At 36.7% G+C, this 72089-nt stretch overlaps 4 protein-coding genes, 2 non-coding genes and 1 pseudogene across 9 annotated transcripts; 5 read left to right on the forward strand and 2 right to left on the reverse strand.

Moving 5' to 3' along the window:
* The first annotated feature begins 1217 nt into the window (after positions 1–1217).
* Positions 1218–3675, forward strand: LOC103928066 (protein SHORT HYPOCOTYL IN WHITE LIGHT 1). 2 transcript variants are annotated; one of them, XM_009337077.3, is made up of 5 exons: positions 1218–1425; positions 1496–1741; positions 1873–1938; positions 2222–2363; positions 3096–3232. In XM_009337077.3, exons 1-4 carry the CDS (start codon positions 1249–1251, stop codon positions 2324–2326), a joined length of 594 nt encoding a protein of 197 aa, XP_009335352.2. In that variant the 5' UTR covers positions 1218–1248; the 3' UTR covers positions 2327–2363; positions 3096–3232. The 2 variants fall into 2 exon arrangements, with proteins under 2 accessions (XP_009335352.2, XP_009335351.2); XM_009337076.3 differs by lacking the exon at positions 2222–2363 and having other exon boundaries at positions 3096–3675.
* Positions 3676–8212: 4537 nt separating this feature from the next.
* Positions 8213–10635, forward strand: LOC103928067 (tubulin alpha chain). Of its 2 annotated transcripts, XM_048575035.1 has the most exons (4): positions 8213–8403; positions 9093–9698; positions 9800–10260; positions 10343–10635. In XM_048575035.1, the coding sequence occupies exons 1-4, from the start codon at positions 8311–8313 to the stop codon at positions 10587–10589; spliced, it is 1407 nt and encodes a 468-aa protein (XP_048430992.1). In that variant the 5' UTR covers positions 8213–8310; the 3' UTR covers positions 10590–10635. The 2 variants fall into 2 exon arrangements, with proteins under 2 accessions (XP_048430992.1, XP_009335354.1); XM_009337079.2 differs by having other exon boundaries at positions 8214–8403; positions 9800–10635.
* Positions 8881–8988, forward strand: LOC125472945. Its single transcript, XR_007254904.1, has one exon. It is a non-coding gene; the product is annotated as a small nucleolar RNA snoR99 (small nucleolar RNA).
* An 8254-nt stretch (positions 10636–18889) lies between the features above and the next one.
* On the forward strand, positions 18890–21648 carry LOC103928068 (tubulin alpha chain). Its single transcript, XM_048575002.1, has 3 exons — positions 18890–19068; positions 20105–20710; positions 20812–21648. Exons 1-3 carry the CDS (start codon positions 18976–18978, stop codon positions 21463–21465), a joined length of 1353 nt encoding a protein of 450 aa, XP_048430959.1. The 5' UTR covers positions 18890–18975; the 3' UTR covers positions 21466–21648.
* On the forward strand, positions 19779–19886 carry LOC125472946. The gene has a single exon (XR_007254905.1). It is a non-coding gene; the product is annotated as a small nucleolar RNA snoR99 (small nucleolar RNA).
* A 415-nt stretch (positions 21649–22063) lies between the features above and the next one.
* On the reverse strand, positions 22064–24356 carry LOC103928069. Of its 2 annotated transcripts, none has more exons than XM_009337081.3 (4): positions 23999–24341; positions 23317–23540; positions 22913–23020; positions 22064–22310 (listed from the first exon to the last, which is right to left on the reverse strand). In XM_009337081.3, exons 1-4 carry the CDS (start codon positions 24210–24212, stop codon positions 22188–22190), a joined length of 669 nt encoding a protein of 222 aa, XP_009335356.3. In that variant the 5' UTR covers positions 24213–24341; the 3' UTR covers positions 22064–22187. The 2 variants fall into 2 exon arrangements, with proteins under 2 accessions (XP_009335356.3, XP_048430960.1); XM_048575003.1 differs by lacking the exon at positions 22064–22310 and adding an exon at positions 22683–22733 and having other exon boundaries at positions 23999–24356.
* A 26283-nt stretch (positions 24357–50639) lies between these two features.
* On the reverse strand, positions 50640–54848 carry LOC125467903 (annotated as a pseudogene).
* Between the last annotated feature and the right edge of the window lie 17241 nt (positions 54849–72089).

The raw sequence follows: 72089 nt of genomic DNA on the forward strand, positions 1-72089 counted from the left end.
GATCTAATCTAAAGCTAGCTATGGTCCAGATCGGGGCCCCGCTGGCACATTTTTTGGGTCCGCTCCACCCTGCCTCGCCATTTCCTTCGCCCCACCCCATTCTGTGTACATAAATTTTGGACCCACCCCATACCCCTGAATCGCTCGGGCCCGCCCCGAAGCCTTGATCCCCAAGTCCAGGACCCATTTAACCAGCCTGAGGTGGGTGGATATATCACCACTCTAAGGAATGAACTGTTATGATTCAAACAAACTACACAATCAACCAACCATAATAATTTAATATCAAAATTGCTATCCACGAATGTGGAATCTAAAAACTCTCTATCTCACTTACAAGTTAGTCTAGAAAATTTTCCTGAAAATCCCAAACCAAACCAAAAAATTCCCAATCCCAAACCGAAAAATTCCAAACCAATAATATCGAAATTTTCGGGATCCATCCAGAACCTTTCCGTATGGAAATCGAGATTTCATATTCAGAATTACGTGATGAACTGAAATATATATATATATATATATATATATGTATATATATTTTGGTTGCATGTATGTTGAATGTTGAATTTAAACAGTTTGATAATAGACTAAATTAGAAATAGAAGTATGAAATTAAGTAGTTTGGAACATTGGAACGTCAAGTTGACTTGGTATGAATGAATTAGTATTTAAATTGGTATGAAATTTCAAATTGGCATGAGGTAAAAAACCTAAAATTCAATTCTTATGAAATTGGGCAACAAAATTTTAGACCAAAATCCCAAATTTTAGCCCATATCCCACAAATCTGAAATTTCAACCCAAAAGCCTAAAAAGCTGAAACCCAAAATCCAGTTCCTATCCATCCCAAAGTACAGAAAACATTACGAGATTTCCTTCAAATTTCCATCCCGAAAATTTTTAATTTGAGATTCAGGATCCTATTTTTGGTTTGGATCCCATACCGAACCATCTCTACCTACAAGTGGAGGATAATGTGGCCACTCTAAGTTTGATTGTTCGAAGGGTAAATAGGGTTTTTTCATTTTGTCAAATAATAGATTTGTTAGTTATATATTAAATTAGAAAACCAACGGAATTCAGCCGTAGCGGGCAACGCTTCACTCTACCATAGTGATAAGGAGCCTGCAAGCGCAAATAGGGTTTAGACTGTTCCCCCTTCAGTGCAACCAATCTCCAACTAACCAGCCACTGCAACTCTCAACTACCTTTTGACCTTCAGCTCCTCCTCCTCCTCCTTTCTCCGCCATGCCGTTATCGGCGACTCTCTCTTCCCCCTCACTCTCTTATTTCCCCCAAGCACACCACCACCACCAACAACAACTCCATCTCCCTCACACTCTCAATCCATACCTCAAACCTAAAACACTGACACTTCAATTTCAATGCCCCCAAGCCTCCAGACGACCCCCAAATTACCCTCAGGTCCTCCATCTCTTCCACTCCTCTCTCTCTGCAATTCTAATCAACTAACCCTTCGGACTTCATTTCACAGGGCGGCAGTGCCGATAGTCTCGCCGACGACCCCCGCAATTGGGGCCGTTCGATCAACTCCGAGGTCGATAGGCGCTATGATTTCGAAGACGACGATGACGACAACGAAGATGAGGAGGACGATGAAGAAGAAGACCGGAGTTTGGATTTGTTGGTGAGATTTGTTCAGAATGTGTTCAAAAAGGTGTCCAGGCGAGCCCGGAGGGCCGTCCGATCGGTTCTCCCCGTCTCAATTCCCACCAATTTGGTAATCATTCGATCATAATTTTGGCTTCTATTAACTTATTTTTTTACCCAGATTTTATTGTCTGAAAAATGGGATCTTTGCACCTGATTTTGTTAATTTTTTTTTTTTTTTGGCTTGAATTATATATTTAGGTGGGATTTTCTGTTAATGGAGTGCTAATGCTAGCATTCTTATGGGTCTTGAAGGCATTTCTTGAGGTAATTATATTTTTTGTATTTTTATTTTTGTGTATAAAAACTTCCATGTATTTGGTTATCAATATGCTCCTATTGGTTTTATTTTCCATATGAGTTATTGAAGATAAATTGCATGTTCTAGAGTCTTGTTACTGGTTGTTTTAGCGGTTTCCCGGGATGTTTAGGTTCGCAAGTCCTGGGTATAAAGTGGTTTTAGTTTTATTGATCATTCTACATAAAGGGTTGGTGGCATTACGCATCTGTTTTTGCTTTGATCAACAGTTTATGAAACTTGTGGTGTTAGTTTAAGGGAATGAAGTATCAAAACTCGAAAACACAGACGTATATGTTGCCCATGAGGTTTTTCGTCAACGCCAGTTTCAGAAAAGGGGCGTTGTTTATAGCATGAATGACCACAAGTTTGTTGAGTTGCTGGACATGAACAGGTCATGGTTCTTTCCAACTATGAATAAATCTCATGTAAATCAAATCAAATTCATACTAGTAATGGATAGAATATAAATAAGTCATTATCTCCGCTATTGCTGTTCATTGGATGGTAGCTTTGCAACATACATGAGAATAATTGAACAGCTTAGGTGATTTAGGAACTTCGTTGAAGGCTCAGTTTCAGATGCGAAGATTGGCTCTTTGTCAATGCTGATTCATCTGAAAGGAAAACTCAGTAGGCAAGGTGTAATAGGGAGAGCGGCCCACAATTCATGGGCATACCAACATTCCCACTTACTCAAAGTAGCCCGAGCTGCAGACTGCAGTTTCTTACGCAGCATTTTCTGATAATAAGCTCTAGAACAATGCTTTTTTCAAAAGCTTGATCTTCTGGTGAAGCACTAAATTTTCAGTGTTTAGAAAGGCCTTCGACAGGTTGAAAATTTTACAATTATTAAACTCGCAAGATAGAGAGAAAATTTAGGACTTCAATGGTTGTTTACGTATAAGCTTGTCAAATCACCGCATTGTTATAGATGATGTTCTTATTGAGGGCTCTCACGTGTGAGGTCGTACTCAAAATTACATAAAAAAAACAGCAATCAAAAACTTATATTAGCGTTTGCATTGGAGATTAGTATATTTGTTTTTGGTGATGATTATTATGCGCTACCTGTATGATTTCCTAATAAAATCTTGAACTTTCATTGTGTTCGTGTTAAATCCAGGTAGTTTGCACCCTTGGAAGTCTAGTGTTCTTAAGCATCTTACTCATCCGTGGGATCTGGACTGGAGTAGCCTATTATCAAGATAACCGCAATCAGAAGTACCGGAATTTTGAAGACGACAACCGTCCATGGGCCGGCGCACAGCCTGTAACCTGAGACTTACTATTCAGAGAGACCCGCTGAATTATAATTTCACACCAGAATAGGAGTATACAATAAAGTAGGAACACTTGACAAATCAAAGGGATGATGAGAAGATAGCATAAAAATTTGTTTTCCCATAACCATTTGTTCTGGCCTTCAAGGAGTTATACATATGATGCATCTTCCTGCCTGAACAGATTAACAAGATATTCTTGCACTTGTATTATACACAGGTACAACAACGCCTTATCTCACTAAGTAAGGTCAACTGTATGAATCTTAGAATGTCATTGAGCTCCATTTTGTGCCAAGTCTTTTGTTAGATCCAAGTACTCCAAGTCTTTTTTTAGAGTCTATTTTCAATCTTCTTCTGTCTCTTTGGCCCTGAGCTTTTGTCTTGTAATCGTATATGTTCTGTCAAAATTCAAAATTTCCATTGTGAGCGTTGTTTCGTTTTCGTCAATTGAACTTAGGACTTCCTCTAGTAAACTGGAGTCTCGATGCTGTTGAACCAAATGGTGAAAATTTTAGGGAAATTAGCTATAATAGAAGGATTTCAAACTTTGGTTGCTGAAATAGAAAGACATGAACGGCGTGGTAGTGAAAGAGTGAAATGTCTGAAGTACAACATGGATATCACAGATGTAGTATGAGAAGTTTTATTTAAATCCATAAATTATCTATTTACACCTAACTTTCAACTTTGTAAGGCAAACTTTTTAAAACAAAAATCTCCCTGCCACGATTTCTCCCTCTCGTCTTTCTTGAAATGATGTAGAATTCCAAATGTTAGCAAATGACCATTGACTAATATTATTTTCCAAAAGAAGAATTATTTGCAAAGAAAAATTGTAGTAATGGCCTTTTAATTTTAACCTAATTGGAGTAATAGTCTCTTAACTAACAATATGTGACTATTGGTCGGTTAACTCATCAAAACGTTCAGCTATGGTCTTTTTTGAAAACTCCGTTAGAACTTCTATCAAAATAAGTCATGTGTCATGTATGCATGGCTAAATTAAGGGGTAAATATGGAAAACCAAATGAGAAAAATCGTAGCAATGATCCATCACTTTTAACCCAATTGGAGCAATAGTTACTCAATTTTAACCCAATTGTTGCAATGGTCTTTCCAACATAGCTCATTTTGACAGAATTCTAACGAAGTTGATGAAAATGACCGCATTTGCACATTTTGATGAGTTAAGGGACCAATGGTTATGGATTTTAGTTGAAGGACCATTGCTCTAATTGGTCAAAGTTGAGAGACCATTTCTACAATTTTCTCTAATTTGCAATCAGATAACTAATAGGTGTTATATATATATATATATATATATGTATGTATGTATGTATGTATATGTATGTATGTATGTATGTATATGTATGTATGTATGTATGTATGTATTTGCCTAAATCGATCATTTGCTAAGAGCATCTCCAGTGTTTTGTCTCTAAAATTGTCCCTACCATTGTAGAAACATTATACACGGTTAAGCATCTTCTAATGGCCAAAAATGGAGTCCTAAAGTACCAAAAAATCCTCAAGTATAGGGTCGTTGTACAAACTCTCAACGGGGTGGAGCCTATGTCTTTTTGAGTTGGGTGATGTGAAATCTTGTCCTCAGATTTCACTATTTAAATTTTGTATTTCATATCTCATAATTGTTACAACGCATTTAAATGGCATAAATTTATAAAAGGATGAAAAGGCCATGTTGGGCTACACATAATTCTACATGATCGTACTTGATCCTTTCATATTTTCCTCATTTCTTGACATATTTGGATAATACATGTCGATACAAATGCGTGGGCGCAAATGGAACGTAATTTGGATTTATAATGAAGAGTCTGCAAAGCTTGATCACCAAGGGTATTTTGGTCATTTATCATTTATTTAGCACATGTTGTGGAGCCAAGAATAATCAAGAGGCGACACGTGGATTTTTAGGTAAAGAGTACAAAATTACCCTCGAGACATTCCGGGTTTCCTATACGTGAGCAGTGCCCAAAATAGGTAACAAGTTCAAATTTATCTCATCCATCTTTACTCCATATCCTCTACAAGGAAATCATTCCATAACTTTTAAAACCTTCCATATAAATTAAATTAATTAGGCTAGTTAATGGATTAATTCCTAATTAATCCATTAATCACCAAATTAACCACCATTATACCCCAAAAAACATCCAAGGGCCAGCCATGCTCTATAAATAGAACTTCATTTTCTTTGAAAGACTAGTTCCACACTCTTCCAAAACTCCCAAAAACTCTCCAAACACTTTTCTCTCTAAATTCTAACTTTGGCATCGGAGGTTCTTCAGCCAAAGCCTCCCCAATTCATCGTGAGCTTATGAGGCTCTTGGCCAACCTAAGGTGTTAATTGTTTTGTAGGTGCAATTTTGTTCAAAAAGAAGAAGGCAGAAATTTGCATCCACACACGTGACATTAGTGTGTATACCACGTGGAACCCAAGGCAGGTACCCATTTCTTTGGAAACCTCTACTCTCTTCTTTTCCGTTTCTCTTTCAATCGGTCTCTTTTAGGGCATGTTTACGTAACCATAATCGGAATAAAAAATAGGAACTTAATTCCAATTTCAAAGTATTCTTCTGTTTACTAAATAATAAGGAATAAAAAATGTGGTGGGACCCATATAAATTTGGAATTGGATTCCTCATTTTGGAGGAATTCAACTCCCTAGATACAGCTATAACAAAAAAAAAATAAAAAAATAAAAAAAATTAAAAAAATTTAAAAAAAAAAAAAAAAAGCCCTCCATAGACACAAGTGGTAATCCAATTTCTGAGGACGTGGAGAATCCAGAATGGAAACCTTATGCCAATTACACCCTCACTTGAATTTTTAAACCCCAAGATTACCCTTCATTACCCTAACAGCCTACACCTCGCCAGCCCAGAGACAATCCTACCCTTTCGCTGACCACCGCGGCCACCCGTATAACTCCTACAAATGCCCAGCACCGCAGCCACCTATTCATGATGGAAAAATATGTAATTGTTTGTTCTCATTTCTGGATTGATTTCTTTCTTTCTTTCTTTCTTTCTATACTTTATCTTATTTGTTTATTTATTTATTTACCAACTTATTTATTTAGTTAAAAAAAATATATATAAAATTAAGCCTACGTTTATGTTGTTTTGAAAATTAAAATTTACTAACTAGCCCATAAATGAATTTCTTTAGGACATGGGCAGTTTAGTAATTCAGTTTAGTAATTAAACTAGCTTTAATATCGATTCTGGAGTGTTTGGTAAACATCTTGTATGGAATCAGCATTATTTCTATTCTGATTCCTGACGGTTTAGTAGACAGCTTATATAAGAATCTAATTATAATTCCTCCTCAATTCAATTCCCTCTATTTTGATTACAGATTAGTAAAGGTGCCCTCACTATCTTGCCGCTCACCTTGCCAATTACATGCCAACGTCATCTTCAAAATTTTCATCTAATTAACGACCATCAAATCACCATATTCTTATTCCTCACGTCCCTTCGAACCCAGCCATGGGTTTTGTTTCGAGAAACACTGAAGAAAAATCGAGGAACAATGAGGTTTAAAACGGGCCGAGAGTTTCTCATCAATATCAAACATATTCCAGCCATCTTTTAGACTCCAAACAGGTATAAATCGATTCCTCATGTGTGTGTAGATGAAATTTCATATTTGGATCGTCGAATTTGGTTGAAAAATGACAAAGATATGATGATTTGAAAACTCTCCAAAAAATCAGTCAGGTATACTCCTCAAATATTTCGTTAATTTTAACAAAATTCCGTCCACAAAAGGAATATTCCAACAAGCCCAGGCCACGCATATGGTGGCGCACAGCGATGAGTTGCCGGCTGATTGTGGTGCGTGGCGGTGGCCCGATGCTGAAAAATCTAAAATGTTGTTCTTGGCTAATTTCGATGCCTTGATTCCGTTTTTGGCATCCATTTAGCAAAATTCCGCCGTTTAACGTAGTTTCGTTGTGGAACACCATCTAAGTTTGCGATTGGCAGAAATCCGACCATCAGATCGATATGAAATTTTAGTATGTAGCTTTAGAAGCTTATGAAACCTTTTTTTTTTTTTCTCTCTCTCTCTCTATGTATTCTTTTTTATTTTTTACTATGAACAAAAATAAATATGAAAGAAGAAGAAAAATTTACAGAAATTGTTTTCCAATGATATATGCCACTCATAATTACAAAGGAAAACTAATGATAAGAGTTTGAAAATTTTAAGTTTTAACGATAAGAACAAAATAAAGGGTAAAATGAATAGTACCTGTCTGACGGCCAGCACGCCTTGATTTCGGTCGAGGTGTGTCAGTACCAAAATTAATTTTTTAGTGTAAAAATATAATTCTTTGTTAAAATGAATAGTATCATAAACTTTTCATTAAGTTCCCTATTTACAATCCCAAAGGTAAAGGTAATCCATAGTTGTCAGTGACACAAACTTGCATTGCGGTGGTTGGATTTGGGGTCCCCGGATTGCTTTAGTTTTGCGCATAAAATTGGGCAAGTTTTACGGGCAAGGACATTTATGCTGCCGCACAAAGGTTTTCCAAGTTCGTATATTTGTGACCCACAAGCTTCAATTAGTAACCAAATACGTATGAGTCGAACTGTTATCAGGCAGTTTTATTTAGATGAAAGCATAAGAACTCAATTTTAGTTTTGCCTCAATTAATATCATTTGTTAAACCAAAAAAAAAGAAAACAAACAATAAGATTGAAAAGCCAACCGCGGTTAAAAGAGGGTGGTTAAGCCAGACCAGCACCACATCAAAGACAGCCAACCACTCAATCATGGCCGTCGGTTCCCTCCCCAATCGTAAGCAACCCTTACCCCACCTCTGGTTAAATTTCTTATCTCCCCCATCTCCTCCTTGGCATTTCCACGTATAAATACCGCCCGCGAAACCCCCCATCAGATATCATCAGAAAACAGAGGGGGTTTCAGAAGGCGTCTTAATAAACGCTTTCGACTCTTCTTCTTGTTTGTGAGAGCCTCTCTTTCTTCGGTTTCGTTTCGCGGTTTCGATCGGCAAAGATGAGGGAGTGCATTTCGATCCACATCGGTCAGGCTGGTATCCAGGTCGGCAATGCCTGCTGGGAGCTTTACTGTCTTGAGCATGGCATTCAGGTATCCTCTCTTTCTCTCGCTCTCTCTCTATATTTATCTATCGATTTTGTTCGCATGCACATTTGCATTTTCGATTTGTGATTTGTTCGGTTTCGGATAGATCTGTGACTATTGCGCTCTGATTCTCTGTGATGTCATCAGCATTTGACTCAGTTATCGATCAGATTCGTGTTTTCTGACCATCGGAGACACCTATAAATGTTAATTTTGATTTGTATGCGAACATTAATGTTATTGGTGTTGTCAATTCATTTGAGTAGTTTGTGCTTTTATTGAAATGTGATGGTGAAAATTAATGTAATTATTTTTTAATTCAACCGATTTTGTTATGTTTGATGTTATTTTCAGTACTTTGTGCTTTTATTGAAATGTGAAGGTGAAATCGTTAATGGATTGATTGCCATTTATTGTTTTGAAATATTGTCTCATTTGGTTTTGTAATTGGGACTTTACGTCTGCCCGTTAGCAGTGGTTTGAGTGCTATTGGGATGAACAGGTCCCTCAAATTAATCTACGTCCATCCTATTCACTTTGTCAGCTTTTTTTCTTCTTGTGTCTTGCTGATCATTTTTGGATGGAATAGGTTAATTCTTTTAACAGCGCTTTGTTTTGAAAATTTGTTACGAGTCGATGTGAATGCTTTGAATTTGTTATTGAGCTGTTTGTTAATTTTCTGTCTTCTTTTACAGCCTGATGGCCAAATGCCTAGTGACAAGACCATTGGTGGAGGTGATGATGCCTTCAACACCTTCTTCAGTGAAACTGGAGCTGGCAAGCATGTGCCTCGCGCTGTTTTTGTTGATCTTGAGCCCACTGTTATTGATGAAGTGAGGACTGGAACTTACCGCCAGCTCTTCCACCCTGAGCAACTTATTAGTGGCAAAGAAGATGCTGCCAACAACTTTGCCCGTGGTCATTACACCATTGGCAAGGAGATTGTTGATCTCTGCTTAGACCGCATCCGTAAACTTGCTGACAACTGCACTGGGCTTCAAGGGTTCCTTGTTTTCAACGCTGTTGGTGGAGGAACCGGCTCTGGTCTTGGGTCCCTTCTTTTGGAGCGTCTCTCTGTTGACTATGGAAAGAAGTCAAAGCTTGGTTTCACTGTGTATCCATCTCCACAGGTTTCTACATCTGTGGTTGAGCCCTACAACAGTGTCCTCTCAACCCACTCCCTCCTGGAACACACCGATGTTGCAGTTCTCCTTGACAACGAGGCTATCTATGATATCTGCAGGCGCTCTCTTGACATTGAGCGACCCACCTACACCAACCTCAACCGCCTTGTGTCTCAGGTACACAACTATCTGGTTTAAAAGTTTGAAGACAGAATTCAGATCACATTGATTTGTACAAAGTGGATTGTTACTAAATTTCATTTCTGTTTTGTTTTCAGGTCATTTCCTCTTTGACTGCTTCTCTGAGGTTTGATGGTGCCCTTAATGTGGACGTGACTGAATTCCAGACCAACTTGGTCCCATACCCCAGAATCCACTTTATGCTTTCCTCATATGCACCAGTCATCTCTGCGGAGAAGGCGTACCATGAACAACTCTCTGTGGCTGAAATCACCAACAGTGCCTTCGAGCCCTCATCCATGATGGCAAAGTGTGACCCCCGCCACGGCAAATATATGGCCTGCTGTTTGATGTACCGTGGTGACGTTGTACCCAAGGATGTGAATGCTGCCGTTGCCACCATCAAGACCAAGCGCACCATTCAGTTTGTGGACTGGTGCCCTACTGGATTCAAGTGCGGCATCAACTACCAGCCACCTACTGTCGTCCCAGGAGGTGACCTTGCCAAGGTGCAGAGGGCTGTGTGCATGATCTCTAACTCGACCAGTGTTGCTGAGGTGTTCTCTAGAATTGACCACAAGTTTGATCTCATGTATGCCAAGCGTGCCTTTGTGCACTGGTATGTGGGTGAGGGTATGGAGGAAGGAGAGTTCTCCGAAGCCCGTGAGGATCTTGCTGCCCTTGAGAAGGATTATGAAGAAGTTGGTGCCGAGTCCGCTGAAGGCGAGGATGATGGAGAAGACGAGTACTAAGCGTCTTGAATTGAAGTTTCTATGGTTTGTCATTTTTCTAATCTTGTGTATCATCGTTTGTTGGTTTGCCCAGAAGACCTTGTGTTTTAATGGCTTCAGCTCTGTAGAAAACTATGTTTTGGTTTTGCCTACTTGATTTGCAATGCGAGTTGCCAATGTTAATTTCGTACAATAATTTCCCCCTTGTATTGTGTTGTTTAAGATTTAACCTTTGGGTCTGTTGTCGGATCTTAGTCATGCAAACTCTGCTGGAAATTTTTTTGTTCCACAAGGGTTTTTTTTATTCAACATCGAAGAAAGAAGGACCGAAATGTTGTGAACTAGGACTAAATTTGAACTAGCTTTGCCGATTGAGGACCGTTGGACCAGCTATGCTGTCCAACTACTTGAACAAGCGACTCGAAGATGGCACGAGCCGGCCGAAAGGTTCAGTTGCTTATGTATCGTTTGGCAGCGTAGCGGAACTCGAAGGTGAACAAATGCAGGAGCTGGCTTGGGGCTTGAGGAGGAGCAAAAGTAGTTTCTTGTGGGTGGGAATCAATGAATACCGATGATGTTTACTTATTCAGTACAAAAATTTTGCAGGAACCCATTATAGATTTTGAACTTTTGAATTTTTTTTTTTTTTTCTAAGAAATTTTTCTCTAATTTCGATTAAATCTGAATGAGTTGATATACTCATTTCATTGCAAATTTTCATAATTTCTATCAAAAGTCAACCGATATCGATATATTTCAATAAATTGGCATATTGATATTTTAAGCAGTGGTTACAACCAAATAATGAATTATGCAACAAATTAATATGAGCTTGTTGATAGAGCTTGAACATACAAAACTGGCTTGTAAAAGGAGGGGAGTCATTGTAAATACAGGTGGTCACCGTGACGATAAAATGATATGTTTACAAACCACCTAATAAACCAACCGTAATAAATTTAACATAAAGTTGGCATCTGAAAAAGTTGAATTTAAAAATCTCGGTCTCACCCACAGGTGGAGGGTAATGTGTACTCTCTAGGTTTTTTTATTTTATTTATTTTTATTTTACTTTATTTTTTTTTTTAATGAAGAACAGGAAGTATAACCAAAGAGAAAACTACAAAATAACAGCAAAATGAGTTGGAGGGACTCCAATGGCATCATTTATAAGAGCTGGTCTAATCCAAATGGGAGACCCATCAAATAAAGAATGCAAATATCTATATTAAACTCCAATTAACCAACTGATCCGTCACAATATTTTTCTCTTTATAAATGTGTCTCGACTCACACTTCCTTAATTGTCTCATCATTAATCTGCAGCTATGCATAAATGTGTCCAGAGGAAGGAAATTATCAACTTGGGTTCGCTTTAACAACATAACAATAGGCTAGGAGTCCATCTCAAAGATCAGTAGCATCCTTATCAAAAGCAAGTTGTAAACCAAAGTATAAACTCCATAATCCAGCATCACAAACCTGCCCTTGTCCCAAATTTACAGCAAAGCCTCTTAACCGGTCGCCATTACGATCTTCTAGTACGCCACCAACCCCAATTCAACTGGAATTTGTCCTTCTAGATCCATCCACGTTTAGCTTACACCAACATACATCAGGATCATCCCCAAGAAAGTGAATTTTGTCTCTTGACAGGTAGGGGTGGGCATAAAAACCGTCAAACCGCAAAACCGCATCGAACCGTAAGAAAAAAACCGAAAAAAACCGTGTTGACCGGAAAAGTCAACTTTGAGTGAAAAACCGAACCGAACCGTTCAAACCGGTTCCGGTTCCGGTTTCGAATGACCAAGAACCGGCCGAACCGAACCTAACCGTTTAATTAATAATAAATAAATAAATTATATATACACACACATGTCATGGTATAATAGGTTGAAAAATAGGTTGAAAAATTGTGTACAGGAGCTGCTGCTTCTTGCTTGCTCTCTGAAGTCTGAAAACCTGCAATTTGCTTTATCATTTTTTTCTTTGTTGACTGATTGACCAGTGCATATGTATTTTAGTTGTCTCTTTTTGTTGACTTGGTGTCACTAACAAAGACATTTGCATTAAAAAAGATGTGTTGTATGCAACTTTATGTAATCAGTTTTAGAAGATGTATTTGAATGCATAATGATTTGGTGTTCAAATAATTTATTATTAGGAACCGTAAACCGGCAAGAACCGAATCGGAACCGGTGTAGACCAAACCGTAATGTTCTAGTAATAAATTTAAGTGGAACCGCACCGAATCGAACCGTTAATATATTTCGGTTTCGGTTCCAATTTAGGGGTGGAACCGCACCAAACCGCACCGTACCCACCCCTATTGACAGGTTCAACAGAAGACTTTACAAAAGCCACATCTCTCACAATGATCGCTTTTGGATACATAAGCATGACAAAATTGACATAAAAATGTGCTTGTTTCTCCCTTTCCAAATCAACAAGTAAAAGGGAAAAGAGTACACCAAGCACCCCCTTTGAACTCACTTTAAGATTTGCCAGCAACCAAGCCTTAAAATAAAGATTTTGGGCATTCCTCAGTTGCCTTGAATATAAGAGCAATGAATCCAATTGTTCCGCAACAAGTATTACAAGAAGAATTAGAAGTTAAATGTCTTCTAACTCGCTGCCCGTTAGAAAGCAATCTCTCTTTACTCATCAACCAAAGAAAAGCTTTTAGTAAAATCCCAGCAAGAGTCAGGCAAATCCTCTCCATCAAAGACCAGATTATAAGCTGACTTAACATTGATAACTCCATTAGAAACACCTCTCCAAATAATTTTATCCATACTTGCACCAGTAGTACCATAAGGCTGACACAACTTTTTGAACCATATCCTTTAGCAACACGTCTCTGAGCTTCTCAAGATCCCCACCAACCATTACTTAAAAAATATGAGACAACACAATCAACATTGTGGATATTAGCAACATCAATAGTTTCAAATAAAGGGACATTTAGGACCCATGAAACCCTTTTTAAGGAGATCAGCTCCATACAAATCCCTTTCCAAGTATAAGAACACTTAATTCTTTCATGAGTTTTGGGTCTAAACTAGAGTCATTCCTAAGTAATTCCCATTAACAACAGCCCTCGACGTGTTTGGAGAACAATAAAGAACAGATTTTCAAAGTTAACGGCTTGACCAGAAGCTTTGCAAAAAATTTCAAGGTACCTTTTCATTTATCTTGCTTTCTTTGGAGTAGCTTCAGAAAACAGAATTGAATTATCTGCAAAAAATAGATGAGTGACCTCAGGTCCAGATTGAGAAGCCTCAACAGGTTTCTACCTTCCTCTATTCACAGTTGTATAAATTATATGAGAGAGTTCCTCTGTACATGGAACAAACAAATGATCCCTTGCCGAATACCATTTTGAGGAATAAAACCATCTCTTAATCGCCATTAAAACAAACTTGGCACCTAATGGTGGATACACATTCAATCATAAGTTGAACCAAACTCGAAGGAAAACCAACCTCATTCAGCACATACTCAATAAACTCCCAATTTAGTCTGTCATACACCTTAGAAAGATTGATTTTCCAGGCTAAAAATCCTTTTCGGCCTTTTGACACTCTAAACTTGTGACGAATTTCTTGAGCAATGAGAATATTGTCAGAAATTTGTCTACCAAGAACAAAACTAGCCTGATTAGGACTAATCAGATGAGGTAAGAAAGGTCTAATTCTAGCAACAATGATTTTAAAGGTCACTTTATAAAGAGTGCAATAAAGACTGATAGGCCTAAAATTCAACATCTTTTGAGGATTATCAATTTTAGCGAACCTTTTCAGATCAGAAGACTCGGATATCCAAGCACCTTGGTTGTTAATAAGCCCCTCAATTCTATTTCTTCTCCTTACAACAGTAGTGAGATGAAAAAACTTTGTATTATGATCACCTTCTTGAAGCCACCTCAATCCAGACTATTGATACCAAAATATAGCCTCCTCACTCAGAACTTCATTATATTCAGAAATTAACTCATCCTCCAATTTAGAAAGAAATAAATTAGGGTCACGACACAAAGCTTTCTGAATCCCATAAATTCTTGCTACAAGTCTGCGCTTTCTCAGTTTCAGATGACCAAAGCCTTGAATATTCCTCTTCTTAAGCGGTTCAACAAGGGCACAAGTATTATCTACAACAGAACCTCCACCAGTATTACATTTAAGAATTCTACTGACCTCCCATTGAAGACAATGTTCTTTTAGGGACCTGAAGACTCCCTTGAAGCTTCTAAAAGAGCTCTCAAGAGTGGTGGTGAAGACCCTAAGGATCTCTCATTGGATATGCTCATAAAGTTTCTATACCAGCAAAGTCCTTTTAAGTTTTTCCAATTTGAAATCTTTCTATTTGGGACAATTTCTAAAAATTTTATACATTTATATTTGACTGATTTTTTTTTTCTAATTGCTAGTGATGATATCAACTCATAAAACTATATGCGATCATTTTAAGTGTCGATGATTTTCAATAGAAATGATATGAGAAGTGATTTATGCACATCCATTTTTTTTTTTCTTTGTATGCATTCCTTTTTTTTTTTTTTTTTTTAACTATGAACAAAATAAACAGAAGCACAAGCACTTAGAAGTAGAAAAATGTACACAAATCATTTTCCAGTGACATATGCCAAAGTTTTGCCCCAATATTTCTTTTGCATAAGCAATTGCTGGAATATGAGAAATTCGATATAAGACCTCGAATAAAGAGATAATTGACCATGCCAGTTCTCATAGTTAAATTCATTTATAAATTAAAATAAAAACAATAAATCAAGAAAAAAAAAACAAAAGAATTCAGGGGATTTTACCTTTGAAAATTCATGGGCCCTAGCAGTCATTGATCCTGTGATGACCCTTCCCTAATTTTCTATGTAATTTCTACCCGAGTATGTGAATTATCATTTCTGCCCTTGTTATCAAAGTGACATGGACGTGATTTCAGCTTTAAATTATTTTCTCGCTATCATAATTAAACTATACACGCTATTATGGGTGTACGTTAATTTTATCAATGTTAGAAACACTATTTCAGATAGATTTTCTATTTTGCTTTTATTGTGGGAAATCTATAAAAGCCTATCCTTTGTTCTTTTTAAATTGGACTCGTGCCCCCCTTTCACTCACAACCAATCCTTTTTCCTAATTTCCCTCACCAATCAAATCCTCTCCCACTCTCTTTCTACCCAACCAGAAACCACTCAATCTCTCTCTCATTTCTCTCTCTCCCCGTAAGCTCTCTTTCACTCTCTTCTCTCTGCAAGAATAAGGACCTTTACCAATCTCCATAGATCGACCTTGAAAATACCACCATTCTGATCCTCTTGACCTCACAATCACAACCATACCAACCGTTTTTCAATTTGACGAGTTTTGACCCATTGACTAGGAAGCTCCGACTCGGTGGTTTTTGTGTCGACGTGATCGCGGCCAAGTTACCAAGTTTTGAAGGTCGTGGAAGCATTCACGTAACTCCTTAAAGTCCCTAGACTAGTTTTGGTGAAGCATTGACATCGAAACAAGCACGTTCAAGGAGTTAACGTTTTGGCCGAGACGTTCGAGCTATTTCAGGCCATTTTCCATCCACTTTTGGACTTTTGGAAGGCATAACGTTGTTCTACTCTTCATATGCTTCAAATCCATATAAATTTTGTGAAAAATGGTTGCGAATTGAGCAAGATATAAAGGTTTGAAAAATTCCTAGAAACTGGCGAGTTTTTCCAATTTCCGGTGAAACCAGACGGCGGTGGACGACGAGGTTCACCGGAGAAGACAAGGAATATTCTGTCAAAGTTGACGGAATATTCTAACAGCGTTAGGTAATGCCATTAACTTCTGTTAAGGTTTCAACGGAATATTCCTAGTGCTGTTAGTCACACGGATCGCACGTGCTGCTAGTGGTCGGCTCATGTGGCCGTGCCATGGCAGGCTCGTGAAGGCGCGTCCGGTGTCCAAAAATTATTCTGAAAATTTTGTAGGTCCATGACGTCGAGTAGATCATTTTCGTATATTTAAACCCTAGGTTTGAGCAAACTATAGGGGTTTTATTTAAGTTTCCATATATGTGTTATTAACCTAATTTATTTAGTAATTTCACATATAGGGGAGACTTATCTCGAGGACGTACATGGGCACGCAAGGCTAGGAGGTTACGATCCTACGACTTACTAGTGAGTTGGCATTTTGTTTTCATATATTTACGTACATACGCTATAGTTTCCATAAACGTTTTAAATGAATTATGCATGTTATGCCATGACTTTTATATTTCAAAATGCTATATTATGTTTTGGGTTTTTACTCAATATCATGGCATACCCATATGCATTTTACCTGCACTTGATTGTTGTGAATGGTTTGAAATGCTAAGGTGAGCGCGAGACGTGCAAGTAAGTTCAGGTAAGGTTATGTGTTTGATTTAATGATTGAGACTTATCGGCATGCATATCTATAATTTGCTCATCATTGCTACACCCTAGGTGAATGCTTAGCCCGAGGCCAGGCTAGCCTTCACGTGTATGTTCACCCCCCCCCCCGCGGGCACTGCACGCTCACCTTGGATCCAAGTAGGTGTTAGTTTGTTGTACAAACTACAATAGGTGGTTTCGACTCGATGGTGACTGCGCCTAGTGCAAGCTTCACGTCATCGTAGTACTAGAGCATTATTATCAAACCTAGCTTATCGTACAAACTGCACTAGGCATTTTCGACTCGATGTGTTAACATAGATGGATGAGTGCTAGATGCATTCATAAATGTCACATTAGGTGACTCCGACTGACATGTTAGTATAGATTATAGCACATAATCATATCTATACTGTTGTTGAGAATAGCTGCTGTGGCATAGTTCTGGACTTACATTTGGCATGCTTTTGATTTTCATACTTATACGTAGTATCATTTTCTGCAAACTATACTTGTTTTACAGCGAGGGGTTAGTATGATTGAAAAATAAATGGATTTTATAAACATTTATTTTTATGCCCACTCACCCTTCTGTTTTTCGCCCATCCAGGTCTTAATTAGTTGATTTATCTCTATGGCATACGAGGAATAGCTGGTGGTTCTGACATATCTCATCTTAACGTAGGAACTTAAACTTATTTCCAGTTGTGTATTTCTCCATCTAGGAAATTAAACTTATCTCCAGTTGTGTAATATGTACTTCTCTCGTTCGACTGCTTTACATTTGTAGTTATGGGTTGTAACCACTATTGTGCACTCACATTATTAGTTAGTTAAATTCTAGTTTCAGTTTTAATTTATTCACAATTTTCTTACATCACTTGCACTTTTGGTTACGTCACCTTCACGTGACGGCCATCACACCTTGATTCCGGTCAAGGTGTGTCATATCCGGCCCAATTTCAACGTTATATACTCCATTCGGTTGTCAAAAATCAATTTTAAAAAAGACTTAAATGTTAAAACGGCCCTGTGTTTAACACTTCCGACCAATTTAGTCCCTATGTTTGACTCAATTAATCAATGTGCTCCTTTTCCATCCAATTATCATAAAAAATTTACAAACATGTTTCAAATTGATAAAAGAAAGAATAAAATTAAGAAAATAAAATAAAAACTATAAAAGAATTAAGAAAAAATAATAATAAAAATTCAACGATAACAATTAAAACCCTCCTGCCTCTTACTTTTTCCTAATCCTAGCCACCACCATCATCAAATCCATCCAAAGCAACACTTCAGCCACCATGAATCGCTCCATTACTACTCATCCTATCTCTCTCCGAAAAAATTTCACCCCACGGTCTCTCATCTGCCAGCGAATTTGCATCATTTCTCCAGCATTACGTCGACGTTGCTCTCCTCATTCTGCTCCCCCTACGCCAACCTATACAACCCCAGCTTGAGTCATCTTTGCTTCCACCACCTTCGTAGACTTGATTTGCCCCTCTTCTCCTCCTTTTTGGATCTCTATTCCCCACTCCACATTCGTGGTTAGAGATGTTACCTTGAGTTTTTAAACTAAATATTTATTTATTTTTATTTCAAATGTTACGATGAGCTTTTCATATTTCTTAAATAACTAGAGTTTTTAATAATTTAAAATAAAACATTAAACATTACATTAACAAAATTGACCAAATTGGTTAATTGTTTAAAACATAAGAACCAAATCGACTAAATTGAAAATACGAGAATTAAATTGACGGAACATGTAAAACTCAAAGATCATTTTGACATTTAAGCCTTCAAAAATCCAAAAAGTAGGATAGAAAAGCCAACCGGGGTTAGAAGAGGTGGTTAAGCCAGACCAGCACCACATAAAAGACAGGCCACCACTAAATCCTGGCCGTCCGTTCCCTCCCCAACCACCTCTGGTTAAATTTCGCATCTCCTCCTTCGCATTTCCGCCTATAAATACCTCCCCGAGATCCCCCCATCAGATCTCATCAGAAAACAGAGGGTTTCACAGAGGGCGTCTTAATAAACGCTTTCGGCTCTTCTTCTTGTTTGTTACAGCCTCTCGTTCTTCGGTTTCGTTTCGCGGTTTCAATCGACAAAGATGAGGGAGTGCATTTCGATCCACATTGGTCAGGCTGGTATCCAGGTCGGCAATGCCTGCTGGGAGCTTTACTGCCTTGAGCATGGCATCCAGGTATCCTCTCTCTCTACATTTATCTATCGATTTTGTTCATAAGCAGATTTGCATTTCCGATCTGTGATTTGTTCGGTTTCTGATAGATCTGTGACTATTATGCTGCGATTCTTCGTGATTTGTATTGGATCTGTGTTTTTATCTGCATTTGACTCAGTTACCAATCAGATCTGTGCTTTTTGAGAATCGATGCACCTAGAAATGTTGATTTTGATTTGTATGCGAAATTAATGTTATTAGTGTTGTCAAATAATTTGATTCTCCTTGGATCTATGATTCAGTGCTGTTGTTTTTGACAGACAAATTGCATATTCTGAAAAATTCGGAGTTCGAGTTGTAATTATCTTTTAATTGAACCGATTTTGTTCCTCAGATTGTTTTTTTATGTTATTTCCTATATTTTGTGCTCTTATTGTAATGTGATGGTGAAATCGTATCCAAAGGTTTGTTTCTCAAGAACACTCTCGGTGGCCGCCTAAGAGCTTTTGCCCGTCGCCGGGTTTGACAGCTCAAGCTGCTTTTATCCTTACTTGGATGTCTGAGATTTAAAGTATTTGTTATGTTTCTTCGTTTTCTTCACCATTTTAAAAAAAAAAAGAATTATTTTATTGAAAAACAGACTGGATTGATTATCATTTATGATTTTGAAATGTTGTCTCGTTTGGCTTTGTAATTGGGACTTTACGTCTGCCCCGTTAGCAGTGGTTTGAGTGCTATTGGGATGAACAGGTTCCTCAAATTAATCTACCCCCATCCTTTTCACTTTGTCAGCTTTATTTCTTCTTCTGTCTTGCTGATCATTTTTGGATGGGATAGGTTAATTCTTTTAACAATGCTTTGTTTTGGTGGTTCTTGTTTTGAAAATTTGTTACAGTCGATGTGGATGCTTTGCATTTGTTATTGAGCTGTTTGTTAATTTATAATTGACAGTAACTCATTAGCATTTAAAGATAGTAACTCCATGGAATTTGGAATTTTCTTGTGTTTTTTTACTTGATTTGTGGATTAGTTGCTAATTTTTTGTGTTCTTGTACAGCCTGATGGCCAAATGCCTAGTGACAAGACCGTCGGTGGAGGTGATGATGCCTTCAACACCTTCTTTAGTGAAACTGGAGCTGGAAAGCATGTGCCTCGCGCTGTGTTTGTTGATCTTGAGCCCACTGTCATTGATGAAGTGAGGACCGGAACTTACCGCCAGCTCTTCCACCCTGAGCAACTCATTAGTGGCAAGGAAGATGCTGCCAACAACTTCGCCCGTGGTCACTACACCATCGGCAAGGAGATTGTTGATCTCTGCTTGGACCGCATCCGTAAACTTGCTGACAACTGCACTGGGCTTCAAGGGTTCCTTGTTTTCAATGCTGTTGGTGGAGGAACTGGCTCTGGTCTTGGGTCCCTTCTTTTGGAGCGTCTCTCTGTTGACTATGGAAAGAAGTCGAAGCTTGGTTTCACTGTGTATCCATCTCCACAGGTTTCTACATCTGTGGTTGAGCCCTACAACAGTGTCCTCTCAACCCACTCCCTCCTGGAACACACGGATGTTGCAGTGCTCCTTGACAACGAGGCTATCTATGATATCTGCAGGCGCTCTCTTGACATTGAGCGACCCACCTACACCAACCTCAACCGCCTTGTGTCTCAGGTACAGAACTATCTGGTTTAAAATTTTGAAGACAGAACTTAGATCACATTGATTTGTACGGAGTGGATTGTTACTAAATTATGTTTCTGTTTTGTTTTCAGGTCATTTCCTCTTTGACTGCTTCTCTGAGGTTCGATGGTGCACTTAATGTGGACGTGACTGAATTCCAGACCAACTTGGTCCCATACCCCAGAATCCACTTTATGCTTTCCTCATATGCACCAGTCATCTCTGCAGAGAAGGCGTACCATGAACAACTCTCTGTGGCTGAAATCACCAACAGTGCCTTCGAGCCCTCATCCATGATGGCAAAGTGTGATCCCCGCCACGGCAAATACATGGCCTGCTGTCTGATGTACCGTGGTGACGTTGTACCCAAGGATGTGAATGCTGCTGTTGCGACCATCAAGACCAAGCGTACCATTCAGTTTGTGGACTGGTGCCCTACTGGATTTAAGTGCGGTATCAACTACCAGCCACCTACTGTTGTCCCGGGAGGCGACCTTGCCAAGGTGCAGAGGGCCGTGTGCATGATCTCCAACTCGACCAGTGTTGCTGAGGTGTTCTCCCGAATTGACCACAAGTTTGACCTCATGTATGCCAAGCGTGCCTTTGTGCACTGGTATGTGGGTGAGGGTATGGAGGAAGGAGAGTTCTCTGAAGCCCGTGAGGATCTTGCTGCCCTTGAGAAGGATTATGAAGAAGTTGGTGCTGAGGCTGATGAAGGCGAGGACGATGGTGAAGATGAGTACTAACTTAAGTTTCTATTGTTTGTTGTTGTTCTAGTCTGAGTGTTGCCGTTTGTTATTGTAGTCCGAGTGTTATCGTTTGTTGGTTTGCCCATAAGACCTTGTGTTGTAATGGCTTCAGCTCTGTTGAAAACTATGTTTTGTGCTTGCCTACTTCATTTGCAATGTGAGTTGGATTAGTATATGATATTTTGCTATTGCCAATGTTAATTTCGTACAATAACTTCTCCCTTTGGTGCCGTTGTCAGACTTTTGTCGTGCAAAGCTTGCTGGAAAATTGTTTGTTCAACGAGGGTTCCTTTTATTCGACATGAAAGAAGGGTCCAAAATGTTCAAACAATGGAACACCCATCCATGCCAATGACCTCAACACGAGTCGCTTCGTTTACAGAGATGCTCGTGCAAAATAGAGTTCTTACAAGCATTCACATACAGCACCAATTTGCAGAAATTTAGGTTATTTTGTATACGTTGTTCATAACGAAACTTCAAGTGGGAAATTACTATAAATTAAAACCATTGTTCATAAAAATGTAACGCGACATTGTTCAAGGGCATTAACCAGAACAGCATCGCATGCGATCATAGAGATTGGAGACGGAAATAAAAAGAAAACCAAGTTATTTATAAGTTTGAGATTTATACAGAGAAAGAATAAACAAGAGGCAAGAAACTAGTTGGCCGAAACCTGTATTTGGAGTCTGTAAGTTACGTGAAAGACTAGCGCTTCACTTTACACGCGGTGCTATTTGAGAAATCCTTTCATCTTCCAGAAGTTCGTATGGATCAATGTATTGGAGTGCTGATATCTGAGAACTGCTTCCGTCATGGACAAAAGTTGATCCAAAGTACTGCCCAAGAAGATTGGAGGATCAATATCTTACACTTAATACAATGCAAACACTAACTTCTCTCTTGCTCACACACACGCTGACACGTAAACATGACAAGTGGCACGAAATTCGGGGAATTTATGCTTCCAGAAAAAAGAACAAAAACCATAATAATGCGGTCAAAAGTTCAAAAGATGATCAGGATTCGCTTTCATAACCAATTTTTTTTTCCGTATTATCACCATAGAATATGTTCAATTTATATACATAGTTGAAATATGCGTTCCTATTTACACAGCTTAAACTCCTGAGAATAATGGTAAACTACAAAAACATTAACTTAGTACCAGGATGAAGATTCTAAGTTCGAATCCTTACAACTGTCAACGCCATTGATACCGAATTCTACAAGTTGAGCTCCTCGGTGATAAGGAAACGCTCCTTCACATCCTAACTTAAGTTTAGGGAATAATGGTAGACTAACAAAAATTTAACAATAACGAAGCAAACTGCCTACTAAGGGTGAAGGATTGGCATTTGTAATAATACACATTCGGACGTCTGGATGGAAAGCAAGAGTAAAATTATGAATGAATTTAAGGCCAAGGAAGAGAGTTTACCAAGTAGAGAGCAGAGAAGAGTGCTACAGTTATGAGGATCAATGGCCAAAACCCCAAGAAGAACGACCCTCCAATCGTCAGCAAGAGTCTGGCCCGAGGGATTAACCCCTGAAAACAGATGAAGAAGTTATGCACATAAAATTTTCGCAAGTTTATTGTCACATGCACAAAGCAAGACCATTTCAATAAACAGGGGAGGTGAATTGTGCTGAAGCTAAATACGTAGTTTTGACACTTGGTGCAGCTCATCTCATGAATTAAACTATTATACCAACGGTTACTGTAAACGTAAGATATGATGTGCCAAAGTTTCACATTAGATTGATTTTACAATCACCTAAAACAGCCATTTCCATAGAAAATTACAAGAAACAAAACCAATAACGAAATAAAAGTGATTCAACCTCGAGGCCTTCGCTGTTCAATTGCATCGACCGCTCCCTTTGATTTGCTAGGCTTTTCTCAATTTCGGTTGAGACCGCATTTCTAGCTGAGAAACCTCTATCTTCATTCCTCATCTCATCGTTCATTCCGTAATCGGTCCTCTCTCTTTCCTCAAGCAAAGAAGTGGGATTCATACCCCTCCTCCTTAATTCCTTCATAAACAGCGACTCCGGCGGTTCTTCACCTGAAACATACACTTCAAACTCAGGAACATATAGATGCAAGTTGCAACCATTCCCTTGAAGTTGTAGTCATCTCCTCAGAAATACCGTACAAATTCCATCTTTGTGCTTAATTTACCAGAATTCGTTTCTCAGTTTTAACTACCCAGTAATTAACCAACCTTTTCCTAAGTAAAATTAAAGTGATCATTAGTTTTTCACTTATAAACATTAAAAACATAGACAATATAAACTTCTTTATACAAAACAAAGAAACCCATATTTCAAAACAACTCCTTTGTATGCAACCGAGTTCGAATCTCCCTCCTCGCAGGTTAGATTAGCTTAAAGTAGAATATCGCTTGTATCAGAACAACTCCCCAAAATATCAACAAACCCCAACTTTCACATACCAAATAAGAACCAGAAAATAATTTAAAAGAAAAAAAAAAAAACAGAAAAAGAATTTTGAAGAGCCCACCATTGCTTTTGCTGTCGGATTCTTGAGCTTTGCAGCAGACCCCAAATCTCCTCCTATCTCTCAATAGATATCCAGACCCCCTGTATCCTGACAACCTGATTAAACATCTCCTGGACTCATTTTCCGAGAAAACCCGGCTGGATTTTCCAGGAAAATTCGACTGGGAAACTGGGATTGAAGAGAGAGGGGACTTCAACATTTGAATAGACGCCATTCTTAATGAAAAAATAATCTCATTTCACTTCGCTTCCGACGGCTAAAAGAAAGAAGAAGAAAAAGAAGTGATTGTTTTTTAGAACGAAGGCTTTGTGCTGAGAATCAGAGGTGAAGAAGCAAGTGGTGACAAGATGTACTGGTGTATTTTAGCGACAGAGAGGTGTTGGCGGCTAACTTGCGCGGGAAATGGCGTGGTTACGTGGTCTGCTAAGTGTGGCTGAAACTTGCGGCCAGAGAGACTGACGTTATTCAACATTCTATTTTTTCCCCTTGGTGTATTTATTCTTCTTCTTTTTTTTTTTGGCAATTTGGGGAGAAATGATGGTAATTTTTCGGTTAATTTGTCTCAAGTTATTTTTTACGTAGCTAGTAAAATCAAGAGCAATGACGTTTTAATCGAATCAATACAGTAATTGTTATTTTTTGTATCACAAAGCGATAACGTTAATAAGTTAGACCACTAGTTATTAGAAGAAAGAATAATTAGTGGAGATTGAACCTCTACTAGAGTATATAGGCATGATTGTTTTCTACCATTGTGTCACTACAGTAAAGTGCTATATGTTATTAAATCTTAGGCTTTTTCGCCAAAATGGTCTTTGAGATTTGCATAACACATAACTTTGGTCCATGAGATTGAAAATCAATAGAAATGGTTCTTGAGATTGTTCACCATCTATTATTTTGGTTATTCCATTAAAAAAAAAACTCCGTTAAGTGGTCCTGGAGCTCATACTAGAAACTGAGATTTTTGGCCGGAAGTTTGGACAATTTTCAAAGATTCGTAACTCAATCGTTTCTTAACCAAATTCGACTCATAATATATCAAAATGAAGATAGGAAAGTGTAGAACAAGATTATACCTATTTGGAATCCAATGGTTGTCGGAAGTTGCAGGAGATTGCTGGAAAATAGCCTAAAAGGTGCCTGGTTTGTGGGAAAACTAGGAAACTTGCCGGAAATTGGGTAAACTTTAAACGTTCATAACTTCTTCAGTACTCAACAAAATCGAGTGATTCAAAATCGAAAATCAATGAGACGAAGAGAATGGTACTCGATGGCTAACTCGCCGTGGTTTGGCCAGAAAACGGCTCGAAAATGGCTAACTCGGCGAGACCAAAACAGCCACTTTCGAGCTATTTTTTGGCCAAACCACGGCAAGTTAGTCATAAAGAAAGGTACCATTCTCTTCATCTCGTTGAGAAGTATTATTTTTGGTTTTGAATCACTCAATTTCGTTGAGTATTGAAGAAGTTATGAACGTTTAAAGTTTACCCAGTTTCTGGTGAGTTTTCCAGTTTTCTCGCAGACCAGTCACCTTTCAGGCTATTTTCCTGCCATCTCAGGCAACCATTGGGCTTCCAAATAGGTATAATCTTGTTCAACGCTTTTCTATCTTCATTTTGATAGATTATGGGTCGAATTTGGTTAAGAAACGATTTAGTTACGAAGTTTTGAAAATTACCCAAACTTCTGGCCAAAAATCTCAGTTTCCGGTATGAGCTTCGGGGCCACTTAACGGAGTTTTTAATGGAATGACCAAAATAATGGATGGTGAACAATCTCAGGAACTATTTCTATTGATTTTCAATCTCAGGGACCAAAGTTATGTATTATGCAAATTTCAGGGACCATTTTGGTTAAAAAGCCTATATCTTAATCTAGTTTGTTTATTTTTTGTTTTGTTTTCAATACAATAATATACTTACACTTATTCGATAAAAAGCAATACATTTATTCTAAATAGAAATTAATACAAACTCGGTCTGACCCAATACTCATTCGACCTAACAATCGGACCCATTTTCGGATTTAGGTCAAAATTTTCAAGGTATGTTCCGTTAGCTTTGCCTTAACTTTGTCAATGGTTGAATAGTCCACTTCGGGTAATGGAATATTCCTTCTGGCAATGAAACATTCCATTTTCTGCGACAATTCGTGGTTGAGCATGACAGTCCAAGACGCCGATTAGGGATTTTCAGAGCACTGTTTTTCCGTAATCTTTGTAATTTTTATTAACTTTTTAAGTAAAAGTTGTTTTACTAGAGGCATAAGAGTGGTCTGTGCCACAAGAGGAGTGGAAATTGGTTTACAAGAGACCAAGCCAAAATTTTAATGAACATCATGAGCATACTTAAGTTGGTGAATACGAAGCCCAGTAAGGTCACGAGTAACTAGTAAACCTACGAAATAACTGGGGGAGGGTGCAAATCCTTGATGTCAAACTGTTAATCGATACATGAGTTTACCTCGCACCACCCACATGATTGTTGCCGGGCGAATTCTTTGTTATATCAAGGGCACCCTTGATTTACTTTGCACCCTCAACCTTCTTTCACATCCTTGTCCACTACTTCGGAAGAGGATCCTCTTTTGAGCATAGGATGAGGATCCTCTTGACCAGGAAATCTGGGACGTTCAATTTTAATCCAACGGTTACAATTATTATAACTTTTTAGGGGATCCCCTGTTTAGAGCCGTTAGATTAAAATTGAACGGCCCGGATTTCGTGGTTAGGAGGATCCTCATCCTGAGCTCAGGAGAGGATCCCCTTCCCACTACTTCGATGCTGATTGGACGGGTTGTTTAGACACTCGACATTCTACCACCAGCTATAGGCGACTGCATTCAGGTCTAGTACCGAGTATATATCACTTTGTCATGCTTGTGTGCTAAGACGACATGGCTTTGTTTTCTTCTTGGGAAGCTTGGTGTTCTTGTACTTTTTTTTCCCTTAAATTATGATAACTTGAGTGCCACCTACTTAGCTGCTAATCCCATTCATCATGCTCGTATGCGCCATATTGAACCTAATTATTACTTTTGGTGTGAAAAGGTGGCTTGGCTATCAGATTTGTTATATTTTGTCCACTGATTAGTCTATTGATCTCCTCACCAAGCCTTTTCTCAAGACCCGCCATGAGTTACTTTGCTCCAAACTTATTCGATCAGACTCGTCCAGTTAATTATGGATTATTCTCCATCATTATTGTTAATTGTATATTATGTAAGTGATATTTGTAATTAGTGTATGATTCCTACCTTAATATTAATGTAACTCTCTCTCTCTCTCTCTCTCTCTCTCTCTCTCTCTCTCTCTATATATATATATAATATTGTACTATCATTTACCTATTAATACAAGGAGTCATATTTCTATATAATCCCCTCTACTCGTTTATAAAACTTGACGTGGAAAACAAATTGTATCATGTCCGAATAATTTGTATACGAGACACGAGAAAAAGTAGCATCAAATAACTGGATAAAGAAAAGTGAGACATACTTGGGAGAGACGTTCCAATACTTTTTTAACAGTGAAAGAAGCGTACCACTAAACTAATAGTTTGTTGAATATATTACTGTCTTGAAAATTAAAGAGTGGATAAATGAGAAATCTACAATTATTGAGTAAGATGATATAATTGTTGCATCATAGTCACACAAACAATGATTTGTTTAATCTTATATAGTTTTATACTCATTAGAAGTCTTGGCAGATCAATCTCAAAACGTAGTTTTCAGTTTCAAAAGCTTGCATAATTGAGGCTCTAAGTATATTTGTTTAATTAAGGCAAGACACTGCCACCTGCCAAGAATTTCATGAATCCTGTTATTGGCTTGAAGCCCAAAAGAAACGGATCTGCTGAAAAATACTCTCTCAGGTCTGAAGTTTGTAGGCTTTCGGTTAGTAGAAAATGCACACTAGAAACCAATAGGTGAGAATTACGCATCATTTTCTTTTGGAAGTTTATACAGTTACATGATATGATCCTACACGCCATAGATGCCGTGGATTTTGTTACATATTTGTGGTCCAATAAAATTGACAATTTAGGTCTGAATCTAGATTTTGTTTTGCAGCCACACAATCATACATGTGACATATATATATAAGGATACTTTAGATGCGGTCCCTAGCTATCAATGTTCTTTGACTAAAACCTTTTGTGATTTTTAGTTTTTGATCAAAGTCCCTGATATTAATGTAATAATGCATTTCTATGTAGGTTATTATATTTTTAAACTAAAAATGAAATTTGTAGTTATTTATATTAATGAGATTTTAAATAAAACCCATGTATATATTATGTGTATACATGGGTACGTTCATAAAAAAACTAACCAAAAAATTATTGTACCAAAACATGGGAACATTTTTCAAAAACACAAGGAAAAAAAGAAAGATATTAGGCTTAATAATTATTAAGTATTTCTTCTATTAAACTTGACATGGATACATTCTTAAATCAACGAAATAGAATGTACCTATATAAGTTTAAAAAATGGATTATAAAAAAGATTGAATGAATTTTATACAAAAAAATGGGTACATTTTATATTAAAAAAAGGGTACATTTTTCATATAACAAATTGGTATATTTAAGAATGGGTACAAATCATTTTTTTTATAAAAATCTAATGGGTACAAACTTATTCTAATTTTATTTTTTATATTTTGGAAATGTTTGAATTGAAATTAATTAGGAGTTTAATAAGGGTGTGAGTATTAAAACTCTAAATCAATTACTAATTTTATTATAAAAATTATGTAACTTACATGTAATTCATTAATATATTAATGCTAGGGACTCTTGTGACAGCTCGTCCCTAATTTTTCAATTTTATAAATTTTAAAGGTGTGAATTGATGAAAATGCCCCTAGAGGTAGGGATTTTGACTTTCGTTGACCATTGTTTAGAGAGACGTATGACTCGTTCTTTTGGTGTATTTGCATAGTACACGATGATACAAACGCGTAGGCACAAACAGAACAGAATTTGGAGTTACGACGAAGATTTTACAAACTACGGAGCATGATGGGCGTTTTGGTAAATTCACGTTACGGGATATATTTTTCTGTATTTTCATTGGTGATTTTGAGTTGTATGCCAAGTGGGGCCCACACCCCATTTCTCCCTCTTTTCCGTGTCTCCCACTTTCTCGATCTCCCTCTCATTAGTCATTTTCCCTCTTTCTATCTTCACAGTCTATCTTTTTCTCACTCTTAACTCTCCCTCTCTCCGTGAAACTCGCCGGACCACCACCACCACTCTCTATGACAAACTTCACCGCCACCATCGTCGCCTTCTTCCTTGTCTCAAACCCAGACCAAAAACTTGGAACCCCGACAGTGATTATATTATGTTCATTCGACAAACCAATGCCAGATTTTTGACGATTCCAACTAAGGTAAGCTTTGAAATCGATGGCAATCATCTTAGATCACTGTTTAGTACATGATTCTTGGTTTATTTGAGAGAAATGTCAAAGTTTTGGTGTAGATCAGTTCGGGAGAAACTCTCCCTAGTTTTCCGATGGAAAACCCGACGGCTTCGAGCCATTTTCTGATGAGATCCGGCCACGACCAATGGTACTATTCGAATCCTTGTCTTCATTTTGATATATTGGAAGGCTAGGTTTAGTTAAGATTTCATGTGGTTTGAGTTAGGTAGAATCCAGCGAATGCAATGGCAACCAGCCGGAGAAGGAGAAGAAGAAGAAGAAGAAGAAGAAGAAAAATAAAATAAAAAAACTAATCCTGATCCGTGGGCCTAAGCCCAAACCTGGCCCAAAATTTTAGGCCAAGCTTTGGACTTTTGTCCCAAGGTGGCCCATTTCTGAGTTGGGCTCAGAATATTCTTTGGAATATTCCTTGCGTTGACTTTTCAGAATTTTTTTCGGAAATCCTCCTAGGCTAATTTTGACGCCTCGAGTCCGTGTGTGACATCCATTTAGTGAAATTCCAAAATTTTAATATAGTTGACTACCGGGGCGTCCCGGTTGACTTTTCGTTGACTTTTTACGAAAATTACCCAGGACCCTTCGTAGCGTATTTCAACGCTCTAATTTTGAATCCTTCATCCATTTTCCGAAATTCGACAGTTTTAAAATAGTTTCTGTATTAGGCGTACTTTGTATGAAAACGCGTTTATATATTAGTACGTTACGTATTTACATAAATGGTTTCGTTTCTAGGCGAAACGCATCTCAAGGACTCTCGATGCTACGAGGCGGGTTCAACTCGACGACATGATATGTGAGTGGGTCTTTTCTTTCATATAGTGTGTGTGTGTGTGTGTGTGTGTGTGTGTGTGTGTGTGTGTGTGTGTGTGTGTGTGTGTGTGTGTGTGTGTATGTGTGTGTATTGGTTAGTTTCCACATATATACTTATCCATGACTTTTCTTAGTGATTTCCATAATTAAATTAATGTTAATAAGAAATGTCTTATTGTTGGAAAATTATGAAATAATCCTACTGGATGCATAGGTAAGCTTACTATAAGGGGATGCCTTAATTATATTTATATTCATGAATAATGTGATGTCGACTAGAATTATAGAATCACTGTGGCATGATTATATTTGTGTTATTTGCTCATCGTTGCTGTACCGGTGTTAGTACTCACCCGAGCTAGGGCCAGGCTTCACGTGTATGTTGACATTGCACCTCACTCTCATCTTGGATCCATTGTAGGTACCAGTCCTGTCGTATAGGTTGCAAAAGGCAACTTCGACTCAAGCAAGTATTTTCATTGTAGGTGCTAGTCTTATCGTATAGGTTGAACTCTTGAGATATTGCAGGCTACGGTAAGTATTTTCATACCATACGTAGTATGTATATTTTGGAAACTATATTTGTTTTACGGTAAGGGGTTATAATGTTTTCAAAAATGTTTTTATAAAACTTTATTTCTAGGCCCACTCAACCTTGTTTTTCGCCCCTCGAGGTTTTCGTAGCTGAACTTTTGTATCGACGAGGATTCTTGGAAAATCTTGGTATAAATGGCTACCCTTGAGGGTATAATCCTTATCCTATCGTACTGTACTTTACGTATGCTCTGTCATTACGTGTGAAATGAGTTCATTCCTGCTCACTAGCGCACTCTTAAAATTAGGCACTTTTAGGTTTAAATTTATTCACATTTTCCACATCACTACACTTTATGGCTTCGTCACCCTTCGGGTGTCGGCCAGCACAGCTCGATTCGGAGTCTAAGTGGATATTCCGGGTCGGGGTGTGTCAATTTGATCAAAATCTAAAAATTAATAAGGTTTTAGTCAATGAACATTAGAAACTAAGGACTGGATACTAATTTTATATATATATATATATAGAAGAGAGAGAGAGAGAGAGAGAGAGAGAGAGAGAGGAGAACTCTAAGGTATTATTAATGTCCTCAACTGTAAATTCGTGCTGGACTGTTAACTTGCTTATGAAACAAATATTTCACATTTGCATGTCGGGGAATTATTTATTTATTTATTTATTTTTACTATTGGTAGCTAGTGAGTTGAGATTTGTTGTCACTTACTTTTGAATTTGATATAAAAAATATAAATAAACTGATATAATTTAACATTTAAATCTTCAAATAAAATTTAAAAGTAAATGATAGAGCGTTTTTTAAGTTAATGTGAAATAATGTAAGTTTGTTTTTCTCTATCAGTCAATCTGTTGCCCTTTGATAGCGGTCTGCAGCTAAACCATTTCAGAGAAAAGTCAAAGTAGCTTATGCATGGTATATTGGTCATTGGAGGAAATATAAACCATTTCACAAGCAATTTAATAATATTTAGTGTGCCCTACAACAATTACAAATTTTATATTACATGAGGCCTCCTCCACCACGAATGGTTTCTTACACGATAAATTGAAAGATTGTTGTGATCGTCTTCAAAACTTTCTCAAGAAAGGTGAGTTCTTTAATGTTGATGGGTGATAGGGATTTTACCACCTGCTAAAGTAGGGATAAAATCACACAAAATACTTGCAAGAGAACAACAACTTTCCCAAGAAAGGTGAGTTCTTTAATGTTGATGGGTGATAGGGATTTTACCACCTGCCAAAGTAGGGATAAAATCACAGAAAATACTTGCAAGAGAATAAGGTTGTTGTAGTATAAACGGCTCAAGCAAGGTCGTTTTCCGCTGGGATTATCTAAAACAATTTATGAAAAACCCTAATCTTCATCAATTATTTGAAAGTAAAGATTGGAAAAAGTTGACTTTGAATTTAAATATATTAAAAACGAATTTTCATAAATGTAATTTAGAGAAAGCAACTAACAACCAATTAAAAAGGAAACAAATCGAAGAGAAAAGATTTTGAGAAACAAATTTGGAAAAGCACTAGGGTTCCGCCGTCACCCTAACAATCTTATGTGGTTCTTCTAATTCCTTATGACTTACACATGCATATTTTGAAGGTTAGGTTTTCCTAAAGTATGCCCTACTTGGAACCCCCAATATAGAACGTATATCTAACATGCAACCCATCCGTGGCGTCCAGATCGAATGTGAACATGCAAGACTCATTAAGTTTTGTGAAAACCTTTTGAAAAACAATATAACTCCTAAGACGTGTCGTTCATCCTAAGTAATTACACATTTTAACCACAAGAAGCCTTAGTCAATTTTAGGGACAGCCCTCCGCCAAAATTGCATCAAATAACTTTTCTAAATATCCTAATGGTCGCGAATCACTAAGACAAATAGATAGTTTAAAGCACAGTGATTAACAATCCAAAACTTGCATGCATAAATTCATAAGCAATTAAATAAAATCTACGTATTCATGCTAAGGCTCAAGGCATCACCCTAGCAAACGAAACTAGTTACTAACAACCATAAAACAAAATATTATTAAAAACATGGATAGAAAACACCTTGAAAATAAACTCGAATTGTCAAGGCTCTCTAAAGCCAAAGTATTGCGTTCTCCCCTTGAAACCCTAGGTTTGCCAAAAGGCTTATTTATACAACTCTCATTAAAATCCTCCTAGTAAAAGGTCTTAGAATAAAACTAGGAAACCTAAAAACTTGAAATAAAATAGGAAATATAATCCTAAATTGACTTGGTAAATTCACCTAGAAATCTGCACAACCACGTTTTGGACCCATATCAGCTCCAAAACTGGCCCAAAATAGCTGGATTTAAAGCTTGGACTATTCTGAACACTTCTCCAGAAGGCCACAAATCCATATGAGATCATCTTGGGCTCCAAAAACGCAGTTTAAGCCCAAAAACGTCACTTTCCAGCAATGCGCACTGCTCCTTTATTAAATCACCAGAAAATAACCACTTGGTAGAAATTGCTGAAATTTTGATACGAACAAGCTAAGGAAACATGAACGTCCCCCAATTTGAATCACTCCAAAATTCGTTCGTTTGGTCATGTTTTGCTCCAGAGGAAGTCGATTGTCCTACATTGAAAATATAAAGTAAAGTATCAAAATTCTACCAAAATAATTACCAAATTAATACGAATAATAGGGTAAAATATATAATATAATATTGACTCATCAATGGGCATGCATTATTTGTAGGATCAGTTGTAGCTTTTAAGATAATGTTTGCCTAAAGAAATGAAGACATCCAGTTGCAGCTTTTAAGATAGTGTTTGCCTAAATAAATGAAGACATCCATTGACGTATTGAACTACTTGAAGAGAGTGCGCTGTTTCCCAACTGCAAGTATTGCAGATAGAATTTTGTTAACTGTACCTGTTATCGTTGCATTTGTGGAAAAAAGTTTCTCAAAGTTAAAAGTTATTAAAATCATACTTGTGATCAACCAGTTGCATGAAAGATTAAATGGACCTGCTTTGATATTAACTGAAAGTGGCTTTTTAGACAAAATTAATATGAAGGTTAAATTGGTGATTTTGCAGCAAAGAATGCGTGAAGAATCTTTTAGTACAACTTCAATACTGGACTTTTTGAAGCTTCTGTTCATTTGATTTTTGAAGATTGAATTGATTGTTGATTATTTAGTAATGTGGTTATTTTTGTAGCTTTTCTTTACATTTAATATATTTGAAAACTGATAATTAGTGTGAGTGTAAAAGTGTGTTTCAATTTTAGTTAATGTTTTTTAGCATTAAAACATTGTTCAATTTTTATGGAAGACTGTTTGAAGAAGGGCTCCTTTATAAATTTCGCACAAGGTACCTCAAATCTCAGAGACGGCCCTGATGAGGTATGCGGTTACCCATTTCTTCTAGTTTCTCTACTTTGGTGCAAGTAAGTTTTTATTCATTTCGAGTGCATTTTCAGTAAGTATCTCAATAATATAATTATGTTATATCATCAGACACTCGGATAATAGATCATGTCCTATCATGTGAAATCTGCAAAATGATTAAGCTTTGAATTAGCTTTACTATCCTAATATGTAGAAACAACAAGGTAATTAACATAAAACGAATACAGCACAGAGCATTTGTCTGCTAAGTGCCTTCGCTATCCCAGGAAACGAATGCCTACCCGGGGCTATGTATGATAACATTCAAAACTGACACAGAAATATCCATAAAATACATAAAAACAAATTCGCTTAAGCCGCCATTGTCGTAGTACTTAGGCTCCGTCTCAAGCTTTGTCATACCAGGCAGTACGGCAATGACCTGAGATCCTTCAGGTCCTTCTCAAACGAATACATCGATCTCAGTCACGAAACGGAGCGTTTTTATTTGTAATCTGGCCAAGTTGGTTAATGTTGATGACCTGAGATCGATGTAATAAAAGGAAAATGAAAAACAAAGAACGATACAGAGAATATTAGCATGAATTCTGCGCAAAGACACCACGCATAAATCGAGAAACACATAGATTAGCATAAAGGAAGTGAGATTTTATTTTTATTGAATATATATTACGTTTCTTTAGGGTTTAGACAGCCCTTTGTCTAGCAACAAAAGATGACATAAACAAGTTCAGTCCACAACACAGGTTTTTTTCTGCTCAACTCTTCCACAATATCCTTGAAGCAAATCGGATGCAATGACAGTCAAATTAATGGTCTAGAAACGTTCAAAAGAAAACCACAATAAACTTTCTGCGAACCACAATAAAATTTCAACGTTCCAGCGATTCTTCGAGGGGTCAGGGTCCTTGTCAAGCTTCTTACTGTACGCAGGCATATCAACAACCTTTGTTTTAGTAGAGACCAGAAGAGTGGTCTTTGCCAAAAGAGGAGTGGAAGTTGGTTTGCAGGAGACCATGCGTCAAAATTTTAGAGAAAATCATGAACATACTTAAGTTGTGAAAATGAAGCCCAGTAGAGTCACGAATAACTTGTAAACCTAAGGAATAACTGGGACGGTCCAAATCCTTGATGTCGAACTGTTAACTGATACATGAGTTCTCTTTTCACCTCGCACCACCCACATGATTGTTGCCAGCGGATTCTTTGGTTTATCAAGGGCAACCTTGATTTCGGCATCACTTTGCACCATCCTTCTTTCACGTCCTTGTCCGCCTACCTCGATGGATTGGACGGGTTGTCTAGACAGTCGGCATTCTACCTCCAGCTAACTTGTCCACTTGGGTTCTAATCTTATATTCTGGTATTCCAAGAAATAGGCAACCGTATTTAGGTCTAGTGCCGAGTATATTTCACTTTCTCATGCTTGTGCTAAGCCGACATGGCTTTGTTTTCTTTTTGGGAAGCTTGGTGTTCTTGTACATTCTTTTTTTTCTTAAATTATCATGCTCGTCTGCGCCTTATTGAACTTAATTATTACTCTTGGCGTGAAAAGGTGGCTCTTGGAAGTTATCAGATTTGCTATATTTTGTACACTGATCATTTTGCTGACTCCTCACCAAGCCTTTTCTCAAGACCCGCCATTAGTTACTTTGCTCCAAACTCGTTCGATCAGACTCGTCCAGGATTCTTCTCCATCATTATTGTTAATTGTATAGTAATTGATATTTGTAATTAGTGTATGATTTCTACCTTAATATTAATGCATACAATTATATTACCATTAATACAAGGAGTCATATTTCTACGTAACCCACACTACTCCCTTATAAAAAAAAATGATCTTGATGTGTAAAACAAATTGTATCATGTTGGAATAATATGTATAGGAGACACGAGAAAAAGTAGCATCAAATAATTGGATAAAGATAAGTGATACATACTTGAGAGAGACGTTCCAATACTTTTTTAACAATGAAAGAAACATATCACTAAACAAATAGTTTGCTGAATATTTATTTTTGTCTCGAAAATTGAAGAGTAGATAAATAAGACACCTAAAATTATTGAGTAAGATGATGTAACTGTAGTATCAGTCACACCTACAGTGATTTGTTTAATCTTATATAATTTTATACTCATTAGAAGTCTTGGGTAGATCAATCTCAAAAGATAGTTTTCATTTTCAAAAGCATGCATAATTGAGGCTCGAGGCTCCAAGTATATTTGTTTAAGTAAGGCAAGACGTTGCCACCTGCCAAGAATTTCATAGAGTCATGTTATTGGCTTGAAGCCCAAAAGAAACGGATCTGCTAAAAAAATACGCTCTCAGGTCTGAAGTTTGTAGGGTCTCAGTTACTTGAAAAGGCAGACTAGAAGCCAACAGGTGAGAGAATTATGTATCGTTTTCTTTTGGAAGTTTATAATCACATGATATGATCTTACACGCCATAGATGCCGTGGACTTTATTATATATTGTGGTCCTATAATCCCTTTCATTTTTACTGAAAATGACAAATGAGGTCTGAATCTAGATTTTACTTTGAAGTCACTCCATCATACAGGTGAGTGTGTGTGTGTAGGTCCTTTATTTAAAGGGACCTCTATTTTTTGATAAAATGAGAATTAATTGTGGAACCCACTCTATATCGAATTTCAACGATTTGAACCATCTATTTTTTAAGTTGTACTTCCTATATCATTCTTGCAAAATATTAGCCAAATTGGAAATGTTTGAGACATGTAATTGAGTTCAAAGAAATTGACAAACACTATGTTTTAAGAAATATTGAAATTTCATCAATGCTAATAAAATGAGTAAATGATTTTAGATTGAATTGATTATTTGGAAAGTTGATCTATGAACGAATAATTTAAAAATAGACTGTTCGGATTATTGAAGTTCGATGTAGAGTGAACATCACAATTAATCCCAATTTTTTGAAAAAAAATGAGAATTCCTTTCCTTAGAGAATATGTATATATATATATTGGACTGTTAACTTGCTTATGAAACGAATATTACACATTTGCTATATCATTTGGGGGAGTATTTTTTTTTATTATTGGTAACTAGTGAACTGAGTTTGTTGTCACTTACTTTTGAATTTGATATTGAAAATAAAAAAAAAATATGGATGCGATTTAGCATTAAATCTTGAAATAAAATCCAAAGATAAATGATCACACACATTATAAGCTAATGTAAAATATTATGAAACGAGTGTAAGGAAGTTTTTCTAGATGTGCTTATTGATTATAAACTTCCTAGATGTGCTTATTGATTATTATTATTATTATTATTATTATCTTGGTGTCAAGATGTGCTTATTGATGATAGCACTTGGCCTTTTGTAGCAGTCTGCAGCTACAAACCATTTCTGAGAACAATCGAAGTAGCTTATGCATGATAAATTGGTCGCTGGAGGAAATATAAACCATTTCACAGAACAGATATAGTGTTGTAATCATTTTGAATGGGTAATACTAAAGAGATTAAAATTTTAAACTAATAATGTGGTTTTTTTTTTTTTTTGAACAAACGATATTATCTACATTAAAAGGAAAGGGAATGATGTGGCTGTTGATGATTTAATTATACTTAAGTGTTGATTAAAGTTCTTATTTTCTAAGAAAAACTAACGAAAAGTTCAAAAAAACTTTAGTTTTAATGAAAAATGACAAATAAAGGTGTAGTGAATAGTACCAGGGAAATGTAAAAATGTGGTTTTTTGTTAAAAGTGAATAGTACCGAGAATGTTTCGTTAAAACTCCTTATTTTCTATTGATGACAAATCATTTGGTTTGCAAAATTGTTTTAAAATTTAGTATTCCTAGCATTATACACTAGTACAAAAAACAGTTTGCGCGACGTAGGTACCTTCGTTGCGCAAAGTCAAAAAACGTTGCTTAAAAATTAGCCCAACGAAGCCTTCGTTGCGCATCAACCGTCGCACAAGGGCAGTAAAAGCCGTTTTGCGCGACCCGATCTATGCGTCGCGTAAGCTTTTGGCGCCAAACCAAGACTTTTACCGCTTTTTCCCAACATTGCGCGACGAAGGTGTACCATTACTACAATATATGCTATCACCAACGGAGGAAAAACCAATGAGAAATCAAATTTCTGTCGGAAATATGGCACAAATCCGACATTAAACAATGTAATGTCGCATTGGAATAGCGACACTATTGCTAGCGTAGCGAAAGGGCTTCAGTGTCGCTTTTTGAGCTTAATCCGCCACTACACAGCGTCGGTTTAAAGCGACACTAACCTTAACGTCGGTTTAAAGCGACGCATACTTACACGTGCATCAGCTATTTAATTGTAAAGTATGCAATCTACTGTCGCTTTTAATCGACATTATAATAAAATTAAATAAATAAAATATCCCTTAAACCGACGTTAGATAACAATTAAATAAATAAAATTTAAAATCTAGTAACGGTCTTAACCGACACTATATTTGTTAATAATAATAAAAATACATGGACAACTGCATCAATTTCAATTAATTCCAACTAAAATAAATTATATAATCAAAATAATAAATTTTAAGATCTAAATAAACATTAATGAAAATAAATAACAAAAACAATAGTGCCAAACTGTACATCTAACATTTCACATAAAATACAAAAAGTCATCCGTCGTAACAAACATTAAATCCGACATTACAAACATAACATAAAAAAAACAAAAAGATAGAACAATTATAGTGTCATATTTAACCGACAAGAAAAAGAACCAATTAAACTACCCAACCGAATCTGTGCCTGAACGTCGTCCAGATCCTTCTGCTTGAGAACCTTCTCCTTGAGATCCTCCTCCTTGAGATCCTCCATTTGATCCAAAAATCCTCGACAAGTCCACATCAAATCCAACACCCGCAAGCATTCCAGAAAACCCCCCAGCTGGAACTTCAGGATAAAATCCACTAGGAGCAGCCATCTCAGGTCGATATACTGGCACTTGATAAGGCGGCTGCTACATGTATTGCATGGGCTGCGTAGGCATCGGATACATAGGATATGAAGGTTGCTGATTATGGCCAGCATACGGATATGCAGGGGGAAGCTGACTTTGGCCCGACTGTTGAAGAGATTGACTCTGGCCTGATTGTTCGGTTCTCGGGCTATACGGTGGTTGTGGCTGATATCTTTGAAAAAACCATGCAAACAACTGATTTTGCTTGTTCTCTAGGTCCGAAATCCGTTTATTATTATTTTCGTCCCTCATTTTCAACTCATTATTTTGAGTCATTAGCAATGCTATTGAACTCTTAGATGATCTCCTGGAGGAAATTGATGTAGAAGATGAAGAAGATGCCTAGGACACCATATCAGGAGTCGCACCATGACCGTATCCTCTGACTCTATTATGCCTCTCAGGACCCATAGTATCAACATAAACTTGGGTCCTAAGATCTTCATTATCCTCCTAGAACGACTCAATCAATGTTTGTAGATTGCTCTCCATTGTTGCCTTGCATTACAATTTTTAAAAACAAAAATTCAATCGTAAAACAGAAAAATAAGCTATAGATAATAAATACTAATAAAATCAAATACTAACACGAAAAAATCAATTACCCCTGTACGCTCCGATGTTTCATCTATCCATGTTTTATCTTTTCGCGTATGACATTCACGAAAAAAGGTTACAGGATCTGCTTCTTTCCCATGCTTCTTCCGCTTTATCAAAAATAAAATTTCATACAAACAACTTAAGCAAACCTCATACTAAAAATAAATATGATTATTTAAAATTAATCATTTCTTTAAAATGTACAATCCATACATATTCTTCCCGCACTCTTGCAAAGGATTTTGTACCAGTAGTATGGTTCATTGATTTCAATCCCCGATTAATCTTATTTTTTTCAGCAACCTCCTGGAAAAAAAAAGAAAAAAAAAAGATTATATTAGGCAACCTTAAAGTTATAACGAAATAAATCATGTAAGGTTTACCTTTGTTTTGTCTCTATTCCAATATGCCAACAAATCATCCCACTAGGCAGGAATCACATCAGGAGGAAGCTCGCTGCACACCTCTTCTGCTCTTTTAGTATAATATTTTTTTTTAACTTATTTCTAAACTCTTTGTGCGCATGCTCCGCAATCTTAAGCATCATATGACGGATCAAAGGCATTTTTACTATATCTGCATCTTCAAAAAAAAAATTTCCCTATATCCATAAAAACAAAAAACAAAAAAAATCACGCTAGTCAATTATTATTACAATCATTGCCTTATTCTTCTATTTTCAACTAAAAATAAAAACACCTATACCTTTATTCTATTCCAAAAAGCTTCCTTATCTTCTTCCGTAACCTTACGCCAATCTTTCTCCAACGAGAGATTTCTATAGTCCCTAACCTCCGCTGCTACATGTTTTGAAAAAGCACTAGCATTATCACTAATGCATTTTCCGGACGAATCAAACGAACAAAGCTGTTTCGTCCATTTAGGAATTGAAGGTCCACGCCTCCGTTGAGATGTACCTTGTTAATACAAAAACACAATTAAAAACTAGGAAACAAATGTATATTTTCAGTTTAGCCATAATAATAGTTCAAACACACACAAAAAAATAAAAATAAAAACTGAGATTAATAACAATTCAAAAAAGAACCAGCATCACCCTCGTCCTCTTCCAAATGAAGTTCCTCAGAACGTTGATCTTCACGAGAATTATCCATAGCAAAATTTAATAGAAGGAGAAGGAATATGGCTGAAATGCGGGAAAGAGTAGGCCGGAAATGGGGGATAGAGACGAGAGACAGAAGTGGAATCACGGAAGCGATAGGAAATAAAGAAGATTAAATATGGATAAAAACTTAGCGTCGAAAAGAAGAGAACAAGGATAAAAATAGAAACAAAAAAACCCAAAATTAAAAAATAATCAGTTATGTTATCTCATATAATATTTTAATAAATAAATTTATTAAGTTGAATCAATTTTTTTTGCACTGTAATTGTTATTTTAATTTGTTGTTATTTTGATAAGTTTTTGTTGTTATTTACTAGAATGGATTAGATGAACATAATTTGAGTTGTTGTGAGAAAATGGAATGAATAATATTTATAAGCATTTATGTTAAATTAACAATATTAAATATAACATAAACTTATAATATTTAGTAATATAAGTATATATTATGCTAAATTAACTTTTTTTTGCACTCTAATTGTTATTTTAATTTGATGTTATTTTGATAACTTTTGGTTGTTATTTACTAGTATGGATTAGATGAGCATAATCTGAATTGTTATGAGAAAACGGAATGATTAATATTTATAAGCATTTATGTTAAATTAACAATATTAAATATAACCTAAACTTATAATATTGAGGAATATAAGAATATATTATGTTAAATTAATTTTTTTTGCACTCTAATTCTTATTTTAATTTGTTGTTATTTTGATAACTTTGATAACATTTGGTTGTTATTTACTATAATGGATTAGATGAGCATTTCTCAAAAGTTTAAACCTTGCCAATGTAACTCAAAGCTTGCATTTTACTCTTTTTACAAAATCTTCAATTTTCATTGATCATCATCCATTGTATTCATATAGGTTCAAGGAGTGTAGCTGTAAAAAATCATCAAAATCGGACTTAAAATAACCGTTAAATCGTCATTTTTCGTTGATAACCGTCGAAATTTTTTGTCCCGTAACTTCATCCTAGAATGTTTGTTTTTTGCGATTTTTTTCATATACAATCTCGAATTATATACAAACATGTTTGACGGTTGGATCGTTGAAATTAGTTTCGTAGAATGCGTATCCCATCAAAACGATATATTCACTAACACTTCAGAGTTTATTCATACTTTCATTAAGTATAACGTAAGTTTTTGTGGTATCCACTAGTATAAATATTTTAATTTGAAGATCGAATTCATTCATTGTATTCATATAGGTTCAAGGAGTGTAGCTGTAAAAAATCATCAAAATCGGACTTAAAATAACCGTTAAATCGTCATTTTTCGTTGATAACCGTCAAAATTTTTTGTCCCGTTACTTCATCCCAGAATGTTTGTTTTTTGCGATTTTTTTTGTATACGATCTTGAATTATATACAAACATGTTTGACGGTTGGATCGTTGAAATTAGTTTCGTAGAATGCGTATCCCATCAAAACGATAAATTCACTAACACTTAAGAGTTTATTCATTTCATTAAGTATAACGTAAGATTTTGTGGTATCCACTAGTATAAATATTTTAATTTGAAGATCGAATTCATTCATTGTATTCATATAGGTTCAAGGAGTGTAGCTGTAAAAAATCATCAAAATCGGACTTAAAATAACCGTTAAATCGTCATTTTTCGTTGATAACCATCAAAATTTTTTGTCCCGTTACTTAATGTTTGTTTTTTGCAATTTTTTTCGTATACGATCTCGAATTATATACAAACATGTTTGACGGTTGGATCGTTGAAATTAGTTTCGTAGAATTCGTATATATATAATTATTATAGCTTTTAGGGGTGTAAAACTGTTAAATTAATATATAATTATATATAATTATTATAGTTTTTAAATTAATATATATAATTATAATTATATAATTATATAATTATATATAATAATTATTATAATTATTATAGTTTTTAGGGGTGTAAAACTATTAAATTAATATATAATTATATATAATATTATAGTTTTTAAATTAATATATATAATTATTATAGTTTTTAAAACTGTTAAAACTGTTAAATTATATATAATTATTACATATGATTCACAACATGTACCTTGCGTCGAAATAGCCTCATATTACGTCGCATAAAACCGACGTAAGGTTAACATTGCGTCGGAATAGGCTAAGGTTGCGTCGGTTAAAACTGACGCTAAGTCTGACACACATGACATATGCCGTCGGTTAAAAGCGACAGGAAACTAGAAAACAAAAAAAACAGAAATATAATTTTATGATATGATATCATAGCATACAAAATGAAACAGAGTCTAATTAATACAAAAAATAATTAATATATTTATTCCCTGTCATCATCTGTTAGCTCATCGTCGGTATTGGCATGATTAACGAACCTGGTAGTCAATGCTAATGATTCAAGAAAAGGAGTCTCTTCCACGCCAACCATTGTATGGAAATTTTCATTATCAAGAATTCGATCATCTAAGTTCGGCATGGCATAATCATCAATAGCATCACTATCCTCTAACACGTCAAATAAATCTCTTGGCTGAGTTCGAACAACTACGTGCCAATCTTTTTCAATCATGTCTTCCACGTAAAATGCCTGTAATGCTTGTGATGCTAGTATGAAAGGATCCTCTTTAAATCCCAATTGATTGAAATTCACCATGGTAAATCCATATTGATCAATTTTCATTCCTCGTGGACTTTCACTATTAACCCATTCGCACTTAAATAACATCACAGCTCGACCCCTATCTCCTGCTTCAGTAGGACCACAATATTTGACCTCGAACATATCTACAACTCTGCCATAACAATTCACTTGCCCAATTGCTCCAGGAACATTTACAGGTACAAAGACACCACAATTTTGATTCTTATGCTTATCATCCACAGATTTTATGCGAAATCTAAATCCATGAACAATGTGACTTTGGTATCTACTCACAACCCTACTAGGATAATTAGCTAGCCAATGCAAGTCTTGAGATATCAATGTGTCATTAGCATCATATCTTGAATTCATCTGTAATAAGTATGAAGATAAAAATTGACAAAATAACTATAAACATGTTATAATTAAAATGCAAAACAATAAATAAATAATATGATTGTTATATCAACTACATATTGCTTGAACCATTCTGGAAATTCTTTCTTGCTTAGCTCCTTAATTTGTCACATAGTTAACCTTTCTCGACGATGTTTAGTTTTCAAGAATTCTTCATGTTGCCTACACAATTATGTCCAATTTAGATAATTATTTTTTCAAAGTTAAGAAAACCAATAAAACATTAAGATGTATGATTAAACATTCTTACCTTCTAAATGGGCTATCTTCATCACAATTATTTAGAATGTATCTATGGCACTGATCAAGAACATTTAGATCGAGCTCCACATTTTCTCCTGAACCCATATAACATCCTTTCGAGTCAAAAATTGATAACCCACCAGATACTCCACGTCCAATACCATCTTCATTTCGGCCTCTACGGGTACGACGAGACTCAACGTCTCTAAGATACATGGAACAAAATGACAAGCACTCATCCACCAAATATGCTTCAGCAATAGAACCTTCAGGACGACCCTTATTACGAACATAGCGCTTCAGTGTTTGCAAATACCTACAATTATAAAATGAAATACAAATTATTATAATTATTAATTAAAGTTATGACTACAATTGTAAAAAATTTATAAAAATTTATTCATTACCGTTCAATTGGATACATCCATCTATATTGAACAGGCCCTGCAAGAGCTGCTTCATCTGCCAAGTGAACTGGGAGGTGCACCATTATATCAAAAAATGCAGGAGGGAATATTTTTTCAAGTTGACATAATGTCAAGGCAATTCTTGAATTCAGTTGCTTAAATCCTTCCTCAAACTCCTTCTTACTACATAACTGTCTGAAAATTGCACTCAGCTCTAATAAAACCATAGTAACAGCTTTAGGCAAAACCGGGCGTATTGCAAACGGGAGTAATTGCTGCATTAAAACATGGCAATCATGACTTTTCAACCCATGTATTTTTCGTTCATTCACGTACACAAATCACGACAAATTTGATGAATATCCATCTGGGACCCGAATAGTAGACAATAATTTACAAAACGCAGTTTTTTCTTCTCTTTTCAATGTGAACAATGCTGGAGGTCGAAATGTTCTATTTCCTTCTCTACGTGGGTGTTGACTATGTCTTATGTTCAAGAATTCAAGATCTACACGTGCAGCCAACTCATCTTTAAACTTTTCTATATCTAGCAATGTTCCCACCACACTGTCACATATATTCTTCTCGATATGCATAACATCAAGATTGTGTCTAATCAACAGATGCCTCTAATAAGGTAGTTCATAAAAAATAGATTTCTTCTTCCACTGACTGTTACTACTTGTACTGCTCGAAGTTCTTCTTCTGCGTTGCCCAACTGAAGCATCTTTGTTTGGTTTTCCAAAAGTAAATCTCAATGTAGAAAGTTCTTTGAGACATTGTAAACCAGTCAACTGCCTAGGTGCACTACGATGCTCTCGACGACCATTAAAAGTGATGGTTTGCCTTCGAAACCTATGATTATCTTCAAGAAAACGTCGATGCCCCATATAACAAATCTTATGACTCGCTGGCAAGTAAATAGATTCTTTATCATGCATGCAATGTGGACAAGCTTTATAGCCATGTGTACTCCATCCTTACAACATTCCATAAGCCGGAAAATCACTTATAGTCCATAACACGGCAACCTTCATCGTAAAACTTTGGTTGGAATATGCATCATAAGTGGGAATGCCCACCTCCCACAACTCATTCAGCTCGTCAATCAATGGACGCATGTATACATCAATCTCTTTACCAGGACTGCGCGGTACTGGTATTAACAGAGACAATAACAAATTTGGTTGCTTCATGCACATCCAAGTTGGCAAATTATAAACAGAAAGCACCACAGGCCATGTGCTATGATCATTCCTCATTTTCCCAAAAGGATTAAATCCATCACTGGCCAACCCTAATCGGACATTTCGAATTTCTGACGCAAAATCCGGATATAAATTATCCAAATGCTTCCATGCTGGAGAATTTGAAGGATGTCTCATAAACTCATCCTTAGGACATTCAGTTACATGCCACCTCATATGTTTAGCCATATGCTTCAACATAAAAAATCGTTGCAATCGTGGTTTTAAAGGAAAATACCACATAACCTTAGCTGCGACCTTTTTCCTCGAGTTATCCTCTGCATTGGTAATTTTATATCTTGATTTACCACAAACCGAGCACACGGTCAAATCTGAAGTATCTTTCCAATAGATCATGCAATCATTGGGATATGCATCAATTTTCACATATGACAGACCCAAGTCATTTATAAGTTTTTTTTCCTTATAACAGGATTCAGGCAAATAATCCCCTTCAGGCAACATTCTTTTAATTAACTCCAGTAAAGTGGTGAAGATCTCGTCAGGCATTCCCGCTAAACACTTAATCTGATACAGTCTTACAACTGCTTCCAATTTCTTAGACTCCTTACAACCTGGGCACAAATCTTGATCTGCCTCTTCAAGCAACTTAAAAAAAGTCTGCACCTCTTCTGGACGCCCTTCCCCAATAGGGGGTTCAGTAGATGGCCCAACACCTTCTTTTGTTAATGGTTGGACAAATGCATCATTAAGAAAATCATGCATGCCAATCACCTCATCTCCTGTTTCTTCTTCTCCAATTGTCACATTTTGCTCTCCAATGTTTTGCTCACCATGATGTCGCCAACGAGCATTTTTATAATCTTTATCCATATCATACAATATGAGATGTTCAACAATAGTGTTCCTAACAAAAGTATATCGATTACAACATCTTTTGCAAGGACATCTAAACTTATCAGGACCAACACCATTTGCAATTGCTTGATCCAAAAACAAATTAATTCCAGTTGTATACGCTTCAAAATTTCGGGGTATTGTCAACCAACTCTTATCCATATTTTACCACTTTACGAAGGCAAAATATTACGTTGACACTAAGATGCCTACAATCTTTCAATCCCTATCATGTAGCATAACTATCAGAATTTTCAATTTCTATCTTTCACCCCTCGAACTCTATCACAATTGCAATCTTTTAATTTTCAACACCTATTATAGTAAAAACAAATAAAAATAACAACAAAAAGTTATCAAAATTATGCTCATCTAATCCATTCTAATAAATAACAACCAAAAGTTATCAAACTTATCAAAATAACAACAAATTAAAATAACAATTAGAGTGCAAAAAAAAAAAAATTTAACATAATATATTCTTATATTACTAAATATTATAAGTTTATGTTATATTTATTATTGTTAATTTAACATAAATGCTTATAAATATTATTCATTCCATTTTCTCATAACAATTCAAATTATGTTCATCTAATCCATTTTAGTAAATAACAACAAAAAATTATCAAAATAACAACAAAATAAAATAACAATTAGAGTGCAAATTTTTTTTTTAACATAATATATTCTTATATTACTAAATATTATAAGTTTATGTTATATTTAATATTGTTAATTTAACATAAATGCTTATAAATATTATTCATTCCATTTTCTCATAACAATTCAAATTATGTTCATCTAATCCATTTTAGTAAATAACAACAAAAAATTATCAAAATAACAACAAAATAAAATAACAATTAGAGTGCAAATTTTTTTTTTAACATAATATATTCTTATATTACTAAATATTATAAGTTTATGTTATATTTAATATTGTTAATTTAACATAAATGCTTATAAATATTATTCATTCCATTTTCTCATAACAATTCAAATTAGGTTCATCTAATCCATTCTAGTAAATAACAACAAAAAATTATCAAACTAACAACAAAATTAAAATAACAATTAGGGTGCAAAAAAAAATTATTTTTTTTAACACAATATATTCTTATATTACTAAATATTATAAGTTTATGTTATATTTAATATTTTTAATTTAACATAAATACTTATAAATATTATTCATTCCATTTTCTCATAACAATTCAAATTATGTTCATCTAATCCATTCTAGTAAATAACAACAAAAAATTATCAAAATAACAACAAATTAAAATAACAATTAGAGTGCAAAAAAAAAAAAAATTTAACATAATATATTCTTATATTACTCAATATTATAAGTTTATATTATATTTAATATTGTTAATTTAACATAAATGCTTATAAATATTATTCATTCCATTTTCTCATAACAATTCAAGTGACAAAATTAATTAATTCGACTAAATTTTTATTAATTTAACAAAAATAGTAGAATTTTATCTAAGTGCTTAAGTTATAATTTTTAAATAAATAAACTTGTGTATTATACAATTTAAAAATTAAAGAAGTTAGTGATACAAACCTGATTTGTTGAAGAATTTCGACGTCAACAATTCTTTATGTACTCAACCAGCTCAAATAAATTTCCTACAAAAATAAATTGTAACTAAAAATTAAACATAAGAGGAGAAGACAAAAATATTATAAGCAAGAAAAACTTACTGTTGTGAAGAGGAACAAATGAAGTTGGAAAACCAAATAAGAAAGCTGAAAGAGAGAGAACACGGGTAGGCTTTGTAAATTGGAAGAACGAATAAGAAAAGTGCAAGAGAAGAAAATGAAAACACGGGGGAGAGGATATAAAGACCATCAATGTGTCGCTTACAACCGACACCGGATTTTAAAATATATGTTGTTCAGAACCGACGCAGGCTTTAAAATATTAAAAACAAGAATTGGTGTCGCATAGAAGCGACACCCATAATTTATGTCGTGTAAAAGCGACACTATTTTATTTAAAGCGACGCCAGTGCTTAAAAATATTAAAATATGTGTCGGTTATAAGCGACATTAAATTTTTACGTCGGTTTAAAAGCAACATAGAAATTTTATGACGCTTATAAGCGACAGTAAATACGACGTCATCTTCACTGAGTGTCGCAAATCTTTTTTTCGCCACTATATTATATTAAACTGACACAACAATTGACACTATAAGGTCCTTTTGTAGTAGTGTACGTTCGTTGCGCAAAACCGTTTCACGCGACGAAGGTTGGCGTTGCGCAAAACTGTTTTGTGCGACGCCAGCCTTCATCATGCAAAGTTCCGTTGTGCAAAATGTCTTAGCATGACGTTTTGTTGTCACCGTTGCGCAAACATACTTTGCGCGACGCAATTTGCTCCATCATGCAAGTTACCGTTGCACAAGTATATTTTTGTACTAGTGATAGAAAATAAGCACATTAATCAATATTTAAGTAATAATTCAATTATCAACAATTATATTATTTTTTTTTAAATTTAGTATCCCTGATATTACACATTATTATATCATAATGTGACCGAATAAAATAAAATTCAAGTGAGACTCACAATTGCCTCTTTTCCAACTCTTCTACTTCGAAAAAAAATTACAAATTGTATATTATATGAGGCCTCATCCACCACAAACATTGTCTTCATACTTTCTTAAGAATGTGAATTCTTTGATGTTGATAGGGATGCGTTATTTGTAGAGTTGACACTTTTTAGAGAGCATTTGCCTAAAGAAATGAAGCCATTTATTGACGCACTAAACTACTTGAAGAGGGTGCGTTGTTTCTTGACTGTAAGCATTGCATACAGAATTTTGTTAATTATACCTGTTATCCTTGCGTATGTGGAAATGAGTTTCTCAAAGTTAAAAAATTATTAAAATCATACTTGTGATCAACTAGTTGCTTGAAAGGTTAAATGGACTTGCTTTGATATTAACAGAAAGTGGTTTTTTAGACAAGATTAATTATGAAGGTTTAATTGGTGATTTTGTGGCAAAGAATGTACAAAGAACCATCTTTAAGTGAAACTTCAATGCTTACTTTTAAGCTTTTGTTCATTTGATTTCTTAAGATTGAACTGATTGTTGATTATATAGTAAATATGGTTATTTTGGAAGTTTTTTGTACATTTAACATATCTGGAAACTGATAATAAGTGAGTGTCAAAGTGTGTTTCAGTTTTAGTCATTGTTTTTTAGCATTAATGCTTATTCAATTTTTTCGGAAGACTGTTTGAAGAGGTATACGGTATACCTTTTTCTAATCTCTCTACTTTGGTGCAGACAAGTTTTTCTCCATTTCGATTGCTTTTTCAGTATCTCACTAATATAATTTCTTATGTATCAGACAGTCGGACAATCGATCGTGTCCTATCATGTGAAATCTGCAAAATGACTAAGCTTTGAATTAACTTTACTATCCCAATTTGTAGAAACAAAAAGTTCACTAACATAAGAGCTTTTGTCTGCTAAGTGCCTTCACCATCCATGGAAGCCAATGCTAACCCCGGGCTATGTATGATAACACTCAAAACAGACCCAGAAATATCCATAAAATACATAAAAACAAAATCGCTTAAGCCTCCATTGTCGAAGTACTTATGCTCTCCTTCTCAAGCTTCTTCACACCAGGCAATGACCTGAGATCCTTCAGCTCCTTCTCAAATGAATACATCAATCTCAGTCACGAAACGGAGCGCTTTTATTTGTAATATGGGCAAGTTGGTTAATGTTGATGACCTGAGATCAACGTCATAAAAGGAAAATGAAATGCATAGAACGATATAGAGAATATTAGCATGAATTATGCGCAAAGCGCCACGGATACATAGATTAGCATAAAGGAATCGAGATATATACATATATATATATATATATATATTTATTGAATATATATTACGTTTCTTAGCGTTTAGACTTAGAGACTTTTGTATAGCAACAAAAGATGACATAAACGAGTCTATCACACAACAGTGTTTTGTCTGCTCAACTCTTCCACACTATCCTTGAAGCAAATCGGCCGATGCGATGACAGTCAAATTGTCTAGAAACCTTCAAAAAAAAGAAAACGACAATAAACTTTCTGCCAAAAACAATAAAATTTCAACGATCCAGCGGTTCTCTGAGGGGTTAGGGTCCTTGTCAAGCTTCTTACTGGACACAGACATGCCAGCAACCTTTGTGAAGGCCTCACCACACTTAGCAGCAAGGTGAGCGATTTGAGAGGCAAGAAATGGGACATGCCTATTTCTAAGCTGGCCAGCGTGGCTGATGACGATGACCTGAGATCGAAGTAAAGGAAAAATGAAATGTACGTAGACTATTTTAGAGGAATTAAATTTCGATTTCATGTGGTGTTATGGTGAAGGAGATGGGCATCATCTTGGATGGTGGGGAATACGTGAACAAATTATTTGGATCCTTACATGTAAGAAGTCATCGCTCATTGGGAACGAAAAACAGGGAAAAAAACAAATATAAGCGGACATACATCTACTGTCAAATTGTTATTAAGTTATGAGGAGGAATGACTCCATGTAAGGAGCCGATCATATTTCATTTGGCAGGAGGCGGCGCGTTGGTAAAAGGAGGAGAGGGGAATAAAAGTAAAGGTGGAATTTTACTTTCCCTAAGTTGAGTTCAGTTGAGGAAAGATACACAACTTAAGGTGTTATTGGAACGCGGATACATTTAAGGGCGTTTGATTGATGAACTAGGACTGGATTGGGCTATTTATTACCAATCTCAGCATGGACCAAACATGGAGTTAGTCAACAACGGGATAAGCTTGGATTAAAAGTTTCCTATTTGAGCTTATTTTAGGCCATTTAAAACAAGGGGTCTAAATGGAATCAACCTAACCCAAGGCAATACTTACATTTAGTCCAAGCCAAGACAATTCTATGTATCAAACATTCCCTTCCAGTAATTCCATGGACTCTAAGATTCCAATACTATGTTTTGTTTAGTACTTGTGGAGATTGTTTGTGGTTATACATTACCATGAACGAAAAGGAAGTTTTCCTCCTAAACAATGGTCTTCACCTGGATTGATTGGAATGCCATTGGAGTAGCGCGGGAAGGAGGGACATCCGAGACCACCAAGACCGAATCTCCTTCTTTCACCAATCCCTTGATTTTATGAGATGGATGGTGCTTGAGATGTTAGACTCCATATCATCCGATAGATTGACAAGAAGAGGGATCACTCCCCACTGCAAATTCAGAGCCATACGGGTGCTTTCATCGTTTGTGAAAGCAAATATGGGAGGGTTTGGTCTGTTTCGTGACAAGAGCGATGCCATGTACCCGTGCTTGGTGTACACAAAGATTGCATCCACAGCAAGGTTGTTAGCTGCACATACAGAAAAAGTTGACTAATTGTAACTTATGTGCACAAATACATAATATTTAGACTCTGAAAATTCTTCCTTGATTGGTTTCTACTTTCATAGATTCAAACAAGTGAACATCATTTGTATTTTTTGCTCAGATTCAACAATCAATTACCGATACAATTCTGACAAGTTGGTACGAAGTTTTAACTTTTTATAACGTAAACCAGCATAGAAGAAAATTCAATGTTCTTCAGCAGGACTATTAATTTATTATAAATCTAAGTCGCTCGTTAGCTGGCTTTCACAAGAGATTTAAAATTAGGAAAAAAGAGGATGTGGAAGAAAAGAAAGTACCCATTTCAACAGCAGAATTGCATATCTGCTCAGCAATGCGGTCAGGCAACGAGACTCCTAGTTGGCGCTGAAGGAGAGAACCTTGCCGGTTTTCCACATGACTCCATGTTTCCATTCTACTGCTGGTCGTTTGAAGGACAGAAAGAGCCTTCTCTCCAAATAATCCAATTGCTGATTCCCCAGCTAACATCAACGCATCTGCATATTGTCGAACAGCTTCAGAAACATCTGCAACCTTTTGAGAAGGTAACCATTATAATGTGATTAATTTTCTCTCTTGCGGCTCCTCATGCAACAACAATAATCATCATAATTACAGTAGTTCTAGGAGCACCCTAATCGTACCTCAGCACGAGTTGGAGTTGGATACTCGATCATTGACTCAAGAAACTGAGAAGCTACAATTACTGGCTTGTTTAGCTGCCTGCAGAGATTGGTTATTTCTTCTTGGACTGTTGGAATCTGTTCAAGTGGGATCTCAACTCCAAGGTCAACTCGCGCAATCATGATTCCATCCGAAGCCTCTACGATTTCTTCCAAATTCTGAAGGGATTCCAAGCTCTCAATCTTGGCCAAAACTCTAATGGATCTGCAAGGGGAAATCAGAAATCTAAGTTTTCATGTTGATATTCCAAATGATAATTGCAAGAGGTGCCGATATAATTAGTGGGGATTTATATCTAATCGAAATGACTGCTTGACTCAAATCGTTATTTACTTGAGAATCTGACGCCATTATCATATTGTTCAAAGAATCCATCACATCATGCAAGGAAGAAAATTTCCAATGAAATAATAAAATGTTGAACCATAATTGTCTACTGCCTTACTTGGCTGATTTGGTGAAGAGATAATTCTTCAAATGCTTCACAGATTCCGCATCGTTTACAAATGACATGGCAATAAAATCAATGCCTTCAGAGATTCCGAATTCAATGTCGGACCAATCCTGCAGATGAAAACAAAATAAACATAAGCATCAAAATGTATTATTTAAGATCTAAGAATGTAAGTAAACATGAACAAATAAACTTAACAGAAAAATTTACTTTCATTAAGAAAGGCCGGACAATTCGAAAAATGGAAATGTAACAACGTTGTACAGATACCTTAGTAGACAGAGTTGGGAGCTCATGGTTCCTCTCCACAAGCTTCCCATCTCTCCAGAAGCTGAATTTGGCACGAGGCAGGAATAGACCGGGGTCTGTACACTTACAACGCAGGTCGCTTCCTAATTTTTCTATGACTTCAAAGCATGCCATTCCACCATCAATAACAAGTTCATCACCCACTTTGATACCTGCCAAAAAAATTACATGGAAATCATCATTGCAAAATGCATTTTCCACTCCAATAAAACTGCAATTGTACAATTCGCACTTATGCCACTGACCATCAGAAAAACCTTCATAATTTGCTTGTACTGTGAATGGAAGAGAACCCTCAAATTTTTCATTTGTAAATAGCCAGACTGAATCCTCCTAATAATCCAACAAAAATACAATTCAATCAAATTACCTTCTTTTTTTTTTTCTTAGGATAAAAGTTATGAAAGGGCAACTCTCCTAACCTGAACTTTAAGAGAGGATGGATCACCGTGATCAACAACATGAATCTGAGTGCCTTCAGTATCGATCATAACTGAAACAGAGAACCCCTTTTCCTCATTCAATCTCTTGATCTTCCGAATGATGTCGCGGTGCCACTCCCGCGTGTTGTGACACATATTGAGCCTTGCCACATTCATCCCTCCCAAAACCAACTTCTCCAAATCCTCCAAAGAAGAACAAGCCGGCCCAATTGTGCACACAAGCTTGGTCTTCCTCAACCCCAAAAACCCCTTCTCCCTCAACTCCCTCTCCGACACCGCATCAAGATCCAAACTCTTCAAAATTTTCAAACTCTCTGCCGCCTCTAAATCCACCTGTGCCGCCTGCACTCTGTTACCAACATTCCCTTTCAATTTCTTCCCATTACAAGACAACCCATGATGCAAAACTGGCTACCCCAAAAACATTTTTCTCTAAATTGGCACTTGGGTTCTTAGCTTTGATACCAAAACACGTCTGGATTGAATGGCCCGCGACCGCCATGGATTCGATGAACAGATCGAATGTGAAATGAACTTTCTTGATCAAATACCAGAAAGAAAAACAAGATAAGAAGAAAGACTGAATCTTTGTGAGTAATGGAATAAAGGGTTGCGAGGAATCAAGTTTTTGTGATGAATATTGAGGATTATTGGATCGAAAACTCCGTAAAGGTTCGGACTTTGTTCGGAGATTACAGGAAGAAGAGGAGGAGGCAGAGGCAGAGGAGGAATTAGGCTTCACAGTGTGTAGGAATATTCGTCAAGAAAGAGGAGAACATCGGATCAAAGACAAAGAGAGAGTTAGTTTTTGATTTTCAGGCATTAAATATTTGAACGATGGGGACCAAATGAAAAGGGCGGTAGGGAGTAGGGACTCACTACTGGGTGTCCTAATTTTAACGGTCAACTACCCTTCCCGAGTGGGGTAGGGGTTAAGTTGTGTTTAATAATTAATTCATTGGTGGTCCTAAAGCATGTCGGGGGTAGAATCTCACGTGAAGAAAACAAGAGACATAATTTGTGCATATAAGTAGTTTGTCTTGTATTGCTAATTAGTTTGTCTTGTGTTCTCTGGTCAAACCACAGCGAGTTAGTTGTCTTGAAAGGTACCATTATCTTCATCTCGTTGAGAAGTATGATTTTCGTTTTTGAATCACTTTATTTGGTTGAGTATTGAAAAAGTTATGAATATTTAAAGTTTGCCCAGTTTTCGACGAGTCCCCCAGTTTCACTCAGACCATTCAACTTTTAGGCCAACTCCGGCCATCACTCGGTCCCAACTTGGTATGAATCTCTTCTCCAAATTCCTAACCAGACTTTTGAATCACTCAATTTGGACTTGTTTCGAGCTTGGAATAGGCTCTCGAAGTTAGGGGAAAAATACCAGATTTTTCTAGAAATTGAAGGTGAAGCGTGGGGGCTGCCTTGAGCTAGGCGTGGAGCACATGCGCCTTCGTTGTCGTCCACGACGGTGACCACAGCGGTGCCAATGAACTTTCCAGTGACCCATCTCGGCCCGTGGTGGCACATGGCCTCCTTGGTCGCCGCTCCGTGGCGGCGCGTGGGGGTACCCGAGGTCCATAAGTTTTTCGACGTCCTGAATTTGTTTACGACGTCCATTTTTCCATATTCAATCGTTTGAGTAGAGTTTTATTAATTGATCCCTTTATATGTTAGGCGCATTTGTTAGTGGCATTTTTGTCCTCCCTAGTTTGAACGACTCTTCGATGACGGAGTATCTGTGAGTGGACCTATTCCAAAATGCATTATTTTATTATTAGAAATGCATACATGAAAAACATGATTTTATGACTACGTTTTATGAAACATTTATGAGTAAATCAGTTTTACTCTTTATGAAATATCATGCTTTATTGTATTTATGTTTACTGAGATATTTATGAACATGGATTTATGATATGATGTTTGAGCTATTGATCTCCGATGAGATATATTTTGGAAAGTTTATGTTCTTGATTTTCTATGCTTACTTAGTGGATATTCATACTATGTGCCTACGGGTAAATGTTATATATATACCTTCGGGCGGGTGATGTAGGGCCTTCGGGTAGGTGATGTAGGGCCTTCGGGTGAATGACTTATATATGCCTTCAGGCGGGCGATGTAGTGCCTTCGGGCGATGTAGATTCTGCTACTAAGCACACTATATATGATATATGTTCTATGAAGGTTTTATGGCATGCTAGAGTTTTCAGAAAACCTATTACTTATTATGCTATATGAGTTTTCTGAAACTGGGGGTTAGTACATTGAACAGTTATTGTTTTAATGTTACTTATAGATAAACTTGGTCAACTCATGTTTTGTTTTGCACCCCCTAAGGATCTAGGAACGAGGTATACGACTCGAACTACGAGGCATTCCTATATCAATGAATTTGTGTCCTCCTTTCTGCATAGGACATCACTTGTAATTGCACTTTCTAATATTCCTTCCGCTTGTATTTCGAATTATTGGTATGCTCTGAACATGTCATGCATTATCACTTTTAAATTGTTGGCAGTTGAACATTATATTTTTATGAAAGTTTGTACTTGAATATTATATTGCATAGTTACAAGAAAAATTATTATCCATGTTTTACATGTTCTCGGCATGTATTCAGTAAATGGCTTGCGTCACCCTTGGGTGTCAGCCAACACATGGCCATCCTGTTGTCATTCGGACACCGAGATCGGGGTGCGTCAGATTGGTATCAGAGCATACTTAGGACTTCATTCATTCCACTTGGTAGTCATAATCCTTCATGTAGCCACAATCTTTCATCTTTCTAAATCTTGTTTGCCTCTTATCAAAATCATGGATACTAGTGGTAGGAATGTGCCTTGTCAGCCTTGTTATGGTTTGATGGGTAGAATTTAGCAATTAACCTTCGCTATGCGACATGCTTTCCCCAAGAATAGTGGGTAGAGCCGTACTTACATGGAGATTGCTCAGAGTCACAGCGTTACTGAGCTGAATGTAGTTGGTGCTCGTAAAGAGGCCAAAGATTGGCTCGAGAAAATGGAGGACACTCTGGAGGGTGTGTTCTGCCTAGCGGCTGAGTAGGCGAAGACCACATGTTACTTTCTCCAAGGTAATATGAGATTTTGGTGGAAGTTAGGGAATGACTCTCGGCCACCTAACTCGATGATGACTTGGGCCACTTTCAGGAGACTCTTCAGTAAGCACTTTTTGAGCCCCAAGTATCAGTTGAGGAAAAGAAAGGAATTCTTGAGTTTTCACCAAGGTACGGAGTTAGATAGTACTTTTCGAGGATTGGTGAGACGCCACCTACCGGTTTATGGGAACCCACGGGAAATGATGGTACAAATTAAGATTGATCTGAATGACGACATCTACGAACTTTTGGTACCATAAACTTATGCATCCTACAAAGAGATGATTTGAGGACTGAACAGTCGCGGTGGAACAAAGTTACCCAGAATCTGTAGGGTTGAGGTTTCAGATCTCGGAGCACTAGGGAGCCTTCCACTTTTTCTTTTTCCTTTGACTCTAGACACTCTTTTTTCATTCAAATGTCATGGTCAATGTTTGGGATCTTCTAGTAAGGGATCTAGTAGTGAGATGGCGAGACAGTCTTTTCAGTCACTTTAATCGAGCTGTCGCAGTTTGTGCATGTTGTGGTAGGCGTCACTAGGGAGAATGCATTGCAGATGCATGCACGTGTTTCAGTTTGGTGGCACTAGACACTTTGCCCATAATTGCACTATTGTGCGCCCACCAGACTTTTGGTTTAGGTTATAGTGGGAGTAGTAGTTTGAGTACTCAGAGTTCTGTGCATAGATAATCGCAGTATTCTGGTTCAGCTTCTGGCAGTCGTGCTCAGGGTAACTAAGCAGGCAACAATAATCAGGGTGCTAGGACTCGTGGAGGTTGTAGCGATGGTTCAGGACGATATGCCCATGAACGTATCAATGCCATGACTCAACAAGAGGCAGAATAGGATCCCTGAGTTATCACGGGTACATTACTTGTTTTTTGTCATTGGGCTTATGTTCTAATTGATCTAGGTGCTACATATTCATTCATATCTCCACAATTTGCATAGGTTGTGAACCCGCAGCCTACATCACTTAGGTTTGATATGTTTATACAATTGTCCCTTGGAGATTTATTTTGTGCACAATGGGAATTTAGGGATTGCCCAGTTATAGTTGAAGGGGAACTTATGGAGGCCAATTTGATTCCTTTTAAACTTGTGGAGTTTGATATCATTCTGGGAATGGATTGGTTATTTAAGCACCATGTGTATGTCGATTGTATAGATAAATTGGTGACATTTGATTAGCCTGCACGACCAGTGATCATGTTTCAGGGTGAGCAAAGAATTCTCCAAAATAGTAATATTTCCACCATCAGGACGACGAAATTATTACAGAAGGGTTGTGTGGGATTCCTAGCTCACGTGGTCACGTAGGGTGAACCTTTTTTGTGTGTTGGGGATGTGCCAGTGGTGAATGAGTTCACCGATGTCTTTCTTGAAGATTTGCCAAGGTTACCACCTGTGAGGGAATTTGCATTCACCATCGACTTACTTCCAGGTACTAACCCTATTTCTTTAGCGCCATATCGAATTGAGGGAGTTGAAGATTCAACTTCAAGAGCTTGTGGATAAAGGCTATATCCAACCCAGCATGTCTCCCTAGGAGGTTCCTGTACTATTTATGAGGAAGAAAGATGGGTTGATAAGACTCTGCATCGACTATAGGCAACTAATCAAGTGACAGTGAAGAACCATTATCCTGTACCTTGGATTGATGACTTGTTTGATCAAATGGGAGGTGCTTAGGTATCCTCTAAGATCGGTCTTTGTTCGGGTTACCATCAGCTGTTGATCCGAAATGAAGATGTACCAAAGACTGTTTTTCACACTCGGTATGGACACTATGAATTCCATGTCATGCCTTTTGGATTAATGAATGTACCTGCAACTCTCATTTCTTCATACAACAATTTGTAAGTGAAGAATCATGGCACATAAAGTGTCCATGCCCTTGTGCTTACTTCTCAAGTTCCTTGTTTATGTAACAAAGAAACAAGCACTAAAGTTTGTGTTGATTAAGGGTTGTTCAAAGCAACTCTTATTTCTTCATACAACAATTTGTATTTGAAGAATTATGACATTAAAAGTGTTGTCCTTCTCATGTTAGACTTATCTAACATATTCTTCCAATGATACATTATCAATAGGAAGATTGTGAGGATGAGATTACTTAGTTACATCTACAAGCCATTAAAGACAATCTATGGGATTGTAGAACTAAGTCCGGAAATTAAAGCATTTGGCTTTTCTTTGTCAAGTTTTGGATAGCGTTTGCAAATATATTGGTAAACAAATACATAACGAATATAAATTGATTGATTTTAAGCCATTTGATTCGGGTCTTTAAATCAAATAGCACCACCCACTATTTTTGGCAAATTCCATATCCCTCATCGGAATTCGAGAGTTTTGTTGAACTCTTAGCGGGGTATGGGAGACTCACCATTACCAAGCCCACCTCACGATGATACGATGTTGGTTAGCAAAAATAATGATGAGAGAATAACGCTTTACTCATTTACAACGCTTGTAATTACCCATCTTGTTTGGCCTCTAGAGAATGTTGCCTCACGATGATACGATGTTGGCACTATTGCACTTAGTTAAGTTATTCCCACCATGCTTAGTTCGTGTAGGGGTTCAAGAATAACCTCACGATGATACGATGTTGGCTATCCTCGTTGCCTACACTTACCTCATCATATGTTTATGGACTCCTCCTGAGTGTAAGCATGCACTTTGTACTCCCCCATGATAGGGTGAAGCCGGTGTACAAGTCACAAACGATTGGAGCCCACCACGGTGGAAGGCCACGAAGAGATATTCAAAGCATCTCTCGCTTATCAACTTAATAATGGTTTGTTGAGGGTTTTAGGTCTCATCACATAAATATTCATTTTAATCTAATTAAAACAATTTTGGTCCTATTACAACTATTGGTCCATTTGATTGATTTAGTTGTATATAATACTCCCACTAAGCTTTTAAAACGGTTTTTAAAGCAAGAGTATATGATACTACTAACATAAGGTTTGCATTCATTGATGGACTATATAGTTGCCTTAGGGCCTTAGGATGACTATGAACCTTTGATTCGATTCAACACGAGCCTAGTGTTGAATCTCGGTCTAGGGATGGTGATTGATTTTAGTTACGCGTTTAATCACATTAAGGCGTGTTGTCTTATTGGGCGTTGGACCCAACTACTCCAATTTCATGCATATCGAATAAAACAAGAAAGGAGTACTTCAAAGTAAATAAGAGCTTATGCTCTTTTACAACAATTGATCAAATCAAATTACTTTAAAGTAAAGAAGAGCTTATGCTCTTTTACAACAATTGATCATATCAAATTACAACCAAAATTTAATCTACACATTCCCATGGTTCAAACAAATTTGAAACGGCCTTTCACATAGCTCAATTATAGTAGGCTTAGGTTCATAATCACCATTTCTTTAATTAATTAACGCTTTAACTAATTAAACTTGAATGCAACATTTTCATTTGGTTTTTGTATCCATAGAATTGATTTAAATGGAGCTAAATGAAATGAAAATCCAATTCTCATTTAAAGAGACAAAACAATTTTGTTCTCTACCTAATTTGGGCCAAAATGCTATGACCTCAACTTGTTTGGGCCATAGTGCAATTAACCTCAACTTTTGGGCTATTTTGCAAAAACTTAAACTTTTGGGGTCACTTTGTAAAAACACAAAAGTCCACTACTTCATGTAATTACAACTAGAACCCAAAAATTTCCACAAAAAATAAAACTTCATTAAAGGAGCAAAACAATTTGTCCTTTTAGTGATTTTGGACCTTTACGTAAAAACGTAAACTTTTGGGTCAAAATGCAAATACACAAAAGTATCAAAACTTTATATAATTGCATAAAAGCCCCACAAGGACCCTAATTGAGTAGGGTGGCCGGCCATTTGAAACAAAGTATAAAAAAAATTTCAAAGTTTTGTAAGTGGGGTGTCTGAAATGGAATAAATCATTACACACCAACCCACTAAAATTTCTTTAATTTTTCAAAATAAATATCTAATATATTTAAACATAAGAAATATTTCAAAACAAAAACTTTATGAAATAAATCAAAACTTTGAATCAAAACACCAAACCTTTTGTTCTTGGCAAGAACATATCAAGAACAATGAAGAACATCCATGAAAACCCATAAGAGCTCCATGAACATTCTTCACCCAAAAACATACCAAAACCACTCAAACTTAAGGGAAATAACATACAACCATACTAGGGTACATAGGGGTTCCAAAAGTCACTTTAAAACACTTTTAACAAGTCAAACAAGAACCCAAAATTCCACCCTTTGGATTTGGCCGAATTTCCCCAAAAACATGGCACCAAATTTTAGCTCCAAAATTCATGCTCATATGAACTACATCTACAACATTTGAGATGGCAAATTTTCTAACAAAATTTACATTCAAAAAAGCAAGAATAAAGCTTGTAACAATTACAACATTCAAATCACAAACTATGAACTACAAAACCCAAAAGGATTCACCAACTACTAGACTTAGGCTCTTGATACCACTTGAAGGAAAATTTGTGAAAAACATGTTCATTTAAGCAACATCAATAGCATGCAATTAACAATTAAAGGCGGAATCATGCTTGTATGCACTTAAAACAAAACATTTACCCATGAAATTCAAAGCCTAGTAGATAGGTGAACCAAGACTCAACTCAAAACAAAGTGAGTTGAGAAATCAATACCTTTGTAGATTCCTCTTTGCATAAGCAAAGGCTAATCACCCAAAGAGAGGGCCTTCATTCCTTGCATCTTAGATCCATGGATTTGGATGGATGAAAAGGTCTCTCTAAGTTCCCAAAATTGAGAACCTCTAATTATTCATCACCAAGGCATAATGAAGAAGAAATGAGTGACCTTGGAGGAGTTTGATTGCTAGATGATCCCTCCAAGGTAGGCCGAAATTTTTAGAGAGAAAGGAGAGCTTGTGTTCTCATCCTTTCCCCCAAAAATAACCCTTAGTGAATTTTGGCTATTAAGTCATACTTATTCCTTAATTCATTTGAGTGGCAAACTTGTAAATAAGTCAAAACCCACTCTTTCTCTAACATGGCCGGCCTTAGGGATTTATTGGGCTATTTGGGCCTTTGTGAATCATTATTCATTAAGTTGTCATACAACTTAAGTCAATGGACTTGACGTTCGAAGCCCATTGGGCCTTAAGGTCCAAAACTATCCCGAGGTCTTTTAACGAACTTATTCATTTGATTAATTAACATATTAATTAATCCTAGCCTTAGATAAATAATTAAACCATTTAATTATTCTTACTCATCTCCGTTGTTTCTTCAAACTCTACCTTACTCAGTGAACGATCCATTAGGTTCCTTTTAGCGAGGCAGTGGGCGATTAAACTTTTTCTAATCGATTGTGAATTGAAACTTACTTTCAATTCTCCCGTTAGTGATAATACACTTTTAGGGCTTCCACAAGCCATGGTTGACGCCTAGCAGCATGTCATGGTTACCCAAGCTAATCAGAAGAGGTGGAGAACCTATTCAGTTTTAGGATTATAAATGCAATACGGTCTTTCTCTAATACAATACTCTTGACCACATTGTTTGGTTTGATAGTTTATTCATGTCTACTATCCAATGTGAGTCTTGTGCTTATATGATTACCTTGAATGTGATTTGGAACACATTCCTAAATCTCATTCATACTTTGGCCAAAGATTCTTAATCATATCATAGAGTATTCTCCCTCAAACAGTTTGAAGGTTAGAGATCCCTTGTTGCGCATTCACTTGCCTCCATGGCTAAGTGGCTTAACCCCAACGATGTCGTGGACACCCTCCTGATGGAGTGACTTTGACATAATCAAAGATTAAGGACCTAACCACAAGACAACTGTGATGCCTCAGGTCAAAAGACTAATTTGCATTATCCCAACCATGAGTTCTCATGTGACATGAATATGAGAACTCTTCATTGATCGTGTTCAGTGAACTCATTCTCTATTGAGCACCTACGTACTTGTCTTGATGTCACACACACCAATGACTCGAGACTAGTCACTCTCCCTGAGAGAAGACATAGCACGTACTGATCTTAACGGACTGTCAATGCCCAATTGACAATCCTATGATCAGGAACGTTTAGGATGTGTCAACGAAAGAATGGTCTCATGAATCTAACTTCTTTAGATCGCATTCTTCCAATCACATATTCCTTGGACTTATCGTTTAAGCATATAACATTTATATGAGACGGCTCAAACAATAATTTTTGCCCTTTACATTTAAACTACATTAGTTTGAAATGTCCGTAAAGTATCATCATATGATTGGTTTTAGGGCACATTTCCAACAAGACTGTTTTTCACACTCGGTATGGACACTATGAATTCCATGTCATGCCTTTTGGATTAATGAATGTACCTGCAACTTTCATGGATTTGATGAATAAAGTTTTCAGATCGTATCTTGATCAGTTTATGATTGTATTTATCGATGACATCTTGGTTTACTCCAAGGGTGATGCCGAGCACATCAAACATTTGAAATTGGTGTTGGAGAAGTTGAGGAAGCATCAGTTGTATGCGGAGTTTAGTTAGACCAGATCAGTTTCCTCGGGCATGTGATTTCCACTGAGGGAATTTGTATGGACCCTCATAAGATTTCTCCAGCGTATATATGGGAACAACCGAGGAATGTCACTAAAGTGAGGAGTTTTCTTGGGCTAATTGGTTATTACCGACACTTTGTGCAGGATTTCTCGGTGATTGCCTTGCCTCTTACTAAATTGACCTAGAAAGAAGTCAAATTCGATTGGGATGAAAATTGCAAACGGAGTTTTCAGGAGCTTAAACATCATCTTACTCATGCCCCTGTCCTTGCTAGGTGATGCATCCTTATCAGGCTTAGGTTGTGTTCTAATGCAACATGGGAAAATCATCACTTATGCTTCCAGACAACCCAAATCTCATGAAAAAAATTACCCCACTCATGATCTGGAACTTGGAGTAGTAGTCTTTGCTTTGAAAATCTGGCGACATTACCTATACGGTGAGAAGTACTGCATCTTTATCGATTACAAGAGCTTGAAGTACGTTTTCACCGAGAAGGAGTTGAACTTGACACAGAGAAGGTAGATGTAACTCATTAGTGACTGCGATTGCATTATTGAGTATCATCCTAGTCACAGAAATGTTGTAGTGGACATTCTTAGCCGAAAATCCTATGGACAGCTTGCCTCCCTCCGAGCTATCCATGTTCCGCTATTGTTTTCTCTTAGAGGAACTGGCGTTGTAGTGACACCAGATCCCCAGGGAGCATTGCTGGCGCACTTCCAAATTAGGCATGTTTTGGTGGATCTGGTTCGGGAAGCTCAAGAGCACAATCAGCAATGTGTAGACCTAAAAGAATAGGTGCATAAAGATTTCCAAAGAGATGGAGCCTTGATGATGGGAAATAGACTATTTGTGCGTAAAAAAAATGGAGTCGTGAAAAAGGAAATTCTTGATGAAGCTTATATTTCAGCATATGCCATGCACCCGGGAAGCACTAAGTTGTATCACATTATTCTTCAGTTCTATTATTGATATGGGATGAAACCAGATGTTGTAGAGTATGTAAAGAGATGTATAATTTTATAGCAAGTGAAAGCGAATAAAATGAGACCTGAAGGGCTAATGCATAATCTCCCTATACCAGCTTGGAAGTAGGAAGATATCACCAAGGATTTTGTGTATGGATTACTGAGCACGTGGTCAAGGTTTGATAGCTCATGGGTGATTGTGGATAGACTCACTAAGACAGCTCATTTCTTACTAATTCAACAGAATTACACATCGGAGAAGCTAGCACAGTTGTTCATTGATAATATTGTTAACTTCACGGTGTACCTATCACCATTGTTTCGGACAATGATCCAAGATTCATTCCATATTTTGAAGAGCTTTCCATGACATCGTGAATACTCAGCTTTTGTACAACACTACCTATCATCCATAGATTGATGGTTAATCTGAGAGGATGATCCAAACTTTGGAGGACATGTTGAGGGTGTGTGTTCTTCAGTGGAAGGCTAGTTAGGATAATTATTTGCCATTGATCGAGTTCGCCTACAATAATAGTTACCACTCCAGCATCGATGTGGCACATTTTGAAGCACTATATGGAAGGGCATGTCGGACACCTTTGTGCTGGACTGAGGTCGGTGAACGAGTGCTAGTGGGGCTAGAAATTGTCGACACCACTAATGCTAACATCCAGTTAATAAAGAGGAATTTGAAGATGGCGAAAGATCAATAGAAGAGCATCGCTGACCGACATTCTAGGGATCGTGAGTATGAGATTGGTGATTTTTAATTTCTAAAGTTGTTGCCCTAGAAGGGTGTGGTTTGTTTTGGTAAGCAAAGGAAGTTAAGTCCTCGATATGTCAGCCCCTACAGAATCACAGAGAGAATTGGTGCGGTTGCTTATAGATCGGAGTTATCACCAGAGTTGTCGTAGATAAATGATGTATTTCATGTTTCCGTGCTTCGAAATTATGTACTGGATCCATCTCATGTTTTACAGCCACAATCGTTATAAGTGAGTCAAGTTATGAGTTATGTTGAGGAGCCAATTGTGATGATCGAAAGATAGGACAAAGCGCTGAGAAACAAGGTCATCCCATTGATAAAGGTGTTGTGGAGGAACCACACAGTCGAGGAACCAACATGTGAAACAGAAGAACTGATGATGAGTCGACCTATTTACTTAAGGTAGTAAATTTCGGGGACGAAATTCTCTTAAGGGGGTAGATTGCGAAACCCCGTCCTTAAATTGTCATATTTTATATTATTGAACATCTTGAATTACCAAATTGCCCTTGAGGCATAAACGTTGACTTTCGTTGACTGTCTCGTCATGACACGTATTACTAATTTTCTTCGTTCATTCTTATCGTACTCATCGCCATGAACATGTATGTGCGAATGAATTCGAATTAGGTGTTATAACGAAGATTTTACGTAACGAAACGTTGAACGTTTTTTGGATATGTTGTGTTTTGTCTTTAGTGACCTTAAGCCACTGGGGCCCACAAAGGATTAGTGCCCCCCAATCATCTCTCTTTCTCCTTGTGACCTCCCTTTCATTTTCCTATTTCTGAAATTATCTCTCTCTACACATTTTCTCATTCTCTATCTCTTGGCTCTCTCTCAAACCAACCCTCCTAAAGGGTTTTCACTCAAATAATTCACACAAAAACAACCATGGCACCACCACCATCACCCATGTGAACTCAAAATCGAAAGAGAACCCTCCAAACCTTTCCAAACTCACTGCATAGTTCGTTCACTATTCACTCAGTTTTCCAACAAGTTTGCATATTCTCTGGCAAAGGTAAGCCTCGAACCTCTTCCAAAAGATGTAGATCATGTCTTGGTGTATGTTTGGAAGTAGTTTTGAGAAGTTTTGGTGATGTTTGGACGTAGGAAACTCACGGGGAAAGCTTCCCTTGCTTTCTAGCGAGGACCGCCAATTTCAAGGTGTTTTTTGGCCAAACCACAAAGAGTTAGCCATCGTGTAAGGATCATTCTCTTCATTTCATTGAGAAGTATGATTTTCATATTTGAATCACTCAATTTGGTTGAGTATTGAAGAAGTTATGAACATTTAAAGTTTGCCTAGTTTTCAACGAGTTCCCTAGTTTCATTCTAACCAGTCAATTTTCAGGCCATTTTTTTGCCAACTCCGGCCACCACTTGGTCCGAACTTGGTATGACTCTCTTCTCCACATTCCTAACTACAGTTTGGCTTTTGAATCACTCAATCTGGACTTGTATCGAGCTCGAAATGGGCTCTTGAAGTTGGGGGAAAAATCCCAAATTTTTCAAGAATTTCAAAGGTGGCACGTGGGTTGGCGCGTGGTGGTTACCATGGCCGCCACATGGAGCACACACATCTCCACCACCATCTACACCTGCGTCGGAAAACTTTTTGACAACCCATCTCGGCGTGTGGCGTTGCGTGGGGGTACCCGAGGTCCTCCCATAGGTTTTTTGACATCTTGAATCTGTTTACGATGTCCGTTTTCCCAAATTCAATCATTTTGGTATAGTTTTATTAATTGCTCCTTTTTTACTTAGGTACATTTTTTAGTGGTGTTTCCATCCTCCCTAGTTCGAATGGCTATTCGGTGACGGAGCTTCTATGAGTGGACCCCTTCCAAAATGCATGATTTTATTATTAGAAATGCACACATGAAAAACATGATTTTGTGATTACGTTTTATGAAACATTTATGAGTAAATCGGATTTACACATTATGAAATATCATGCTTTATTAAATTCATGTTAACTAGATATTTATGAACATGGATTTATGATATGATGTTTGAGCTATTGAGCTTCGAAGACATATGTTTTGGAAAGTTTATGGTCATGATTTTCTGTGCTTACTTAGTGGATATTCATACTATGTGCCTACGGGCAAACATTATATATATATGTCTTCAGGCAGGTGATGTAGGGCCTACAGACGAAATATTTATATGTGCCTTCAAGCGGGTGATGTAGGGCCTTCAGGCGAATGATTTATATATGCCTTCAGGAGGGCGATGTAGGGCCTTTGGGCGATTATGATTCCACTACTAAGCACACGATATATGTTATATGTTCTACAAAGGTTTTATGTCATGCTAGGGTTTTTGGAAAACCTATTACTTATTATGCTATATGAGTTTTCTAAAACTAGGCTTAAATCCGTTGAAGAGTTATTATTTTAGTATTACTTACATATAAACTTGGTCCACTCATGTTTTGTTTTGTACCCCCTCTGGACCTAGGAACAAGGCATATGACTCGAGCTACGAGGCAATCCCATATTAGTGAATTTGTGTCCTCCTCTCTGTGTAGGACATCCCTTGTCATTGCACTTTCTAATATTCCTTCCGCTTGTATTTTGAATTAGTGGTATGCTCTGAACATGTCATGCATTATCACTTTTAAATTGTTGGTAGTTGAACATTATATTTTTATGAAGGTTTGTACTTGAATATTATATTGTGTAGTTGCTTGCGAAATTATTATGCATGTTTTACATGTTCTTGGTATATGCATTTATTAAATGGCTTGCGTCACCCTCGGGTGTCGGCCAACACTTGGCCATCCCGTTTTCATTCGGACACGGAGATCGGGGCATGTTCAATAAGTACTCGTAATTAATTATATAGATGATTTAATGCGTGCTTAGGACAAAAGACCCAAAGCTGGGAATGATATCTTCTAATCCTCAAATGATATCGTTTGTTCTGTCTTGCACCATTCACCGCAGTCTCTGGAATAACCTAAATTCCAAAATTATGAAGAACTTTGAAACTTCTCACAAATGCAAGTATAAAAATTCAAAGTGGTCAAAGAAGTCTCTATCAAGGCTATCCCGTTTGGAATGGTTAGTAGACTGAGAGGCTTGAGTTGTAATAAGCACGGTTACGATTTACGGGCTATAGGCACAGGCACATGGCACTCTAATATGGAAGTCCAATGCACCATCCATCTTCCAGAAAGTTTATACAACCAGCAAGGTTATGGGTTATACAACTAGAAAGTTTATACCTTTGGAAACTCTATGCCATTAGAGGGAATAGTCAAAAAGGCGATTGGAAAATCATCCAAAGGTGGCTTTGAACTCAGACCCTTAGTACGACTACTTCTATCCCAGACCAGCATACTAAGCCAAGTACGTTCTGTAACAGCATGTGCTAGGAAATCTTCATCTGGAATGTTATTCCAACAAAGCTTCAATACACGGAAGTACCTTAGCTAAGCCAACTAAGTGTAGTCCGATCAGAAACGCTCAGGCCTGATGCGTAAGGTATGACAAAAGGATTCAAAAAGTGTTTTCGACCCCCATGCAGACGACCTAGTCCCTAACGAACTTTCGTTTAAGATTCACTAGGGATGAATCATCAATTCGAACTAAGAAGGAGATCCCTTGTTTGTTACTTGTTGCACTATTGAAATCCTCTGACCTAGTATGGGGGCAAGGTGAAAGAAGAAACAAAATCAACAAGCAAAGGCAACTCAAACATGTTAGACTGACATTAAAATTTGGAGGCCGTCCTGGGTACGATTCTACACTTTCTCATCCTTAATCTGATCGATGCTTTATTGTGAGTCTAGGGTAAAATGTTTTCTTTGGGTTTAATGTTTAATGCCTGGTACTGGGGTAAGGTGGTACTCCGAATAGTGTGATGAGAATCTTTATAAATATTAAGTTTGGGAGGTGATGTTTTTCTGAATCAATGTCACCAATTAGGGCTTTTCAGCTATGTCCTAGGCTTACAAGCTTACTCATGTTTCATCTCAATACTCATCACTTCAAAGTTAGCTTACTTCAGAAAGATTGACGAATTAAAGCCAATGATGAAAAGTTGCAAGTGTTTTACTCTAACATGCTTAATGACTTGAGTAAAATAAGCTTAGCATTATATTCTAGCTAAATGTGAACCCACTTTTTTTGGGATCAACAAACTTGACAATTAAACATCAGTGAAGAGAATCAAAGATAATTTTTTTGTTTTTTTGTGCACACACACAACAAACACAAAGTTTCATCATTACATACTTTACAAGCATTGGATCACCAAACGAAGAAATAAGACTAAATGGTATGTATTCAAGCTTACTCCGAAAGACATGGTCTTTGGATAACTGTCCATCCTCAAGGTAACATACTGCCTTTTAGATACATAATTAAAGGTGATTGTGGGGCCATAATTTCCAGGGTTGAAGTAAGGTTGATCCGTATGTTGTTACCTTAGAAATCTGATCATGGACTCAATAGTTCTAGTCAGCGTTGGATTAGACGGAGCAGCGATGCCACCATCATCTTGTTTCGTGGCAATAGGTGAAGTTTGAGTGGCTTTGCTAGAATAACCATGCTTGTTCCGCATGACGCATGATCTGATCTGGACATGGACACAATAAGATCCCTTAAAGTCTTGGAGTTCCTACAATCTAGGAATTAGTGTGCACCGCAAATAATCACAATTCCTAAGAGGGTATAATATCTACTTCTAGATATCATTTGGGATTCTCCCAGACTAGAACGAGGATTTTATCCCAAGAAGATCGAACCTTTGAGGACACAAGCCATCAGGACTAGCTAGATTTGGTTAGCTCTGAATCATGTAAACAGTTCAAAATCGAAGTAGAGCACACTCTTAGAAGCATAGTCAGGGGCAACTATGGGACTATGATTTTTTGGACCCAAGACATGTGGTATCCTAGGTGGCAAGAAAGACTGAAATACCTATAACACGTGATATTTAGGTGAATAAGTTAAAAGGCTTGATGTGGATCGGAATATGTTACTTTTGCAGTTAGATTTGGAGTTCAAAGTAGACCTAGTCAGATTCAGACTAGCCTTAGTTAGACAAAGCCAGAATACCAAGTAAAGTCAGACAGTCGTAGTCAGACAGACTAGGCCTAAACTCATTGAAGATATTACTTGCCTCCAAACTAAAGAAGCCTTGACTAAAATCAAATTAGGATATCTAAGGGATTTGGCTATCTTATCCTAGATTTCCTCCTAGATAGTCTCCTGATTTAATGAAGATTACTTTCCCTACAAGGACTCTTGAGATCCCTATAAATACATTAACCTAGGTATTTATTAGGGGACGATCACTTTATTCTCTACAAGACTGCCATAGACAAACACATCTCCTTTTACCTATCTTTCTCTTAGACATATACACACTTATTCTATCTATGCCTAACATAGACCCTTACGTCGCCGTCTACGCATAGACATCTCCATGAGAACTCATCTCTCAATGCCCTACCATAGGATATTTGTCAAGGATGATTTACTTCATTGTTTCATAGAACTACATCTGCGGTTTAATTCTTCTTCCCAGAGATTTATAGGCAGTCCTTTTCGGATTCAACCACAGATCAACCACATTCTTCTATCGCTGGTGATCATGGACTCTTCTGACTTGGTTCTCGCCTCCGTCTGCGGACGTGTGCTAATTTGGTTCCAATAAGGGAGAAAAGATGAGGAGGAATTTTGCGTGGAAAGGGTGAGGTTAAAGATGGGAGAGAGAACAAATGTAAGCGGGTGAATAAGAGAAATTAGGGCCCAGCTCTACACTAAGCTTAGTTAGGCTCTTTTGTTCTGAGCCGTTCAAATCAAAATCCAATGGCTAAAAATGGTTCGCACCTCAGAATAGCATATAAGGTCCACACCTTAGAATTGGCTAAAAGGAAAAGAGGCACTGGGCTTCAAATTTGGCCTCTTTTTTTTAATTTTATTTATTTTATTTTTTATTTTCTCAACAAGAAGGAAGAAGGAATTCGGTTAAAGAAAAAACATACATACTTGGGCTGCCACTTACAGAAAGGAAAACAGTGGAACTTTGGTCCCTTGACAACTCGACAAAAATCAAGGCACCTCATTCGACAACCATCCTCGCTTAGAAATTCAAGGGACTCTTACTATATGCTACTACATTTTGATACTCGAAAGTTTCGTGAATACTGTGTTCTTTGGATTTTGAAAGCCCTCAATTGGGAACTTGGGAAAACATTGTTTGTACCATACTTCACCAATCCAAAACTACAGAGTATAGATCAACTTTATACCTTCAGAGACCCACTGAATGATTCATGCTGAAGCACCCATGCCGAAGCAAAAGAATTTCTTTGCAACCAAGAGTCCTATCACAACAGACACATGTCAATATCAGAATAAAGCTCTTAAAGTCCCACATTGACCGTAGACATGGACAAAAGCGTACGACTCTTCTCAACTATAAAATGAGACAATTCTCCTACAATTAATCCCTAATGACATTGTTCCACTTAATCCATTATTAAAACTTACTAATGATGGTTATGTTTGAACCTTTGTATCATATAAAATCTGCCTTATTAATGAGGACTCCATTACCTTTGTGGACGTAGCCCAACTTGGGGTGAACCACGTACATCTTGTATTT

This window comes from the organism of the source record quoted next, unplaced genomic scaffold (assembly GCF_019419815.1).
Source record: "Pyrus x bretschneideri cultivar Hongxiangsu unplaced genomic scaffold, Pyrus_bretschneideri_v1 Contig77, whole genome shotgun sequence".
NCBI lineage: Eukaryota > Viridiplantae > Streptophyta > Magnoliopsida > Rosales > Rosaceae > Pyrus > Pyrus x bretschneideri.

Bases quoted from the DNA above. Each gene is read 5' to 3' on its own strand.
- LOC103928066 (XM_009337076.3), top strand. From the start codon at position 1,249: ATGCCGTTATCGGCGACTCTCTCTTCCCCCTCACTCTCTTATTTCCCC. The intron at 1,742-1,872 runs GTAATCATTCGA...TTATATATTTAG, and splicing joins TCTCAATTCCCACCAATTTG to GTGGGATTTTCTGTTAATGG. The intron at 1,939-3,095 runs GTAATTATATTT...TGTTAAATCCAG, and splicing joins TCTTGAAGGCATTTCTTGAG to GTAGTTTGCACCCTTGGAAG.
- LOC103928067 (XM_048575035.1), top strand. From the start codon at position 8,311: ATGAGGGAGTGCATTTCGATCCACATCGGTCAGGCTGGTATCCAGGTC. The intron at 8,404-9,092 runs GTATCCTCTCTT...CTTCTTTTACAG, and splicing joins GTCTTGAGCATGGCATTCAG to CCTGATGGCCAAATGCCTAG. The intron at 10,261-10,342 runs GTTCTCTAGAAT...GAGGGTATGGAG, and splicing joins TCGACCAGTGTTGCTGAGGT to GAAGGAGAGTTCTCCGAAGC.
- LOC103928068 (XM_048575002.1), top strand. From the start codon at position 18,976: ATGAGGGAGTGCATTTCGATCCACATTGGTCAGGCTGGTATCCAGGTC. The intron at 19,069-20,104 runs GTATCCTCTCTC...GTTCTTGTACAG, and splicing joins GCCTTGAGCATGGCATCCAG to CCTGATGGCCAAATGCCTAG. The intron at 20,711-20,811 runs GTACAGAACTAT...TTTTGTTTTCAG, and splicing joins TCAACCGCCTTGTGTCTCAG to GTCATTTCCTCTTTGACTGC.
- LOC103928069 (XM_009337081.3), bottom strand. From the start codon at position 24,212: ATGGCGTCTATTCAAATGTTGAAGTCCCCTCTCTCTTCAATCCCAGTT. The intron at 23,541-23,998 runs GTGGGCTCTTCA...TGTATGTTTCAG, and splicing joins ATCCGACAGCAAAAGCAATG to GTGAAGAACCGCCGGAGTCG. The intron at 22,311-22,912 runs GTAAACTCTCTT...CTTCTTGGGCAG, and splicing joins TCTTCTCTGCTCTCTACTTG to TACTTTGGATCAACTTTTGT.